Source organism: Diceros bicornis, chromosome 5 (assembly GCF_020826845.1).
Source record: "Diceros bicornis minor isolate mBicDic1 chromosome 5, mDicBic1.mat.cur, whole genome shotgun sequence".
Lineage (NCBI taxonomy): Eukaryota > Metazoa > Chordata > Mammalia > Perissodactyla > Rhinocerotidae > Diceros > Diceros bicornis.
Window position 1 is genome coordinate 38,307,170 of NC_080744.1, and position 70,427 is coordinate 38,377,596.

Here is a 70,427-nt window from a genome sequence, read left to right on the forward strand (position 1 = left end):
CAGTGTTGCCTTTTTCCCTCCCACCAGGGCCCCAAATAAAGACAGCTCTTCCCCCTACCCCATCCCAGGGCCACTAGATCTTCACTCCTGAATGCTGGGGAAAAGTGCAGCCCTCCAGCCTCACCCTGCAACCACTTCCTAGGCCTAGCACGGGCTTCCTGCCACTTGGGTCTCCTTCCCTGCGACTAGGTACATTTCTCTTCTGACCCTTTTGGCCTCAATCCCTGCCCATTCATGGGCATGAAGCCAAGGTCAGCACAGGCTGGGCTGCTGACAGGAGCCTGTCCCCTCTTCTGCCTTGGCTCCAGGCTGCCAGGATGGTATGGCTCAGCTCCAGTGGTGCCTGCTGCTGTTACCCTCTATCACCAGGCTCTGATGAGGGGTGGGGGACATGAGCCCATGTGACAGAATGGGACAGGGAGAGAGAGCATTTCGTGAGGGGGAAGGTAGGGCTGGCCTGGTGGTGGTGGGGTACTGCTAGGAATCTTTGTCCTGGGAGGCTCAGGGAGGGGAGAAATCTTTTAGTGTCCTACTTGTATAGATTTGGGGATTTTGCTTTCCCTAAGGGTGGGAGGTGGGAGAAGTAAGGGGCACTTGTCCTAGGAGAACTTGGTCCTTTGAGAAGTTTCTAAGCCACAGTCTTAGCTTTTAGCTTCTATTCATACACTTCCCCTACTGGGTGGCCCCCTCCTTTAAATGTGTCCCCCACACAGCTAAGACTGTCTGGGCCCCCTTGACAGCTCTAGTGGCAGATGGGGAACGGTCTTTTAGAGTTTTATTTCCCAGCCATGGGGGCTAGCAGCGCTGTTGTCTTAAAGGCTGCCTTCCTGAGTGCTGGAGTCTCAGGTCTAGGAAGGGCTAGGCAGCGTGTGTGGTGCAGCAGGAGCCCCTCAGCCACACTCCAAGGCTGGGTTTCTCCTCTAGTACCCAGGCAGCCCCAGCACTCGGGGGTGCTTCTCTCTGGGGGTGCTTCTCTCCACCAAGGCTTAGCTCGGCCCAGCCCCTCCCTAGGCTGCTCCCAGCGCTCTGGTGACTTGACACTACCCTCGTCGCTGCTGCTCCTTTTACCTCCCAAAGCACCCCTCCCCCGCCTGAATTGGGAATGAGGCTTTGTTCTGGGCTGGACTCAGCATTTCTCAAGAACCTACTACGTGCACAGCCAGTGCTTACCGAAGAGAAGCCCTATGCCGGGTCTGGCAACACAAGGTGCCCAAGACACAGCCCCTTCCCACACCTCAGAGGGACCTCCCACACCTCCGTGTGACCTCAGCCTGCTGTGCCCACCCACCCTGCTGACCCCGCGAGCGTGCTCAGGCTTGGAAAGGCACGTCTGTGGGTGTGAGACGGAGCCACAGCATTCGGTGACTAGGGGGAAGTCAGGTAAGTGTCCACGCTTGGTCCCATCCTCGCTTGGGGACGCGAGGGAGGGAGTCCAGCCGGGGCTGTCAGGCTGCCCGCCCCCTCTCCCCTCCCCCAAAGAGCTCTGATGTTCCCCGCGGTAGTGGAAGAGGGTGTGTGGGTGTCAAGGACTCACAGACCAGGCTCTGCTGTCAGCTGGAAATGGATGAGGGTTCCACACTCTGCTTCTGGGAAGGGTGAATTAGGAGCTGGAGTAGGGGGCGGTAGGTGAAGGGGAGAAAGAGGAAAAAGAGATGCGGGTGAGGGGTTACCGAGCCAGGACCGACCTTGCTTGAAAGGAAAGGAGACGTGGCAGGCAGGGAAGTCGGAAAGATGAGGCAAGGGCGGGAGGGGCTTCTCAGCAGTCGGGGCCCTTTCGCTGGAGTCTGGGGCCCTTTCTGCAGGAAAGGGGGGTTGTCCTCGCTTGATTTTCGGCTAGTCTTTCCGAAGCTGTGCCCTGGGGGCAGCAGCCGCTGGCGAGGGTGGAGTGTTCCTCGGCCTGCAATTTTCTCCAGTGGGTGGTGGGGAAGAGAAGGGAGAAGAGGGATGTAGAGGGGTGACGGCCAGGGCGGGGGCGAGATAAGATTTCCAGGGGGGGGGTAGCAGCTGGGGGATTGGGGCTCCAGGGTCAGGTCACCATGGGATACCGGCTCAGGCTCGGTAGACGAAGAGAAAAATCCAAGAAGCCGGCAAAGAAAACCAACCCCCACCACCACCCTTGGCACCGTACCCCTCCCCCCAGGCCCCACCACTCCCCGCACCGCCTCCCCCGGCCGCCTCGTGCTGCCCCCTGCGTTGGGACGACCGACCCACGATTCTGATTGGTCGGAGATCGGGAGGGGGAGCCAAGGGCCGGATTGGCTGGCGAGGCCAGCGCAGGGCGGGGCGGCTGATTGGTGGAGCTGGCCGAGGGGCGCGCCGCTGATTGGCTGTGGACGAGGAAGCAGGAAGGAGGGCGGTGGAGGCTCCGCTCTCGGGGAGTTTGTGGGGGAACCGCGAGCGGCGTAGCGGATCCCGGAGCCCGGCCCCCGCCGCCCGCCCGTCCGGCTGCCTGCCCCGCCCGTCCGGCCCCCGCCGTCCGCCCGCCCGGGCCAGGCGCGCCCGCCCCCCCGACGGCCCCGCCCGGCCGCGGCCCCCGCTCCGCCCGCCCGGCCCCGGCCCCCAGGAGGAGGCGCTGACGCAGCAGCGTGGAGCCCGGGAATTGAGCGCCCCCGGGGGGTTCCAGCCGCCGGATTCCAGCCCGGCTGGGGCCTGCGGGCGCCCAGAGCTGCGCCGTCCGCGCCGCCGTCCCGGTGAGCTAGGGGCCGGGGTCGAGGAGGGGGGAAGAGGCGAGCAGGCGAGAGGGAGCGAGCAAGCCAGCGAGGCAGACAAGCGAAGGGGAGAGGACCGGCCGCCCGTCAGCGCGCCCCACCGAGCGCGCCGCGTCGCCGCCCCCGCCAGCCCGGGAAGGGACGGACGGACGGACGACGCGAAGCAGGTGCGGCCGCCCGCTCGCGGCGCGTCCCTCCCCCGGGTCCGGCGCCACGGTCCCGCCATCGGGGAGCGCAGCGCGCCTCGAGGTGACAGCCCCCCGGGGCCGCTCGCTTCGCAGGCCGGGGGCGGGGTGGGTGGCGGCCGCAGGGTGGCAGCTCGGCCGGGAGGCGGCGGCGCGGGCGTCCCGGGCCGCGGAGGGCGGGAGGACGCCGGTCGTTTCCTCGCCGCGGCGGAGCCGGCTCGCCTCCGAGTGCGCGGGCGGCGAGGCCCCGGCCCCCCCCGTTGCGCCCCCTCCCCCTTCGCGGTCCCCGAGGCAAGAGGCCGCGGCCGGGGGCGGCGCCGCGGGATCGCCCGCTCAGGGTGGGGGGCGCCCTCCCGCGCTGGGAGCTGGCCGGTTATTACTGGATGGGGGGCAGAGGATGGGGACCGCGCCGGGGCGGGGGGTAGTGTAGACCGGACCTGATCGGGCGGGGAGGAAGGGAGGCGCCGAAGACGGAAGGGAACCGGTTCGAGTAGCGAGTGTGGGCCGCGGGAGGCCCGGCGGGGACCGTGCGGAGCGGCGAGCGAGTCCGAGGTGGGGCGGGGGGATCGAAGTTGTCAGACCGCCTCCAAGTGACAGCGGGACCCTGTGCTCGCGGCCCGGCCTGGTCCTGCCCAGCCCGCCTCGCCGCCTCTCCTCCGGGGCGGGGTGCCGGGTCAGGTCGGGCCCGAGGGGCCCGCTCGGCGGTGAAGCGCCGGACAAAGGCGGCGCCGGAGCGGGCGCAGGTGGTGGCGTCGGGGAGGGGAGCGGGTCCGAGCCACCCACCCCGAGGGGCGGGCGACAGGACCGGACTCTGCCCCGGGGATTGCGGGGGCCGGGGCGCCCGCCGGGAGGAGCTGCGGCACTGGCTCACCGCTCCAGCCGCGGATCGCCTCGCGGTTCTGGGAAGAGAGGGGTCGACCTGGCCAGGGCAGAGGGGCAGAGGTGGGGGTGTGCACACGCTGGGCCTGGCCGGTGGTGATCGGGTTGCTGGAGTCACCGAGACGACAGTGCAGTGAGCCACTCTGGAGTCAGCCAGGAATGAGGGGTTTCAGCAAGCAGAGGCTGCCCACGGGCAGGGGTTTAATCCCACGTAGGACATCTCCTAGTCGACATGTCAACAGTGTTAAGAGGGCAGGACACCAGTTGGATTGGGGACTAGGAGACAACCCCAGATGTGCTACGGCAATGCGTCCACAAGTGCCTTCAGCACTTTTCTTTAGCCAAAGGAGATACCCACATAGGGAAATGAGAAGCTGAGTTTATAAATGCAGGCAGGCATTTAATGACTAAATAAAAAAGGTTTCCAGTCCTTTTTCCTTTGTGCGGCTTGAGACTTGCCTCCCCAGTCTCTCCACCTCTGTGTTTTCTGAAAAAAGGAGAAAAGTGCCCTAGAGGCACCACATGTCCTGGAGGGACGCCACTGTCCTTGGCCTGCTGGAGGGCACTTGGAAAGCACTGGCTTAAGCTATGAGTGCCTCTAACCCCACCAGTGACCAGCTCTAAACTGGTTGCTGTTTTCCCATTTGTAAAAACCCACTTAGAGGTACCGTGCCCCTTAATGTGACCTCATACTTAATGGAAAAGTTGGGAGACCACAAAGACAGGGAGGCTCAGGCTGTTCAGAATGTGGTCTTTTGCTAGAATCTGAGTTCGAATCCCACCCCACATAGGTGTTGGTTACTAGGTGCTCCCAGCTGTGGTTGGCTCTAACCCTGCCCTGGGAAAGCTGCCTATCAGCCTTGCTTAGTACAGACACGGAGTTAATTCATGGCCACCCTCTATCCCCTCCCCAGGAGGGTCTAGACCCTAGGCTGGGTGGAGTTGAGCCTTGTGGGAAAGGGAGGTATTACCTCTTGCAGGAGACTGAAGTTTGTTCTGAGAGAATTTAATTGTATGTCTAAGATCCAGAGAATGGTGAAGAATCTCAAGGCCTTCATGCCTTCTCTGGGGCTACACAGTACGTGATTTCTTTTGGTGGCAATCAGAAGGGGGTGACCTGGTCTGGCCGCTGGAATATATGAAGGGGAATTGCCAAAACATTTTTCTCTTTGACAAGCTCTTACCGGGCAGGAGACTCAAGTCAGTCAAAGAGATGTCTGGGAGGATTTGCTCTGGAGACTTTAGCCAGTGAAGAGCTTCTTTCTTTTTTATGTCTCCCTCCTTTTCTTTCTTTCTGTTGCTCTGCTGTCCCCATGTCAGCCCTGTGTTGTTGTCATGGCCTTTCTTTCCCTCCGGCTTCCTCTGGTCCTTCTGATCCAGTCTGTACACAGCTGCTAGATCATTCTTCCTAAAGCACTCCTCCCCCGGTGTCACTCCCCTATCCACAGACTTGCAGTGGCTCCCCTTTTCCTGCAGTCTGACCCTAGACAGTGTCCCCTGAGGCTCTCCCTTAGCTGTGCCATGCACATTTGTCTCCCTGCGTCTTTGCTTCTGCTGCTTTCCCCAGTTGTCCCCAATGAGGAGCCCCTTGCCTTCCTCTCCTCCCGCCTGAACCTCCTCATCCTTCATCTCACTGTCACTTAGGACACCAGGCCAATAATGCTTGCCTCTGCGACTGTGACACTAGAATTTATAACATGGTGTGTTTTTGAGTGGTTTTGTAGGTTGGAAGTTTCTTAAGTACAGGGACAGTATGAGTGTTAAAGCTTTGTGTGTGTGTGTGTCTGTGTGTGTGTGAGAGAAAGACTATTCCAGGATTTCTGGTATAGTGCAGTGCACATTGTTTTTGTTGAATGAATAAATGCAGTTGGCTGCTTGGTTGGGTGGGAACAGAGGGGAAACATTCCCTTCTGCTTCCCCCAGAAATGCTCAGTATGGAGTCCTTGGTGGTTTCCAACCTTTTCTGTCAATGGCATATAGATAGAGCATGTTTCGGGTGCTTTAGCATGGGGGACAAATGAAATTTAGTGTTGTTTGTGATATTCTGGCTGGTGAAGAGTCTGTCCTGTGGATTGCTCACATGATACCCTATAGACATGAATTGGAAAAGGGCTGTAATCCTGTTTTGCTCCTACCCTAGCAGGCCATTCTCTTCACCCGGCTTTGCTGCTCTTATGCAATTTTCCTTGTTGTCCATGTTAAATGAATCCATATGTTTTATCTCTTCTCAATCCTGGGTGTAAATGAGGGAGAAAACACGGTTCTGAGAACAGAAAAGAAAAGGATTGCTGGGTCTTGCCTGTGGACGGGACTTTTGGGACTAGTGTTGGAAGAGGTGTTTATAGGGGCATCGCTGACATGGGAGGCACGATCAGCCCCACACTGGACCCGTCAGAAAGGAAAGCTATGATCCCGGCTTTCTCGGAACTTGCGTTTTTGTTTACCATCAGCCCTGGACCATGAGGGAAATGGGAGAGAGGACTGGTGACTGGTTTGAGTCTAGATGGTGAAAAAATAAATTCTGCATCCATCCCCTTTCCCCCAAACCTCCCTTTTGTGCCCCAGTTTGATGATTAATGGACTAGCATTTCCCTTCCAAGCGGGAAGGCCACCCCTCACAGTTGCCATGGCAATGCAGACCGCTCCCTGTCAATTAAAAAAAAAATCCCTACTACTTCTGTCCTCCTTGCTTCTGCTCTAGCAGGAGACAGGCTACCTCAGAACGCATCTCCTGGGCTCTGTCAGCTGCCCAGGCTGTTTTTTGCTGTGTGTCCTAGAACACAGTCCTTCCTCTCTTTCGGAGGTGTGCCCGAGTTTCTTTACCCTGAGCAAATTGTGCCCTTCTTGGATCCAGCAGCCCCTGGACACACTTCTATGAAAAAGCAGAGAAAATTACTGTTTTTTTATTCATCCGCAATGAAAATCAAAAACCAGAAAGAGCCCTCTTCTATCTTTTCCTTTTGGGTTAAAAAAAAAAAAATCCTTTCCACACCTTCTCTGGTGTGCAGAGATATAAGTTGGGAAGGATTTTGACATCCCATAAAGGAAGTTTCAGTAAACCTGGAAAGAATTCAACCTCCCAACATACATACTTCACATTGGAGTTCTATGGGGATTTTTAATTTATTTGTTTTCATTCTTCGCCGCCTCTCTGTCCCAGCCTTCAGGAGGACTTGTGTGTTTTCATTCTATCTGTTCTTATTCCTCTTGGCCTTGCTCCGGCAACATCTGGCCTCAGCGCCCTGTCGCAAGGTGAGTCATTAAAGAGAAGGAAAAAAATCTTAAGGGAAAAAAGTCTCTGGAGTTGAGAAGTAGCCTGTGTTGAACTAAGGCTGCCAGCCGAAGCTGCTGGGTTTATGGAGCATTATAGGAACAGCCCCAACATTAAAGGGCCTCCTTTTTATGAATGGGTTGTGAAGAATGTAAATAAAGCAGCATCTCTCAATGGGGAAGCATTTTACATAAGCAGTACTACCCCGGCCCAAGTATTTATGGGAATTTGCTAGCACAGTCTGGCAAGACTCACTTCCTTTGTGAACTTGCCATTGTGCTGGGGACTTTGGAGGGACAACGAGAGTATGCTTCTATACTGAGGGCAGCGCCAGCTCTCCTGTTCTGCGGGTCCCTGGCCTTGACTTGGTGGGCCAGCTCATGGCTAGAAGTGCCTGTTAACCCTGAAAAGACAGAAAATAACAGACCATAGAGAAGAGCTCGCGGTGATTGGAAGCATAGACTCCTCATGCCTGGAATCCTGGGATCCTGCAGCTCCTCACCCTGTGGGCTGCTTCGACCTCCGCAGGACAGGGGACACGGAGGTCCTGGATGATGAAATCCTGCCTGGTTTTATGGGAGGCACCTAACTGGAGTAAAATGGACTGGTTTGAATTTCAGCTCCTTTATGTTTTTCCTGCCCACCTCCTGGTACCGCCACTAATGAGCAGTAAACCAGCTAACAGGGAGGAGGAGGAAGAGCAGCGGTGGCCGCGAGGCTGCAGACCGGCTGCTCAGAGCCAGAGGGCCCGACAAGCGCCCTCGGCCCCACTGAGCTGGCTTTGCAGCGCTGCTGAGCACCAGCCGGCCCTGGGGTTCCGTGAAGGGGTAGATGCCCTGCCCTAGGCTACTTGGTCTGGAAGCTGGGGACCAGAGGACTGTGGGTTTGATGAGCAGGCCTCAGGGCGAAGTCACATCCAGGACTCTGTGTTGTGTCCTGGGAAGGATTTTCATCCAGATTCCATTTTTCCCAGTGGGAAACACCTGCAAGGATGGTTGGTTATTCACCTGACTCAGCATCCCACACAAGAAAAATAAAAAACATTGTCCTTGAGATCCTCTGCAGGCCCAATCCACCAGGAATAAAAGAATGGGTTTGTCTTTCAACATCTCTGAGATTTGAAATGGGAACTTTTTTCCAAGGCACCATGACCAAGTTACCTGAATGAAAAAATGACAGGTGACTCTTCTTAGTTAACAGGATCAATGCCAGGCAAGATCTTGGGGTTGATGTCCTTTTTTCTCCATCAGTTTCTTTTCTAGTGAATTTAGGGGAGCGAGGTACCTTGACTCCCTGTCCTTGGTTAAGGGGATGGGACGTGATGTGTTTGCCTTTTGTGACCCCAGGATCTCACCTGGAGTAGTATTGACTGCTCCTATGTCTGTGTCATCTCCAGTGCCTGTTGGGTCCCCTACCCTTCTTGGCTGCAGCTGTTTCAGCTTCCTGCCTGCAGAGGAGAGCGGTGGCCCACATTTAGGTCCTGCTCCAACCCCAGCTACCTGTCTAAAATGTTTGGGGAAAATTCAGTTTATTAGTCACATTCTCATCTGGCCAGGTGGTTTAGAGGTGAATTATTAGTTTTTAGAGGATCTTTGTAGAAATCATAAGAAAGGTATTAGGGTGCTGGTTGATGCCAGGATATCTTGACAAGTATGCCAGAAGGAAAGGTGGAGTCACATTTCCATTATAGTCAGGGTTGGCAGGCCCTCCTCAGATGTGAGGGATGTCCCCTGCTGTATGCCTGGTGGGGTTCACACAGTTTGAACAGAATGTAGAAAAGAATTCTAAAATGGACGAAATGACTGTAAGAAATGATCTTAAGAGAAAATCAAAAGGACTTGGTCCTATTCGGCCCAAAGAGAGGTAGCCAAAGGGCAGTTGATAATGTTTCGAATATTAAGATGGCTGTTTGGTGTGTGATGACCAAATTTCAGTAGTCATTGCAGGTCGGGCTGGAGGAAGGAGATTTCATCTGATTCGAGAGATGTGGTAAGATGCGTCGGGGCAATCCATAGACTTCTTTTCTGGATTTACTGTAAAACCAAGACAATATGTCTTTGAACCCCTTATGCCTTTCTAGGATATAAAATGGGTTTGTTTCCAAAGTGCATGTAAGAGTTAATTGGGAACTTTAAGCAGATTTTCTGTGGAAACACTTTGTAAAATTATGTGTATGTTCCCTGGGCAGCCCACAGACGCCATTTAATTGGCGTACGTCTTCAATTCCTTTGTGGTGAAAATCAGGAAAAACTAATAATGTGTTAATGCCAATAATTAAAACAACACTGAAAAATAAAATTGAATGTGCAAGTGTATCCCTAACGTGGGTCTGTGACCCAGCAGCTGTCCTGTGTTGGCGTAGGGGTGTGGGCTTTGGGACTGACGCCAGACGCCCGGCCTCAACCCTGGATGGTGCGGGAGTGTGGGCAATGGAGTGGCTGTTACCTCTCTGTTCCTCTGTTTTCTCCTCATTTGGATGAGATAACAGCTACTGCGTGGGGTGGTTGTGAGGATAAATGAGAGTGAACGTAATGTGCTTCGAGTGGTGCCGGGCACATAGTGAGTGCTTGACAAACATTAGCCATCCTGTTAGACTAGAAACCTCTGTGGTGAATCAAGCATTCCTGACCCTACACACTTAGGGGATTTGGGGACTGATAATGCTAACTCTGGTTCTCCTCTACAGAGTTCACCTATTTAATATATGTGACATTCTTTGTCTTGATAGAAGAACCACCCTTGCTCACTTAATGGTTTGGAGGAAGGAGTAGAATGAGAGGAGTATTTTCCTGAGATAGCTGGGCAAGTTGGGGGAGAGAGAAGAAAGAGGATGGTAGTGAAAGAGAATTGTGCTATGTAAATATGGGAGATTTCCTGAAGTAGCCCTCTTGAACTTGGATTACATTGAAGAGGCAGGGTGGACTCCCGGGATGGGTGAGAGTGTGGGGTCACAGTTTCTTGTCCAGGGCTCCAAGTGGTGCTGTCAGTCTAGGGTAGAAATGTTAAATGGGGTGGGGTGGGATGGTGGGCAGCCAGATCTTTATTCATTCAGCAAGCTCTTATTAAGCCCTGTGGATGGGATTTAGTGATAAGGAAGGGAGAGCCCACCTGTCCCCATAGACCTTGCATCCTCATGGAGGGGTGGCACTAGTCAGTTAATCAGTTAGGTGTCAGATATGCAGGTTGGGTGCCCACAACTCTAGTAGGGTCTACCTTGCAGTTCTGCTCCTGCTGGCGCAGTGTTGGGAAGGCCTGGTCTTGGGTCTCGTTCCTCATGGCTGGCTCATTCAGGAGGTTAGCGCTCTGCTGGGGAGGCCAAGGGCAGAGCTTCCATCTTGACCTGGCTGGCCAGTCTCTTCTGTTCAGGACGAAAGATAGCACCTCAGTCTTGGCAGGCCATCTTAGAGATCTGAGTTGTTGGTTCCTGGAGTGTCCTGGTGGTTGAACAACACAATACATACCCTTTGCCATTCCTGGGCAAGTGCCCAGAGCAGGCTGGTGAGCTGTTGTGTATTTGAAGAATGATGCATTTGTAGCACAAGCTTTTCTCCTGGTTTTGCTGAGGCCTTGGTGCTGAGATTTGGGGTGCCCCTGTCCCTATTCCTGTTTTATGTCTCCTGTGCTGTTAACTACCCAGAGCAAATGGGTCCTGCTCCAGGAGTAGATTTGCTTCTGGCTCAGCCTGAGCACTGTGGAGCCTGGCTGAGAGGGTCCAAGGGAGCCTTAGCCCCGAGCTCCCTTGTCCCCCAGCCTGGAGTAATCCTGCGTGGAGCCAGAAGGGGTGAGTGTGGGAAAAGTTGCGTTTATCTCCTGCCTCAAGACTTCAGCTTTTGTCTGTTGCCTGTTCCTGCATCCAAATGTTTGTGAAGTGAATTTCTCTGAGTGCAGCCCACCACTCCCTTCGGGGCTTTTCTTCCCTCAGTACACCTGGTGTGAAGTCAGCTCTCAGTAAGGATCTGAAGTCTAGCTCCAGTGTGCCCTCTGTGAAGCTGCCTTGGAGCCAGAGCTCTCTCCACCGAGCTCTCCATCACAGCCCTTGTCACACTGTCTTGTCCTGTCTTCCTGCCAGCCCAAGCTCCAATTTCTTAGTCTTTTTTGCATTTTTCTTCAGCATTTAGCCTAATACTTGACATGTAAGGGGAAAGAATGAGCTCATATTGAGCACCTCTTGTATACCAGGCACTCTGCTAGGCACTTGACACACTTTCTTATTTAACTTGATCCTCATAACAACCTTGCTGTGTAGATAAGGAAACGAAAGCTCAGAAAAGTTCAGACCATTGACCAGGCCCACTTAGGATTAGCAGCAGTGCGAAGTGGCTTCCAGCTCTATGTGGATCTTGCCTCTGCTGTGTTGAGCCATGGCGAGGGGCCAGCAAATGCTGGCTGAATGAGCAAAGGTCACAAGAGGTGCCGGGTGCCTGGGAATGAGCAGCGGGTGCCCTGACTTAGCTAGACTGACACCTGCAGATACAGGTCTGCCTCATGCACACAGGAGCTGTGCAGTGGGAAGAAGCTAGGGAAAGAGAGATCACCTAAAGTAGGGACATGTACCTTTAAAGAAACCTGCTAAAGACTAGTTTTGTATTGCACTTGATTACCTTCTGATTCGTCAGGTTAGAGTTTCTTAAAGCAGAGCACGGTGGTATGACTAACGATGCTCCCTGCCCACTGTCCTAGCTCAGGGGTCCATGTGTATATATCGACTTCTAGATCCAAGAGGTAACTCATCTCACTCAGCCCCCTACCTGTAGGAAGGGCCTTAAGACTAAGGCACTGGTGGCCGGCCCCATGGCTTAGCGGTTAAGTGCGCGTGCTCCGCTACTGGCGGCCCGGGTTCGGATCCAGACACGCACTGACGCACCGCTTGTCTGGCCATGCTGAGGTGGCGTCCCACATACAGCAACTAGAAGGATGTGCAGCTATGACATACAACTATGTACTGGGCCTTTGGGGAGAAAAAGGGAAGAAAAAAAGAACAGGAGGAGGATTGGCAATAGATGTTAGCTCAGGGCCAGTCTTCCTCAGCAAAAGAGGAGGATTGGCATGGATGTTAGCTCAGGGCTGATCTTCCTCACAAAAAAAAAAAAAGAAAAAAAAAGACTAAGGCACTGGCAGTTTCCATTGGGAAAGGGATTCCAACAACTCTACTGTTACTATATTTCTGTTCTTAATTGGGATTCTACTATAAAATGGGGAGTCCACTTTATAGTCTGAGTTAAAACTCTTCTCCCTTCCCTCTGAGATTTGTGTTTCTTTACAGTTACAAGAGGTGGGATGTCTGGCTTTGTGTCTGGAGCCAGAAGTAAGTGGAGGTTCTGGACACTTGCGTGCAGCTCTGGGCCTGTGTGTCTGGGCTAAGATGGTCAGAGTGGACAGGAGTAGCCAAAAGTGGGGTCTGGCTGGTGCATCAAACCCTATGTGGGGTGGGTGTGGACTTTGCCTGCACCTCTTTCAGCTCCTGGGAGCCCCCAGTGTGAAGTGTGAGAAGCAGGTGGTCTGAGAGGCCCCATAGATAGGCTTGGTGCCTCCAGGGGACAGGCACACCTCCCCAGATGGCCGCCAGACCGGAGGGCAGTCCATGAAACAGGCTGTGTCCAGACAGGTCAGGCCAGTTCCCTTTGGTTGGGCGTCGTGCTTCCTGCCCAGGTGTTTGTAGGATCCTAGCCTAACTGCAAAGTGCATCAAGTGCCCACAGCAAATGAGGCTGCGTGGGCACCAGGAGGTGGGGCCGGTGGCCCAGGCCACTGCTCTCTCTTCAGAGGCAGCGCCCCAGGACATGAGCTCCATGCTGCCGGAGAACTCTGCTCCATGGGTGCCCGCACTGAGGCAGCAATCAGGTGGGGCAGCAGGCAGAACTCACACCCTCTGACCCCATCCCCTGGGCCTTTAGCATCTAAGGATCTCGCCTTTCACCATCAAGTTGAATGTTTCTCAGAGGCACGGAGCTGTCGTTCAGAGTCTGTTGGGATACAGTTTCTGCCCCTGTCCTCTCGCTGTGTTGTAAACTGAACTCTCCACAATTCATCCCACACTGGGAACTGCATGGGAAAGGAGCAGCGTCGCCATCTTTCCCTGGGGTTGACACTTGGGTGTTTTGGTGGACTAGTAGCAGAGCAGAATTAGGTGCAGGTTGGGTTTTCAGATTTCTCACAGTGAAAGCTGGTTTCTCAGCTACTATGGGCTCCTGCTGTGGGGAAAGGCCCAGGCTGAGGGTGGCAGGCTGCCCTCCTCTGCCTGTGCTTCTGGAAGAGGGGAGGGATGTTGGCCTGCCTGGTTCCTACCCTGCTGGGCTCCTGCACAGTGACTCTGTCGTCCTTACCACCAGTCTTCAGTAAGGTTCATTTTGATGCATCTGTTTGAGATGAGGAATCTGAAGTTCAGAGAAGTTAAGTAAGTTGCTCATGAGGGGCAGAGCTGGCATTTAAATCCAGGTCTGCCTGACTCAGAGCTTGGTGCTTTCCACTTTACCAGCTCTTGGGGATTCAGGACATCCCAGCTGCGTCTTTACCTGGCTTTATCATAAGAATTTCAGCAGCTTCACCTCTGTTTTTCCGTGAAGTAACATCAACTGAATTGAAAGGAACAGGAGCCTGCCTTTGAGCCCTTGCCGCTTTTCTTCTCTCATAGAAGATTCAGGAAACTCAGTGCTCATGAAAAAGTGTTATTCCTTTGGGGGAGGGGGAGGTTATTCCAAGAGAGATTGCGGAGGAGGGCGGTGCTTAACTCAGGGCCACTGTGGCTTTAGGTGTAATTGGGAGGTGGCTTGGGTCAGGGCCCTTCCTGGCCCTCACCCAGGTGACCACCTGGTCTGCCGTTACCTAAGACCCCCCTGAATACTCCCCTCCCATTAATGATAAACAAAAAGCCTGAAAAGCAAAATTTAAAGTGCAGTGGGTCAGAGAGGTTTCAGGAAGGACAGTGGCAGAGTCCTGGGTCCTGAACCCCTAAGAATGGGGGTGGAGGGGTGGCCTAGAGCTGGGTAAGTAAGAGGAGAGCCACAGTCAAGGCTGAAGACCACTTCCTGCCCCAGGGCAGCCTCTGCTTGTGGGAGACATCTGGGCTTGACCTACGTGTCCAGGCCCCCCCTCATTTTCGCCACAGTGGTGCCCACAGTGCATACTCCTCCAGGCCTCTGACCCTCCCTTGCACACATCTTGGGTGTGCTCCGCCCTTGCTGGGGCGGAGTTGGGTGGTAGTGGTGGTTCCCTGTGTGCTGCAGCTTGAGGGCAAAAGACAAGTTCTCCCTCCCTTTCTGCTTCTGTGGAGATGACTTCCCCCAGCCCTGGGCAGGCTTGGGGCAGCACTGAGGCCCAGACCCACCGTGACACTTCGGCTGGGCCTGGTCTCCCCCCTCGATTTTGAGACCCTGATGTGCCTGGACCTGAGATGGCCCGGTCTTGAGAGTACACTTGTGATTTGGGATTCAGCCTGTGGTTCTCTGGGTCTTTGGCTTTGGAGGCCCAACAGGCGGCCATTGTCCTTCATGGCAGCTGGCCGATTGCTGTTCAAAACTGGGGACTGTCAGACTGGTTTTCTTCAGTGAGAGCTTGCTTGACATGGTCTAGGTGAGCGATAATATGCCCTGGGGAGGCCCTCCTAGGAACCTTCTCCCGAGGGGTCTGGATTGCTTGTGCCTGGGAGGACAGGGCTTCCCAGAGAGGAGGAGGGTAGTGCTGAGAGAAAGTTCCTGGTTGAGCTAGTGTACAAGTGGGAGGGACAGGACAGCAGGAGGATTGGCAGAGCTGGAATGGGAACTAAGCCTACTGCTTTCCACATGTCTTCTTTCCCCAAGTTGCTGGGCCACCCCCTGCAGGTGGGAGGGGCCCTGGCAGGCTGGAACCCCCCCTCCACTGAGCCCCACCCCAGGGAAAAGCTGCACCCGAGGTTCTCACCCATCCAGCTTCAAAGCATAACTCACACTTGCTCTCCTCAGATTGGGGTGCAGTGAGGCAGGCGGCAGAGACCCCAGCCTCTCCTCAGGATGAGTGACGGTGCTGCCTTAGGCACCACATGAAAGCCCGTTGTTGTTTTCAGTGTGCCTTCAGTGGCCTTGGGTGTTTTTAGTGGATGACAGGGGATTTGGCAGATTCAAGGGAGGCTAGCTGGAGGCTCTTAGGCTTGATTTGGAAATGTGACTTGCACCCTGTGATTTAGAGCCTTCCTGAGATGGTCGGCCCGTGGACAGTGGGTATCCTCAGGGACTGGAGGGCTGAATGGGAGGTGAAAGAGCAAGATTCTCTCCAGGGAACAAATTCCCAGGTTCTGAAGACAGGCTCCTGAACATGGAAGGTTCCCCTCTCAGCCTCTCCCTGCTTGGGACCTTTTGCGTGTTGAGAGGACAAGACTGAGTAGAGGACAAGTGTCCCAGAATCCTGGTACTGTCCACCCATGCACCCAGTCCATGCGCCAGGCTAGAAAGCACCTCCCTGTGCTCGCTCGCTCTTTCCCATCCTCCCCCTCCTTCCTCAGTACTTGGTGTCCGTGGCCTTAAAGGCCACAACCCAGGTGATCTCAGCCTCGGCCCCCGCCATTCCCAGGCCTGACTCCTCTGGTAACTTGGGCCTGTTGAGAGGCTTCGGCCCCTCTCAGCTTTGTGGTCTGTTCACTGTCCTCTGTCTCCAGGCCCTTTGGGGGTGGGGAAGAGTGGGCCGAGGCTTTCCTAGGAAATACAGATGGGCTTCTCCTTGCTGCCACCCCGCCACCTCCGGCACAGGGTGCTCTGCATTTGAGAAAAGGGCCTGTGGGTTGTAAGCAACTGGGATGCTTTTGCGAGTGAGAGGAGGCATTGCTAATAAGCATGCTGAGCAAACGGGTGGCTGGGCACCCTCATTAGAAGCAGGAAAGAGTCTTAGGGAGCCTAGCAGATGCCTGGGATTTTTTAGGAGCTCTCCCGTCTGTGCTTCAGGAATGAATGCATTTGCCTTGTGTGTGACTCTGTCTTGCCTGGGGCCTGGTCTCTGGGTAGTGGCAGGTCCCTGCATGTGGCCAGAGCAACGCCTGGCATACTGCCTCCCTTTTCCAGTTTTCCGAGTCCTTTCTCAGGGCCGAGGGGCACCCACGCTGCCCTCAGCCTGGTTTTCTGAGCAGCGTTTCTCAACTAGTGCAGCAAGTCTCAGGAGAGAAGGTACCCAGTGACCCCCGCCACTGGCCCAAAGCCACAGGAGCTAGTTGGGCAGAGCTCAGGAGTCCCTGGGAGCCCAGTAGTGACTGCTCCCAGCTTCTTGGGTAGAGTGAGTGTGAAGAACAGCAGCAGTGGGGAAATTGAGCTGAAAACCTGGTCCTGCTGGGTGGGGAGGAGTCACAGGGTGCCCAGGAGGCCAGAGCCTTGTCGGGCACCTTACTTGGCAGTACCTTGCTTTGGGTTGGGGAGAAGGTAGGGAATAAAGAGCTCAGAAGTCTCTGACCACCACCACCGCCACCCCCGGTTCTTCGTTGCCTTGGTCCTGCCGGCTTCCAGTGCACAGCCAGCTCTGGCCTCTCTCATTCAGGATGGGGCCCAGGCTGCCCCAGGAATGTTGGGGTGGTGGGAATGTTTGTCATGCAAAGTTAGGGAGTGATGCCTGGTCATGGGCATTTTCTTTCAGGGGCTCTGGGCTTCCTGCGACTCCCCTCCTCCCCCCCCACCCCCCACCCCTGCCCGCCCGCTGTCTGGCACCTTACCTACCAGGAGAGAGACCTGAGGACTGACAAGGCAGCCTCCGTTTGTCAGTTTGTCCTCTGAGTTAGTTTTTCTTTTTGATACTTTCTTTTCCCAACTCTTTGTGGCTGGTGGGGGTTTAAAGCTGTACCACAGGCCTAGTGTGTGGTCTCTGGGTTTCCTACCCGGGAATGCTAGTCCCGCCCTTAGCGACAGCCCCTCCCCAGGCACTGCCACTGTTTGGGCTGCCCTTCCCTGGAATCGAACCAAGGTAGGTCTAGCTCCTAGGACTGGCTGAGACCTCCCCTGACCACGGGCTCCTCAAAACCATGGCTCTACCCTTCAAGGGGCTTTTCCAGCAAGACCCAGGTTATGGCTGTCCTGCCATACATGCCAGACAGGGTGTCCTCACAGGCTGGGCTTTGCCTCTTCCACTGCCCAGCAGGCAGGTCTTTATCTCAGCTCCTCACTGTCCACCTCCTTATCCTCTTGTGGCCAATCTCAGAAACCCCAAGATGGGGGAGAGAGTTAGTAATGCTTTTGAAGGAATAGATGGGCTCCCACCACCCAAGTCCCCATCCTGGTCTGGTGTCTTCAGAGCCTCCTCCTGCCCTGCAGGGAGTATCTTAGTGGGAGAACAGGTAGAGAGAACAGAGAGCTTTGCCCCCAGCTCCTTCTGTCTTCTGACCCTGGGGGGTTCGCATTGCTCTGTTGGCTCTCCAAGGGCTTAGTTCAAAGAGGGACCCTTGGCTAAAACGAGAGTGGGGCAGCCAGTTCGTGCATGGCTGCTAATAGCCTGAGCCCACTAGACCTTTCCACTCTGGAAGCAGGGTCCTGGGGCAGTCCAGGCTAGAGATGGAGTGAGGGTAGGTCAGAATTACTGTGCAGAGGGGAATGCTGGATGGGCTGCAGTTGGGGAGAAAGCAGGCGGGGCAGGCCAGGGCAGCCTTCTCTCATGGCCTGCCTTCTGTTCTGCAGATCAGAGGGTGCTCCATGACACACACTCGGAGGAAGTCCCTTCCCATGCTGAGTTCGGGCCCCACTGGCCGCCAGGAGCCCCTGCAGATGGAAGACAGTAATATGGAGCAGGGGGTGGAGGATGTGGAGTCAGGCATGCCTGAGAGCCCAGGGCATCTCACAGGGCGCCGCAAGAACTACCCGCTGCGTAAGCGCCCATTAGTTCCTGAGAAGCCCAAAGCCTGCAAAGTGCTACTGACCCGCCTAGAGAATGTGGCCGGTCCACGGAGTGCAGATGAGGCTGATGAGCTGCCCCCTGACCTGCCCAAGCCCCCCAGCCCGGCCCCATCCAGTGAGGACACTGGCCTTGCCCAGCCCCGCAAGCGACGCCTGGCCTCCCTGAATGCCGAGGCCCTCAATAACCTGCTGCTGGAGCGGGAGGACACCAGTAGCCTGGCGGGCACCCGCCGTAGTCGAGGGGGAGACCCTCACCGCGGTCGGGACCGTGACCGGGCCACTGGGGGCTGGTCCTCCAAGAAGCGGCCCCGGCTGGAGGACCTCGGAGGAGGAAGTCGGGACCTGTCCCCAGAGCCAGCACTGGATGAAGGTGCCCGCCGAGATGGTGACCCAGCTCCCAAGAGACTGGCCAGCCTGAATGCAGCTGCCTTCCTAAAGCTGAGCCAGGAGCGGGAGCTGCCCCTGCGGCTGCCTCGTGCCCACCCAGAAGCTGATGGGCGTTCCACTGAGCCGCCAGCACTGAAGGCCCCGAGGCCAAAGTGGGCCAAGGTCAATGGCAAGAACTATGCCAAGGCCCGGCAGGGGGCTGGCTCTGGGGAGGCTGCAGGGCCACCCAGCTGGCAAGGACACCCCGAGGAGCCATGGCCATCTGCCACCCTTCGTGGGCCATCCAGCCAGCCACCTTACCAGCCCTTGAGCAAGGGTCTGGGGAGCCCCTTGGGGCTGCCCCCCCAACTGCCCCTGCTGATGGGTGGGCAGGCAGCCCTGAAGCCGGAGCCTGGGCGCCCAGGCGAGGAGTCACCTGCCCCCAAGCAGGAACTGCACCAGCCCTCTTTCCCCACACCCCAGCTGTCCCCCCTGCCAATGCCTGGCAACCCCGCCGATTACAGCGGCCTGTGTGGCCGGCCTGAGCTCACTGCGCTAGGCAGCTTCTACCTGTATTGCAGCCAAGACGGGCTGCAATGTGGAGGCTACTCCCTCTGTCCCATGCTCCCTGAGGGCAAGCTGTCCCCAGTGACTGCACCTAACGAGGGGCTCCTCTTGGCCCCAAGCTCAGTGCCCGTGGGCACGCCTTTCCAGCACCCTCCCTGGGGCTCTCGCTACTGCTCCAGTGAGGACCCTGGAGTGAATGGCTACGGCATCTGTGAAATATTGCCCTCGTCTCTTACCCACATTGGCACTACCTGTGGCGGCTGCACCTACAAAATGCCTTTTGCAGCAGGTAAGTCTTCCTGGGAGTGGGATGTACGAGGAGTCTCAGAGCCCCAGTGTCCTAGGAGGGTGGGATTGTGGATCGGGGTGGGGCTCCTTGGGGTCTAGCTCTTGCATGGGAGTTAGGGGACTTTGAGAAGGGAGCACTCCCCTGGTTTTGTGCCCCAAGCCTAGGAGCATTCCCAGGAAAGGGGCCCATATTTAGTGCTTAGCATCCTTGCTCTGTCCCCGCTGTCTATGGAGATTTCTTAACCTGGCAGTTAGGTGGCATTATGGTGGGGTGAAGGGACAGGGAGGGCCTCTCCTCCCTCCCTATTGGGATACTCATTCTTAGACTCTGAGTAGCAAGTTAGATATTGAAGTTAGGGATTTTGCCAAGTTGTTGCCATGTCCCTTCTGCCCTCTTCAAGGAAAGTTGGAATTCCTTACTTTCCAGAAGCCCAGACCATCTTTTTCATGCTGGCCAAGTTCAGCATTCATGGGTAAGGTGGTGGGTACCAGGCCCAGTCGATGGTGCCAGCTGCAATAGTATACAGGCCTTGAAAGAGAAGTAGTGCCCAAACTTAGCATCACCTTGCTAGGGGTGGACGAGGTGGGGACACTCTGAGGACAGACAAGCAGAGACCCTGGCACAGACAGGGTGCTGCTGGACCCTGTGGCTTTGGTGTCTGCCTTCCCGGCAAGACCCAGACACCTGAGAAGCTTATGCTGCAGCTTATGAGATACCCCTACAGTGATCTCTCTTCCCCCAGACTGGCAGGAGTGTCCTCACATGCCTCTCCAGGCCTCCTTGGCTCCTGGGTGGAAATGAAGTGACCACAGCCATCCTGGCTGGCAAGCCTGCCCTGCTGCTGGTGAAGCGAGGGGCCAGGCCTTCCCAGGGCTCTCTCCCCACCGACACCCGTTCTTGTGGGGGTCTATAAAACAGCTTTATAGACCAGTTGACTCTGGCCAGACTGGTTGTGTCAGGTTCTGGTGTGAGTTGGAGCTCTGAGAAGTGAAACCAGGCTTCTTTCTGGGCTTTTCCTTCTCTTTCATACCACTCTCCAAGTCTAGACACCTAACTTGTAGGACCCAAGACCCCTGCCCCCCTGGGGCATTAGTAAGCACCACGTGCTGGGCACTGTTCTAAGCGCTTTACATGTAGGAGGCCACATAACATGTAATTGAGCACAGAGTCTGGAGCCAGACTGCCTGGAGTGAAAGCTTCTCCCCTACTTCCTTAGCTACGTGACCGTGGGACAAGCCAGTAACTGCTCTGTGTCTCACTTTCCTTAATTGTAAAATGGGGGTGATGGTTCCTACCACATAGGGTTGTTGTAAGGATGAGATAATACATTGATAAGAAAAACACATAGGACACAGTATATGATATTCACAACTATTTCTATTGCAAGGCACTGAGAGGTAAAGCGACTTGCTGGAGGTCACACAGCTAGTAAGTGGCAGGCCTGGGATTCATATCCCAAGCTGTCTAACTCCCTGCTCCTGAGGACTGTGGAAATCTTAGAGAAGATTAAATCACAGCTAGAGACACTTCTTATTATCTCCCGTTCTTTCAGGCTAGAAGGGGAGATGGAGATGTCTGTGGACCAATCTCCAAGGTCAAGAAACACTCTTAGCCATTCACTCTGACAATCCACCTTAAAGGCTCTGGACCCCACCTGCCACCTCAGTGGCATTTGGGTTCACACGTAGAATTAAGACAGGAGCAGGCTCTGAGAGCAGAGGGGCCAGGGGATACTGCTTGTCCTTACCTGCCCTGACCCTCTCTCTCCTTTTCCCAGAAGGCTGCAGGTCCTTGGGCCAGCTGGAATTTCCTCTTCCGGAAGCCGGCCACCCTGCCTCACCTGCCCACCCCCTCCTGGGATGCCCTGTGCCCAGCGTGCCACCTGCAGCAGAGCCTGTCCCTCATCTTCAGACACCCACCTCGGAGCCCCAGACAGTAGCCCGTGCCTGCCCTCAGAGCGCCAAGCCTCCTAGCGGCTCCAAGTCAGGTCTGCGCACGGGCTCCAGCTGTAGGCACACTGCGAGGAGCAAGGCTGCCCGCAGGCCCAGCCACCCCAAGCAACCGCGTGTCCAGCGCCCACGCCCACGCCGCCGCCGCCGCCGCCGCACTAACGGCTGGGTGCCCGTTGGGGCTGCCTGTGAGAAGGCCGTCTATGTCTTGGTGAGTGCCAGCTCTTATCTGATGGGGACAAGGGAGGGTGGCAGTGGGGGACATAGGACCTGCAGTGAGGTGGGTCCCAGGAACCCCTGGCTCTAGCCACTCTGAGAGGTGACACGGGGCTCCAGCTCCCTTGTACTCCAGGACCCAGTCATGCTGGCCCAGCCTGCTCCCCCAGCCCCTACTGATCCTGGACCATGCGCCTTGGGGAGGTCAGAGGATGCAGTCAGTCACAGCTGGTGGCTGCCATCTCTGTCACTGACTCTCAGGGAAGCCATCTGAAGTGTCTTCACCTCTCATACCTGCTCACGTGGTCCCTTCTATCCTGGATTATAAAATGGAGGACTTTCCTGGAGGCTTTTTGGATAAGTACGTATAGGGGAAATTGGGATAGGCAGAGAAAATTAGTGATATAGGAACATCTGGGATGATGAAAAGAATGTCGACTAAAATTGATTGAGCACTTCTTAGGTGCCAGAACTGAGCTAAGCACTTTGCATGCATTATCCGCTTTCATCCTCACCACTACCCTGTGAGGTATGTACCCCGTTCCTATAATTATCCTCATTTCACAGATGAGGAAACTGAGGCTCAGTAATTGATTGAGTAATTTGCCCAAGGTGACGCCACTTGCCATGGTGGTTTAAGGGTCAAACCCAGACTGTCCCATTAGGAAGCTTGAGGGACCTACCTGGTGCAGGGGGCTTGGATGAGAGAGCCGATTGTCGGGGGTGTGGTGGGCACAGTGCAGCCCCAGAAGCTTCGGGCCACTTTCCCACCCCTGTTCCCCTTTCTCATCCTTTCTCCAACCATGGGGATTTACCATCCTGCCCCCGAAAGCCAGGCTTAGGGAACAGGGGCCATCTGCAAACTGCTTTTGCAGTTTCCCATCCTCAGTGGTTTGACTGCCCTGAGGAAAGCGTAGAGAGGATGTCATCTGCTCCCTCCCTCCCTCCCTCCCCACTCTGAGTGTGGCCCCACAAGCCTGTTTGTGTCATTGGTTTGTTGCTCAGGATGAACCAGAACCAGCCATCCGAAAGAGCTACCAGGCGGTGGAGCGGCACGGAGAGACGATCCGAGTCCGGGACACTGTCCTCCTCAAGTCAGGCCCACGAAAGACATCCACACCTTATGTGGCCAAAATCTCTGCCCTCTGGGAGAACCCTGAATCAGGTAGCCCCTGCCTAGCGTTTGACCTGACACTGGTCTCCCCGTGTTCTTGGCACAGAATCTGCCTTCCACTCGGCCAGCGTCTGTCAGCTTCTGAGAGCTGCAAAGGGCCTTGTGGCTTAAGTTGTATCCGCTCATTAACCTTTCCAGCTACCAGGGCCGAGGCACCTGTCCCCCTCCCTCACCTGTCAGTGCCTTTTCCCCCTTCTTCCTCCATGCTAACAGCATTCCAGGCCACTGAAGGCCAGGGGCAGGGGACTTGGGTGGCTGGAGCCTGCAGGATTGGCCTAGGCATTGAAGTTGGATGAGCCTCCAGGGCAGGTGGCCAGCCTGCCTGCCTGTCTAAGTAGCTCTGGGGTTGCCAGTTCAAGCCGTGACTGCTGCTCTTGTCCCCCCAGGAGAGCTGATGATGAGCCTCTTGTGGTATTACAGACCAGAGCACTTACAGGGAGGCCGCAGTCCCAGCATGCACGAGGTGAGCCACCGGGCAGATGGGGTGGAGAGGGCAGGGGTGGCAGAGGGAGAAGTTGTGGCACTAAGAACATGGCATGGGGAGGCAGCCATGGGCAGTCAAGTCCCTAGACTCGTCACCTTGGATGCCAGAGAACCTGGGGAAGGGCCTGGGTTTTAACCTCTTTCCCCAACACTGCCCCAATTCATGTTTCAATGGGAATAGTAACCTTTATCTTTAAAGGGAGGCAGAAAGGGAGCCCTCGATAGCAGGGGGTGCCAGAATGGGAGCAAGTGGATATGTCCTCCTGGCGACAGGAAGCAGGAAGTGGAGCAGCACACCTAGCCACCTTTGATACTGTCTGCGGCATGAGAGGGAGGGGGAAAGACTTCTCTTGACACCCCTAGGTGCTCTACCGAGCCGTGTGCCAGGAGAGGTGCCAGGAGAGGTAATGCCGTCTGGGTGTGGTCGCTCTACCCCAGGTCTGGGCTCCCTGTTACTTTTGTTTCCCTTGTTGGGACTTTTCATCTAACAAGAAGATGCACACCATTCTCCTCTCCATCTCTGGGTGGCAGGTGGGGGTCAGGAGGCTGATGACAGTCAGGGGTTGGAGCAGGCACCTGGCTACTCCTGTGTAGGAGGGGACCTAGGAGGAATGCCTCAGGGTGCTAAGCGAGGAGCAGTTAGGCTGAAATTCCAGGGAAGCTCTTGGCTTTCTGGGCACTAGCTGGAGTTCTCTCAGGTCAGGAGGCCCAGCAGAGGCGTTAGTGTCTGCCGTGCTCCTGGAGTTGGGTTCTTCTAACCCTGGTAACCAACTCCTCCTCTCTCCCCTTGAGCCTTTGCAGAATGAAGTCTTTGCATCAAGACATCAGGATCAAAACAGCGTGGCCTGCATCGAGGAGAAGTGCTACGTGCTGACTTTCGCCGAGTACTGCAGGTAGGTGGTGCCCTGTGCCTCTGCTGGCCTCTCCCCTCAGGCTCCCCAGAGCTATTTGGGGTCCGCCTGTGATCCCCAAGAGGATCTCACTAGGCCTGACCTCCCAGAACTTTGTTCCTCACAGCCTGTTTCCACCGTCTGATTTTTGTAGAAGAAAGAACAGTTGTTCCCTCTCTGAGGCAGAGTTGAGGGGGTTACAGTACTCCTTTCAGAGACTGTCACGGAGAATTGGCAGGTTGTTGGGAGGGAGGCCCTGGCAGATTGATCCCCCAGTGACAGAGAAGATGGACTGGTAGTTGGCAGAGAGAGCACAGCCCCCAAGACAGGGATGGAGGCATCATCAGCCCTTGTAGGTGCGGGAGGGGATGTCCGAGCTCTCTGGGCAGGGTGGGGAAGGAATTGGTCTTCTGCAAAGGCGGCCGTGGTAAAGACAGCGAACGGTGTGTCACTGCAGATTCTGTGCCATGGCCAAGCGCCGAGGTGAGGGCCTCCCCAGCCGAAAGACAGCACTGGTGCCCCCCTCTGCAGACTACTCCACCCCGCCACACCGCACAGTGCCCGAGGACACGGACCCTGAGCTGGTGTTTCTTTGCCGCCATGTCTATGACTTCCGCCATGGCCGCATCCTCAAGAACCCCCAGTAGCCTCCTCAAGGCCATGCTGGGCTGCCCACGGCAAGTGGGGCTCGGGGCAGGGGACACTGCTTGAAGCACAGCACTTGGTTAAGGGGCCACAGGGGCCTGAGGTTGCTGGCCTGTGGTTCTCTCGGGGGGAGGGCAGGGGCCCCTGTGGGTTCTGGGCCCCATGGGAGGGAAGGGGAAGCCAGGTATAAGAAAAGCTTCAGAGCTTCTCAGCTTTGCCCAGGGTACCTCTCTGTGGTCTCCTGGGCGGAGACTCCTGAAGAAGTAGTCTTCCCTGGGGCTGGGCCAAGCCTGAGGGGCATGGGGCCCTGGAGGGTAGGGGAGGTCCTTCAGGAACCAGGCCCAACAGGCCCTTCTTTAGCCTCCCCTAGGCCCTTCGAGGGGGAGTGGGAGCCAGCTTTACCTCACCCACTGTGACCCGCTGCTTCCCCGTTAGCCTGGGACCAGGCTCTCCCCGATTCTAGCACAGCTCCGAGCTCGTTCCTTTGAGGCAGAGAGAGCTAGAGTCTGGCTCCCAGAGCATTGACTTTCTCTTCCTGGACTTGGGGCCTTTCCCTGGCTTTCCTCCTTTGCCCCTGCAGTAGCCCCTGGTGCTGGGACAAGTTACCCGGCCCTCACAGTCCTGAGTGTGGCCCACTTGTGGGAGTCAGCTTCCTGTCCGCCTCCTGGTGAGGGCCGCCCAGCAGGTCTGGCTTCCCAGAAGTTAACTAATCAACATGGGGTTTGTCATGTCTGGGAGGGCAGAGGGGGTGGGGGCAGGGGGCAAGGAAAATTGCTACCTGATTTATTGAAGACTTTTCCTCTTGCCTTACACTTGGAGGTTCTAGGAAACCTCTTGCAGAACTTCATACATGACTCTTCAAGCCACAACCACCTGAAATCAAACCAAAGGAGTGCTGTGGCTCCCCTGGCCCTGCCACCCCTTCCCCTAGTCTTTTGTAGATTGCACTAATTTACATCCCAGCGAGAATCAACACTGTATCAGTCCACAGACCTGCTGAGCTGCAGCCACTCACTCTAGGAGCTAAGGACCTGCATTTTCAGTTTGTCCCTGTTGCCCAGGGGCCCTCTTCTCACCTCATGCTGCTCCCCAGAGTAGATTAGGAGGCTCAACCCAGTCCCCTGCTGTCCTTGCCAGGACTAGACCCTGGCCCTGGGGCTCTCTGTGAGGGAACTGGAGCAGCCTGGTTCTTTCCTATTTGTACCAAAGAGGAGCATAGTGGGGAGAGGGAGAGGAGCACAGCATGGCTTGGGCCTGGCACTGGAACCTGCTTGTGAGCACTTCCACAGGGCACACACCTGGGGACAGAAGCCAAGGAGGGCAGCCCTGGGTCCTCCTCCCCTACGGAGCGGCAGACACAGACCCAACAGGCTGAGGAGGTGGCACTGGGTGAGGACAGGAGCTGGAGAGGGAGAGGTAGAAGCGAATCCTGAGGGCACTCCCAGCAACCCCCTGCCCTGTGCTGTCCCTGAGAAGACGGGCTGCTCCTGATTGTCACTGGGGTTGGGGGAGGCCTAGAGGCTTCAGAGGCAAATTTACACGTGGGAAGCCCAATCTCAAACCCAAAGGGAAGGGACTTGGGTTCCCTTGTGTTGAATAAGCTGTTTAGAGGAAGGCATCATCGGTCCGGGAGAGCGGAGCAGTAAGAGAAGTTGGCAGAGTGGCGTGGGGGCTGTGAGGAGCCAGCCTTGGAGCCTGCTCATTCCCAGGTGCTGAGTCCTTGCTGTCAAGGACCCCAGCCTCACCCAGCAGGAGAGGAGATCACGGCCCCTCCTCCCAGGAGGTGGGGTCTGCTGCCCAGAACTTAAATGCTTTTGAAATCTCTTAGATGTGGAACTATTTTTTCGAACCTGAAAATGCAGCTGGTAGAATTTCAGTGGAAGCATAATTCATGTAAAATATATTTTAGTTGATATTTTGTAAAATGCACTTTTTGTGTGTGTCGACCCTGGTTTCTCAGATCTGTATTTCAGTGTTTACAAGGGAGGGAGGACCTTTCTTCACCTCCCTTTTGACAGAGATTAGAAGTACTTCTTTAAGAAAAAAAATAAATTTGAGAAATTGTATTGATTTAGAAAAGGATCATTTCCTGTGTGTCCTGTCATTTTTTTGTGTGTGAGTGCAAGAGGCTCACTACTCTCTTTTGGGGGTCCCTCTTAACCCTTGCATTGTAGGGGCTCACTAAGGCCAATAAGCAGAGAGGGCAAGAAAGTAAGCAGAAAGCAGAGGGAGGAGAGGAGACAGCAGGAATGGGAGCTTGTAGATGACTTCCTGGCATCGTGGTAGCCAGAGCCACCTGCCTGGACTGTGTGAAATCCTTAGATTGCCAGCCCTCACCTGGTCAGTGACCTGGGAACTGGTCACCAAGTAGGTGCATGGTGAAGATACCATCTCGTCATCTTGGGTCATGCCCTTGAGGACTGGCTAGCAGAAACTGTCTTAGGGCCTCAATATCTAGCAACTGGCACTCCTTGCTGAGGGAATGAAGGCCACATCATGGGGCCACGGATTTTTGACTGCCTGGAACCTGGTTCAACCCAGCCCCAGCCCCAAAGCCTCAGTGTTCACCGTGCTTAAGGTGGGGCAGCTCTAAGGCCATGGGGGTTCCTAGGAGGCAAAGCATGGCCCCCCATCCTTTTCTGCATTTTGGTAAGGACATCTGGGCAGGTGCATGTCCATTGAGGTTTTTAGTGGCACGAATACCACCATGGATTTACTATAGCACTGCCATCAGTGTGCTGCCCACAAGAGTCCCATGACATGGGTGGTAGCCTATCATTTTACAGACAGGAAACTGGTGTGGAGAAAAGTACCTTGCCCAGGGATTCCCCTAGAGTAAGTGGGTGTTCCTCAGGTTACTTCACTGTGACTGCTAACACTGAAAACCGTTCAGAGAAATGAATGCGTGTGGCCAAATTATCAAAAACTTTTCAAAGGTTTTCTTTTTTTTCCTCTGCTAATATAAAAGATGTACTTACTGTTTAAAAGAAAAAAAATTTTTTTTCAGTAGAAAATAATTCCACCACCAGAAATCTACCTTCAGTGCAGTTGGAGGCAAGAAGCTGTTCGTTGAAGGCTGAACCTGGATGCAAACTTCTAAATCAGTGAATGGTGCATCCTGAGGTGCACCCCAGCATTGAGACAGTGGAATGTGGGGAGCCTACTCTAAGGAGCTGGAAGGCCACCAGGCTTCCTATTCCTTCCCCTTGCTCATCCCTTGTGCTCTCACGTTGCTAGGATCGCGGGGCAGCTTCTGTGAGTCCTCTAGCTTTGTCTCATCCCTCAGAACCCCTCATCCTTCTTTGTGAATTCATCTGCTCAGTGGTAGCTCCATTATCCCACTAAACTCAAAGCCTCTGGCATCTCCTCCTATTCCATCACCGCCTCAGTACAGCATTTCCTGGGGTCAGCTGCTTCTTCCCTTCCTACCCTTCCATGTTTGTGCTCCATTAATCTCTGAAGGATCGTAGTTAGGAATTTAGGTTTTAGAATCGGACCGACCCATGGAGAGTCTCAGCTTCCCTGAGCTTCTATTTCTTCAGCTGTACAGTGGGAATGCCCATAGTTACCTACCTCCCAGAGTGACTGTGACAATGGAAGGAGAGAATACAAAACACTGAACCTGCTTCAATAAATGTTGACTCTCTTCACATAACTGCTCTGCTTCAGAGCCTCACTGGCTCCCCACGTAGCAGGGTGAAGTCTGGACACTTAGCTAGGTGCCCAGTTCAGGTGGGTAAAGGCTGGCCACTGACATTCTAGGCATTCCCGTAGCTGCCTCTAGCCCACGTGACCGGCTGTGGCTCCAAGCAAAGGAGGCAGCTGCTCTGTGCCCAGCTCCTCACCCTTCAAAATGTGTGCTGAGGGGCTGGCCGGAGTCGTAGGAGTGAAGTTCTTGTGCTCTGCTTGAGCGGCCCGGGTTCGCCCATTGGGATCCTGGGCACGGACCTACTCACTGCTCGTCAAGCCATGCTGAGGCAGCGGCCCACGTAGAAGAACTAGAAGGACGTACTACTAGGATATACAACTATGTACTGGGGCTTTGGGGAGGGAAAAAAAAATTTTTTTAAATGTGTGCTGCCCACACCAGTGGGTCACAAGGCACCAACTTGTCATTAGCCCCTCACCAGAGAGTGTCCCAGTTATCCCACCTCTTAAAGGCTGGGGAAGGGAAGGCAGATGAGGGGAGAAGGTTCCATTTCCAGATAGTTCAGCATTACCCAGTGGATAAACACTGTAATCCACCAAGTACTGTTAAATCTAAGGGTCACCATGGAGACGAGCCATTGGTCAGTGCTTGACAGTCTTGTTTCTCTTTACTGGAGTGGCCAGGACAGGATGGGTAAGGGGAGCACACTGGGGACTCTGCTTCCAGCTAGGAAGAGGGGCCTCCCGAAAGTTTGGACTCGTGGAGAGCGCCGCAGGGACACGCTGCCTCGCAACCGCTGGGGCGCCGTGGGAGGAAGGGCTCGGCCAGGGCGGAGTGTGCGGGTGGGTGTTGGGTGCAGGTCCTCTCTGTCCAGCTCCCTGAGGGCACGCGCTGAGCGAGAGAGGAGGCCGCAGCCCCGAGCTTTTCTGCCTTCGAGGCCTTGGCAGCTTTTGTCCCCGAAGCCCGGAGCACCGGGGCGGCCCTGGCTCAGGCGCCCTCTCCCGGGTGGGGGTCTGCACGCTCTTTGGTAGCCCGCTCCCTGCAGGGGTGCCCGCCTCTCTCCCCGCCCCAGGCCTGGGCCCGCCCTCGCGCCTGTGTCACGGCGGGGCCGGGGGCGGAGAGCTGCCGGGCGGGACATCCGGCCCCGGTCCCTCGCCGCGCCCGCCCGTCCGCCGCCCGCCGCCCGCCGCCCGCCGCCCCCTCCGGCGCCGCAGCCCGGGAGCCGGCCACCCCTGCGCGCGCCGGGGGCTCCCCTCTCCGACCCCCTCCCGGCGCTGCGGGCCCAACCCTGGGCTCCCGCCCCCAGCCCGAGCCCGCCTCCCAGGCAGCCCTCGGATCGGCCGGTCCGCGCAGGCCCCCACCCCGGGAGCACCATGTTCCCCCGCCCGCTGACCCCGCTGGCGGCCCCAAATGGCGCCGAGCCCCTGGGCCGGGCGCTGAGGCGGGCCCCAGTGAGCAGGGCCCGGGCCGGGCTGGGGGGGCCGCCTCTGCTGCTGCCGTCCATGCTGATGTTCGCGGTAATCGTGGCCTCCAGCGGGCTGCTGCTCATGATCGAGCGGGGCATCCTGGCCGAGATGAAGCCCCTTCCCCTGCACCCTCCCAACCGCGAGGGTGCAGCCTGGCGCGGTTCAGTCGCCAGGCCGGGAAGGCTGTCCCTGGATGCCGGAGACTCGGACTTGCAGGTGAGGCAGGACGTCCGGAACCGGACCTTGCGGGCAGTGTGCGGACAACCAGGCATGCCCCGGGACCCCTGGGACTTGACAGTGGGGCAGCGGCGCACCGTACTGCGCCACATCCTCGTGAGTGACCGCTACCGCTTCCTCTACTGCTATGTCCCCAAAGTGGCCTGCTCTAACTGGAAGCGGGTGCTGAAGGTGCTGGCGGGCGTTCTGGACAGCGTGGACGTCCGCCTCAAGATGGACCACCGCAATGACCTGGTGTTTCTGGCAGACTTGCGGCCTGAGGAGATTCGCTACCGCCTGCAGCACTACTTCAAGTTCCTGTTTGTGCGGGACCCCTTGGAACGCCTTCTCTCTGCTTACCGCAACAAGTTTGGCGAGATCCGAGAGTACCAACAGCGCTACGGGGCTGAGATCGTGCGGCGGTACAGGGCTGGAGCGGGCCCCAGCCCCGCAGGGGATGATGTCACCTTCCCCGAGTTCCTGAGATACCTGGTGGATGAGGACCCTGAGCGCATGAATGAGCATTGGATGCCCGTGTACCACCTGTGCCAGCCTTGTGCCGTGCGCTATGACTTTGTAGGCTCCTATGAGAGGCTGGAGGCTGATGCCAACCAAGTACTGGAGTGGGTGCAGGCACCGCCCCATGTCCGATTCCCAGCTCGCCAGGCCTGGTACCGGCCAGCGAGCCCTGAAAGCCTGCACTACCACCTGTGCAGTGCCCCACGGGCCCTGCTGCAGGACGTGCTTCCTAAGTACATCCTGGACTTCTCCCTGTTTGCCTACCCACTGCCTAATGTCACCAGGGAGGCCTGTCACCAATGACCATGGGTATGGGCCAGCAGCTGTTGGGGACTGGTTCTGACAATGCCAGCTTCTTGTACTGCTGCCTGCCATCCAGAGAAACCCTGGCTCTGGGGCGTGGGGCTTCTCCAGATGCCTGGATGGCAGGGGCTGCCCTCGGAAGTTCCTTGTCCAAGGTGGGTGCCCATAGTGGCTCAGAGAACAGAGTTGGACAGGAAGTCTGGTGTCCCCACTGGGGGAATTTCTTGGGCGCCAGTGTGATCATTCTTGCCCTGGCAGGGCCAGACACCAGTTCGCCAGTGAAGCAACACGTCTGTTCTAAAGACTGGCTCCCAGCCCCCGGCTACAAGGATTATGCCGTCCACTTGGTCCACCTTAATTTAACCTGGGTCCCTCTGGTTCTGACCGCCCATTCATCCACTCCGTGTGCCTAAGGGCTGGAGTCAGCAGTCATGCCTTATCAATGACTTTTGTGCCTTTCTGCTTCAGACAGAGTTTCCTACACTTAACAAGTAAAGAACCATTTTTCCAAGGAAAGGAAAACTGTCAGGGCCCTTGTCTGGTAGCTCCAGGACCTGGCCTTATAGGCATCCAAAGACCCCTGTGCCCAGCCTCTTCTTTGGGGCTCTGGCCACCTCCTCCCTTCCCCCAAGGTTGTGACTGGTTGGTGTATCTGGCTGCCACTTTTCTGACTCATTTATTTAAAATTTATACTTTTTGATAGAACCCTTGTGAAGCCTTTGTTTTTCTAATAGCTGAATTTTTAATAAAGCTGTTTTGTGTACAAAGTCAGCATCTCTGATTCTCCCTCTGAGTTCCTGTGAGTCCAGCAAGTCTCTGTGTCTGTTTCCCAAGGTCTGGAGAGGGAGCTTGCAGGTAGAGAAAGTGAGACAGAGAAAGGAAGACAAAGTGTAATTGCTTGGGCCATTGCCAAGTCCGGTGGGCCATCACCAGGCCATGGGGCCTTTGGGGGCTTCCCACAGGTCATACTGGATCACAGACTCAGCTTCTGGGATGAAGGGCCGATAAAGGGCAAGCCCCATTAGGAACGGCCCCAGGTCTGTAGCACACCTACGGGGATTATTCCCTGAAGAAGGGGGTGGGTATGAGACACTGGCTCCTCCTCTTGGGCAGGACTACTTCTTAATTGAGGAGGCCCCCAGATAAAAAAGGAGATCGTTGTGTGAGCAAGGGGAGGTTATTTCTGGCATTGAGAATTACAAGGAAGGTGAGGAGGTTGAGCCCTGGGCAGGCTCTTGCTGAGGTAGGTCCAGAGGAAGTTGTGGGCCATGTGGGAGGAATGGGGTCAGGGCAGTAGAGGACAGGCCTCAGTGTGACCTGTTCCCCCATTGCTCTTCTGAGATCCCAGGCCCACCACGGGATGGAGAACAGGTGGCTGTGCCTGCTGTGCCCATGGGAGAGATGCAAGGCCAGAGCTGGCTCTGCCCTGTTGGTATATTTCATATACCTGCAGGGGAACAGCTGTACTTCAGGGACCTGAGGCAGTCGTGAGAGGTGGTGCCCAAGGGAGTGAGGGAGGGAGGTGGGAAGGGCCCCCTTGCAGATGCCACTTGTACCTAGCCTTGCTATTGGCCTGACTTTGGAGGAGAAATTTGGGGGATGGGGCTTCTATGGGCACTCATGGTTCTCTGCTGTGACTCACCAGGAGGCCTTACCTGATCCCTTGTCTGAGTCAGATGCCCCTCTTCAGGGTCCCCTAGGCTCTAGGGACTTCACTTCAGATAGCACTTACTGTGCTGTGTTGTACCTGCTCAAACTTGTCAGTCTCCCCAGCTGAGACTGTGAATTGTGGGAAGTTGAGACCATGTCTGTCTTGTTTACCTGACATTCTCAGAACCTAGCCCAAGGGGCTGGCACACAGTAGGCGTGTAGATGGCCCAGCAGAAGCAAGGTGTACATCTTGCTGCAGGACGGAGAGCACTGTGCTTGGAGTCACCCAGACCAATCAAGTCCCAGGTCTACTCCTCGCCAGCTGCTCGACCACCTCTCTAAGCCTCCATGTGCCCCGCTGTATCATGGGAATAATAACACTTACCTTATGTAGATTGCTGTGAGGATTAATGAAGACAAAACTAGAAAAAGGGCCCCTCCCAGCACCTGGCTTAATGGATGTTCTTTGAAGTGCTAGTTGAACACCCGATCCCTCAGAGGCCTATGGGGACAGGGGAAAAGCCAGGACACTGTCCACCCAGTGCTGGAGACCGGAGCTGCCTCTGGGCAGAGCCCCTTTGACGCGTGGGTTCACTTCCTCTCCCAACCAGTCAGTCTTTCTCTGAGCTTCCGGCCCCTCAGGAGCCCCCCACCCCCACCCTGCCCCCAGCTTCTTCCTCCTTGGCTGGGAACTGCCTCTCCAGACCTACAGCAGCTACTCCGTCCCCCTCACAAGGGCCTGCAGCACGGAACCCAGAGAATGCCGGCCCAGCTGTTGTGTTTACCTCGTCTCACGTAAACCTCACAAAAGCCCAATACCGGAGGCGTTATCCTGTTTTACAAACACAGAAACTGGCACAGGGAGAGTATCCTGCCCAAAGGTGGGGGGGACACGACTGTGGAAGGTGGGGGTAGAGAGAAGAGGGAATAGGAAGGTTAAGAAAGATAAGGTTAAGGAATAATGTCCTACACACATTCTCCCTCAGTTCTTTCATTCCTTCATTTGCAGAGAATCCAGTTCAGCCCAGCTGACATTTGCCATTGTCTGCCCTGGAGGAGTGGGAAACAAATGAAGTCCTTAATGTGGTTAGCTTATTGGCTACTCTCCTCCCAGGCAGAAAAGAGTGCCAGGCCACAGAGCATCCTGACAGCCGGAACCCAACACCTGTGGTGTGAGGAGGGGTGTTGGAGGTAAGAAGGAGAGGGACTGCTGAGACAAACTGCCACCTAGCGTCATTTTTTCCCCTAGAGTCAGCCCCTGAGGAACTTAATTTGTCATCTACCTTTCCGTCTAGGAAAATGGACTTTTTTTTTTTTATTGATGTCATAATAGTTTATAACATTGTGAGATTCCAGCTGTACATTATTATTTGTCAGTCACCATGTAAAGGCGACCCTTCACCCCTTGTGCCCACCCCCCAACTCCCTTCCCCCTGGTAACCACCAAACTGTTCTCTCTGTCCGTGTGTTAGTTTATATTCCACATATGAGGGAGGTCATACAGTGTTTGTCTTTCTCTGTCTGGCTTATTTCACTTAACATAATACCCTCTAGGTCCATCCATGTTGTTGCAAATGGGACGATTTTGTCTTTTTTATGGCTGAGTAGTATTCCATTGTATATCTATACCACATCTTCTTTATCCAATCATCTGTTGATGGACACTTGGGTTGCTTCCACATCTTGGCTATAGTGAATAATGCTGCAATGAACATAGGGGTGCATAAGCCTCTTTGGATTGTTGATTTCAAGGTCTTTGGATAAATACCCAGAGTGGGATAGCTGGATCATAAAGTATTTCTATTTTTAATTTTTTGAGGTATCTCCATACTGTTTTCCATAGAGGCTGTACCAGTTTGCAGTCCCACCAGCAGTGAATGAGGGTTCTCCACATCCTCTCCAACGTTTATTATTTTTTGTCTTGGTGATTATAGCCAAAATGGACTTCTTAAAAAAAGCCGCCAAGGAGGTGACAGAGAGTTGTGGGGGTCCAGCTAGCCCTAGTGGGGCCTGCCTTATACTGGGCACTCAGACCAGAGCTGGGGGTGTGTGGCAAGCTCTGGGTTGCCAGGGGCAGGGCAGGGGCATTCTCAGGACTGAACACCTGGGCTGTGTCTTCTTGGAATTCCCCCTTTTCACTGCGTCTGCTCTTATCCCCACATGGAGCCAAGCCCTTGCCACTGCCTGGCACCTATGCGGACAAGGGTCGCCTCTAGAATTTGCTCCGTCATGGACAACCCAGTCCTCCAGGGCACAGGGGGATGGGGCTGGCAGTTATTTAACTTCTCTCACCGGCTAAGGGCGATGAACAAAGAAGAGAGGAGGAGCCCAAAGCCTGGCCTTCCAGGCCTGGGCCCTGACTCCACTTCCAGGGCCTCCAATTCTGGTCCATTTTTCATCCTACCTTAAGCTACTGTCCAGAAACCACCTCACCTTAAATTCTGAGGTCCTTACCCCTCCCTTTCCCTCTCCCACCTCTGTCCCCTCCCTCCAGAAGGGTCCCACACAGGCCCTCTGCAGGAAGCAACAAGGTCTGAATGGAACAGCTGACCCCTCCCGCCTGGGTGTACACAGAACCCTCACCTTTCCCAGGGGCCCATCACTAGGGGGCCAAGCCCCCAGGACCCTTCCCAGGGTGGATCCGGTGCTTTTCTCATTGAACCAGCCCGTGCCTGGCTTCAAGCAAGAGGAAAGCCATTGTTTCTTTTTCTGAAGGAAAATACTACTAATTAAAAATAGCTATTATGAATTGAGAGCTCCTGTGCCAGGCACGCTGCTGAGTACTTTACATGCATCCTCTTCATTCTTACAACAACCCAGCAAGGTAAGTTAAATTATTCCCATTTTATAGATGAGGAAATTAAGCCTAAGTGACTTGGCCAAAGAGATGGGGGGTTGGGATTAAAATCCGGCTCCTTCTAGTGTTTTCTCCTCCATAAGTGAACATGCATTGTAAGTTATCCAGCTCATCGCATTTGCTGATAAACGTGTTCAGTTTTCTCTGATTTTCACACCCTTCTCCAGCCCTCCTTCTCAACACTCCACAAGTGATTCTGTCCACCAGCCTCTCTCCAGCTATTGTAAAATTGCCCAGATTTGCCCACCCTGAGAATCAACCTTACAGTAGAGCTGGACCCAGACGGTGAATATACCAGACTTTTAGTTCGGGTCCTCCGAGAAGCAGATGCCAAGACAGAATTAGACGTGCAAGAGATTTATAGGAGAAAACAGCTGTGAAGGATAAAGGGGGAAGGGAGCAGGGGTAGGCAGTGAGAGCCTGACACATGTGAAAGGAGAGAGGGAAGGAAGAATTGGGTGGGAGGAGTCTCAGATTACAGTGCAGCTGTAAGAGTGTCAGCAAGGCCAATGGGGAGTCCCGGGCAAAGATTGCCTACTAGAGGAGTCTTCCATTGGGCAGAAATGGGGGACACGGACATTGAGGCAGATGGAGAGGTGTAGAGCAGCTGGGGGCTGTCAGCCAATTACACTTCTCACAGCAGGTTCTCTTGAAGGGAGATGTGAGCAGTGCACCTCAATGGCTGCCATGTAGACCCAACTTGGCCACTCTGACATATGGGCATGGGTTCCCATAGGTTCAGTTGTCATAATGATCTTTTCAACAACCAGAAAACAGCTATTGGCCGTGAAAGAGCCTCTAGATGTCTGGGAGCTCCTGAACTAAACTCTTCTCCCTGGTCATTCCTGGCTTTCTCAAGACTGCTGCCCCTGTCTTGGGCATTGGAAGACATGTGCCATCACTATGCCCAAATGCCCATACTGAAATTGTCAGGGTGTTTTCTCTGCAGTTTACTCAACTCGCTGCAGGTTTTGATTATCTTTGGTTTGTGTCATTGTTATTAATTGAGTGGATATTGACGATCATCTTTGCCTAGCTTCCAATTCTCATAGGCTCACATCCTTTCAGCTGAGAGCAGACGCACCCAGAAGTTGAGTCTGGATGCTGAAGCCCCAGACCTCCCAGGGGATATAGTCCAGGCTTCCTCCCAACATGATCATTCAGTTGGACTTAAACTCCAGGGGAAGCCTGAGAGAGAAGCCAAGTTCCCCTAAAGGGGTCTTCCATGGACCCACATGCACAGCAGTACCAAGTTTTCTGTAGCATCCTCCTACTGAACTCTTCAGCTTGTTACTGCCTGGTCCTGGACCCATCTGCAGAGGAGTCCCCACAGAGGCAAAGAGGATCACAGCATCAGTCCTGATTATGCCATTGTGAGGGCACAAGGAGGACCAAAGTCAAGCCAGGTCATCCCTTGCCCCTCAACTCCCCCACAGGAAAACTGTGCCAGCTCAGCCTTGGGGTAGAGCTTTGGAGGGCAGAAAAACATGAGGGGCTTCCGAAGCCTGGGAAGGAGGAGCCTGTGGTGCCTCCTGCCACTGGCCCAGTAGTGCCCCAGACCTGCTGGGCCACCACCTCACTGACTGTTTGCAGATGGAGGGAACCCGATATTTGACTTCATGGCAGCCCAGGGGGCAGGTGGTCATCAGGCATCCACTAGATCATTTCTCTCTCCTCAGCCCTGGAGATATTGAGCTGCCCTTGGGGCTCCCACCAGAGCCCCAGGGGCAGCAGAGTCCCAAGAGTCCAAGCACTGTGGCCAGAGGGGCCCTCAGAGCAGTGACATCCATGGAGCTGGAGATCGGGCTGGCCCCTAAGTGTGAAAGGCCAGTGTATGGCGCTGTGAAAGGCCATAGGCTGCTTGGAGGAAGGCCCTTGAGGCAGGCCCAAGAACAGTGAGGTTGGCTGGGCAGGGATCGGGGGAATGGGGCAAGGCTTTCTGGTTGAGGAGCTAAGCCAAACTGGTGGTCAGCTGACCACTGGCAACCAAGGCATGCCTCCCCCACTCACCCTCTCACTCCCCAATGAGAAGCTATAATGAGCCTCTTCTACAGAAGCTGCTGGACACAGTAGAAGGCCAGTCCCTTGGAAGGGGGTCTCCTGCTGCCTGGGTGCAAGTGTCCAGTAATAAAAAGAGACTGTTCTGATAGACGAAAGAGAGAGCTGGCCTAACCAAAGCAAGAAAGCCAGGCTCTATGCAACTTTTGGGGAGGGATCTTTGATTTTTGTTCACTGAGACTACCTCAGCCCAAGAACCCACAGATAAAGTGAATAGATGGAGGAGTGAGGGAGCGATAGGCACAGAGGAGGAACAGAACAGTGAAGGGAACTCATAGTCACAGCTCAGATGTCTGGCCTTCCCTGAGGCTTTTCTCAGCTACTGACCCATTAGTCCTTCCCTCCTCTAAAGTTCTATGGTCCCTAGTACACACTTCTAGGAGAGCTTTCAACCCATGGTGTTACTTGTCTGTCCCTGCCCTATAGACCAAGAGTTTCCCAAAGACAAGGGCCAGGCCTTGTTTCTCTTTGTATTTGGTACATGGTAGGTGCTCAATAAAGATTGAATAAGTGGAAGGTCAGATGATTGCATGGATGGATACATGGATGGATGGATGGATGGATGGATAGATAGGTGAGTGGGTGTGTGTGTGTAAATGGAAGGATGGATGGCTAGATAGATAAGTAGTTGAATGGATGCATGGATGGGTGGATTGGTGGATGAGTGAGTACATGGATGGATAGATAGGTGTGTGAGAGTGAGTATGTGTGTACATGTGTGAAGGGGAGATGGATGGCTAGATGGATAAGTAGTCGGATGGATGGACGGATGGATGGTTGGATGGATGGATTGGTGGATGAGGGAGAACGTGGATGAATGGATGGGTAGATGGCAACACGGGGAATAAAGGAAGAGGAAAGCCTGCAGGAAGAGAAATCAGGAATCACAATGGACATCTGGTGGTTAGCACAGTGCTTCTTAAAAGGAGGAGACCAGAAGGAGAGATGTTCCACTAAGGAAGCAACAGTAGAGGTTTGGGGGAAGTGGCTCAGGCAGGGCTGAGTTCTGGGCTTGCTGAGATACAGGAGGGAAAGAGTACCACCTGGACTGGCAGGAACATAGCCAGGTGAGAGACAGATGTCGTGAAATGTGGAACCAAGATAGGAGCCTGGGAGTTGAGGAGTGAGCATGGGAATTCCCCGAAGGGAGGACCTTCCAATAATCAAATTGCTTCCCTAAAGCAGGGGCTGGGTTCATTTGTTCCTAAGCCATCCAGGCTTCCTAGAGGAGATAGGTCTCAACCTCCAATGGTCACTAGCGGGGGAGTCCCTTGGGGTAGTAAAGACTCAGAGTGATCTGATTCCTGTGTTTCAGTCCAGACTCTGCCACAAGCTTCTGATGAACTTGAGCAAGTCCCTTCTCTAAGTCTCAGTTTTCTCACCTGTCACCTTCACTACCTTACAGGGACTTGCAGACCACATGAGAAAAGGAGTGTTACATGGTATAAAACTGCACAAACAGAAGGCTGGAGAGCAGCAGTGGGATGAGAGCTTAGCAGTCAGGAAGTCCTGGATTCAGATCCTTCCTCTCTTGCTCTGACTTACTAGCTGGGCCAATCGAACAAGCCTCTAAACCTTTCCAAGCCTGTTTCCCCACAGGTGAAATGAGCAAAATAACATCTATCCTGAAGAGTTGTTGTGAGGTTTCAAAGTAAGTCACAGAATATGGCAGTCAATAAATGGAAGCTAATATTACATAGAAAGGATTAATCAGGACTATTGTGTGCAACTGGGCTGCTGATGCCCAGACACAGGCTGGGTCTCTCAGAGGAAGGAGAACCTCTTTCTCACAACGGTACTGTCCGCTCTCGAAGTTCTGCACCAGTGCAGAGGGAGTGCTGCCTCCACCAAGCCTGGGATTAAAAATGTCATTTCCAGCTCTGCTCTCTTACCTTCCACAGAGAAGTCTGAAGGCCAGGCTCTGAACAAGGCTGACAACCTGGGCCAGGTGGGCCCAGACATCCTCCTCCCAGAGTGTGAGGGGAGCAGCTCCCTCTCTGTGTCAGGAACACTCATCACCCCGAGTGGCCAGGCAGAGTGGAGGAGGCTCCAGCAAGGCTCTGGCACCCCAAGTCCTGCCACTATCCCATGCCAGAGCCTGTTATTCCACTGTTTCACAGTCATTCTTTTGGTTTAAGAAATCATCCCCACATAGATACAAAAATCAAAGAATCATAGTAAGAAGCTATCATTTATTAACTGCTTCTTCCTGTCAGGCCCTGTGTGAAGAGATGTCTGTATACCTTTTCTCCTATTTTTATTTTGAAAATGTTCAAACCTACAAAAAAGTTATAAAAATAGTACAATGAACACTCTTAGTCCTAGGTTCACCAGTTTACGTTTTGTCACATTTGTTTTCTGTGTATGTATGTTTTGCTAAACTATTTCAGAATAGATTACAGACATGAGGGTGATGCTTCACCCCCAAAATATTTCAACATGTATCTCCTAAGGAAAAGAACATCCTGCTATGTAACCCAATACCATAATTAAACCTAAGATATTTTACATTAATACAACAGTATAAGTCCACATTCAAATTTTCCCAATTGTCCAGATAATGTCTTCTGACCTTTAAAAAAAAAATCCAATCAAAGATCATGCACTCTGTATTTAGTTGTCATGTCTTCTTAGTCTCCTTTCGTCTGAAACAGTCTCGCACTTTTTTTTTTTTGTCTTTTATGCCATTGACATTTTTTTTTTTTTAAGATTTTATTTATTTATTTATTTCCCCCCAAAGCCCCAGTAGATTGTTGTATGTCATAGCTGCATATCCTTCTAGTTGCCGTATGTGGGACGCGGACTCAGCATGGCAGGAGAAGCGGTGCGTCAGTGCGCACCGGGGATCCGAACCGGGGCTGCCAGCAGCGGAGCGCGCGCACTCAACCGCTAAGCCACAGGGCCGGCCCGCCATTGACATTTTTAAGCATTCAAATCAGTTGTTTTGCAGAACGTCCCTCAATTTGGATTTTCTGGTGATTTCCTCATGGTTGAGTTCAGGTTGACCCGCATGTTTAATCTCCCTAGTGACTCTCTGATGGATTTTACTACTTCACTTAGCAGAAATGGAGGCTGAGGCTCAGAGAGGACTGTCACATGGCTGTGAGAGGCTGACCCGGGATTGGATGCAAAGAGCTTGGTTCTCAAGTCTGTGCTCGTTCCCTACGCTGCCAGGAGCAGCTGCGAAGTTGTATCAGTTGGGTTCTTATGATGGATTCGTTTATCAGCCCCTTTTAGCACCTTGACCATGAATGGAGAGCTGATTTTGACAGGACTGGTGCAGGAAGAAGAGGGATATCCCAGGGGAGGGGACACCTCCAGCCTACTCTGCAGTAAGCCCTGGCCTCCATAGTCAGCTCTAGCTGGCACCTCCAAAAGCTCCTTTCAGCTGTTTTAGAAATTTGACTTTTTCCGCTGCCTTCTAGACCTACAGGGGAAATGATACGTCACATCACACACACACACACACACACACACGCATACCACATGCCACACACTACCAAGGGTGTAACAATCTTCTGGGTACCGTTATCACTGAATTATGTCTTGTTGCCTAGCAACCCTAGGGTATTTCAGCCCTTCCCAGCCAGACGGTGGGTAGAGGGTACAACTACGTGACTGGCCTGGTGTCTCTTTCTCTGGAGGTCTCCTGGCCCCACTTCCTCATGACCAGTTGCCTAACAACCAAGGAGGTCCTTGTACTCTGGGGAGTTACCGTCCTCCTCATAGGGGATGAGTAGAATCTCTTTAGCACCTTTCCTCCTGGCTTGGGGGCCACACAAGACTGCTATGAAATATGAGGCTCCTCCCACGGATGGGTTCCTGGAAGCTAAGGGGAGGATGCACACTTCACCCTGCAGTGAATCCTTGAAGAGAAAAGAGTAAAAGGAGAAGATCCAGGTAAGAATCTCATCATGCCAGGACAGTTAAGCTTCTCGTGGTATGATGCCACAGAGGTTCAGAGACCTGCTGGCCAAGGTCTCTGAACTGGGTGCTGGGTTTGAGTCTGGCGGTGCTCCTCCGTGAAAGGAGAGAGATGGATGGTCCACATACCTGGGCAGCTCCTTAATTATCCAAGCCTGCAGCTAATCATGAATACGTGTGTATAACTTTAACTGTTTTATTTGGGTAAGATTTAGGCCAAAGATCCTTGCCTAGAGTCTTTGGGACCCCTAAGGGTCTGTGGACAGAATTCAGGGGGTTGGTAAACTTGGGAAAAAGTTACATCTTTATTTTCCCTAACCTCTTCTGAAATGTATTAAATATTTTATGAAATATTATAAATTCATAGTTTTATAAAATATTAGTAAAATCGATGACTTTGTCATCTATATAAATCACAGATTTTTGATATCACTTTATAGTTGCTGAAGATATAACAAACTATTGATGATACTCATCACTACTTAGAAATTACAGAATTATTAGACCTGCCGCTAGATCCTTAATGTGTTCATAAAGAAGCACATATCAACATCACATTTTTGTTTTTTAATATTTCAATAACTAATTTTCAATATAATTGGTTTCTTTTGCAATCCTGTGCATTTTTTATGCAAAACATTATTCTGAGGCTTCACCAGACCACCAAAGGGGGCTGTGGTACAAAAAAAGGTTAAGAGCCTCAGGTCTAGTTATGGAAGGTTCTGTCAAACTAAGACCCAAGGAAGTATTCTGAGGCATCTTCTAATTTTGAATGTTGATGGAAACCTAAACAAATGACCGTATAATATTCCTGAGGGTTGGAACGACTGCCTTATAATCCAGCAGTGCCACACCATCGCAGCTTCCGAGTTTGCATTTACAACAGCGGTGGTGCCAACAAGCTCCACCCAAATTGTTCCGTTCTAATTATAAAGGAACAGAGACAGATCTAGTATGTAAACGGCAATAATACCAAAAGAAGAGAAAAATGGTGGTGAAGTTGGTAGAACAAAGTGTGCTGAACGCAAAGAACCTGCATCCCAGCAGTGGGCACCATAGTCAGGCAGGCAGAATTCAGTTGCAGCAACATGGTATCATTTATCACATAAAATTAATGATTTTAATTTGGATTGTTTTCAGTGGTCATTTTGTTTGAATTTGTCATTTTGTTTTGGTTTTCACAGTAGTATAATGACTGTTAGCATGAGTATCTTGAGCTGCATGTCTTGTACTTACTTGAGTAACAAGCGGACACGAGAGATCTGGGCATTTTTTCTTCTCCTTTACTGGGGGTGTGTTACTCAAGGGTGAAAAATGCTGGGCTCTGGTACTCACTGAGATCGCTTCATGTTTCCTGCTCTGGTTTACCCTGTTTTCTTTTCAAGAATGACTGAATTCGGGTCTCAAGCATTAGAGTGACTTGATTTCAAAGGCTTCACAGATAAAGGATTAAACAGCAATTTATCTAGTAATTTCTGGAGATGTCAAGTGTGTGATTCCTTGATTTGTCCACAGTCACTTTCCCACATTGTGAGAACTGAAGCGTATAAATGGTTTTATTCCGTTGAGCATTTTGGACTGTGTTCGACCTTCTCAAGATATGGCTTCCTTGTGATGTAAGCACTAATCATGAGGTGGGGGACGCAGACTGTCATGAAGTCAAGGGGACAGACTGGACTGAAATGTACAGTGTACACGAAATATTCCTCATCTACTCTGGAAAGTATTTAAGTCATAGTTTTCTATAGTTCTACAGTTAAAAAAAATATTTATGTAATATAAAATATATATATGTATATATGCCATAGGAAAAAAAACACATACATACATATATATGTATACATATATACATATATACATATATATATATTTTTTTCCCTGTAGCAGGGCCTGAAAATTGGAAAACCTACAAAGTGTCAGAGGGTTCAACTTGAAAAGCCTCTTGAGGATTAAATATCAAGCAATTTATCAGTGTTGGTGTTTTAAAGTGGTGTGTAGGGCTGGCCCCGTGGCTTAGTGGTTAAGTGCGTGCGCTCCGCTGCTGGCGGCCCGGGTTCGGATCCCAGGCGCACACCGACGCACTGCTTCTCCGGCCATGCTGAGGCCGCGTCCCACATACAGCAACTAGAAGGATGTGCAACTATGACATACAACTATCTACTAGGGCTTTGGGGGGAAAATAAATAAAATTATAAAAAAAATAAAAAAAAATAAAGTGGTGTGTAGCACTAGTTGCACTCTGAGTCCCATTCGATATGGCAATATCATTCCCAGAACTAAAGGCTCCCTCTCTGTTTGAGAGTCCCAGCTGCTCACATTGCCCCTCTACTCCTGGGGGGGCTTTTCCTGTGGTCCTGGCGACCTCACTCTGTTTCCAGGCTACTCAACAACCTGTGGAGTGGTGGCCAGCCTTGGACAGTGCTCTTGCCCCCGGCTTTGCCCTTCCTTGGGGCAGCTTCCTCTTGGCATTACCTCCTCACCACCCCACTGGGGTGTACTCTATGCTGTCGTGTCCTTACTTGCAAATACAGCTCCCCGTGCCGCCACGCCTGACTCCTTGAGGTCAGGATGGTCTCTCTTCCATCATTCCAGCTCTTGAAGTGCCCAGAAAGCTCAGTTTTACATTCCTATTCTAGAAGGCACTTGGAAAGTAATGATTTTCCCAAGGCCTGGCTGAGGATACTGCTTGAGGAACATTGTTCAGAGCAGCATCAGAGGACGTTCCTAGACAAGGCGTTCTTTTTTATGTGTGTGTGGTAAAAAATACATAACATAAATTTACCCTCTTGACAATTTTTAAGTGTACAGTACAGTATTGTTAACCATATGCACATTGTTATACAATAGATCTCTAGAACTTTGTCACCTTGCATGACTGAAAATATACCCATTAAACAGCAAGTCCCTATTTCCCTTCCCCCCAGCCCCTGGCAACCACCATTCTGCTTTCTGTTTCTTTGAGTTTGACTACTTTAGATCCTCATATAGGTGGAATCATGCAGTATTTCTTTTTGTGACTGACTTATTTACTCAGCATCCATGTTGTAGCATGTGACAAGATTTTCTTCTTTTTTAAGGCTGAATAATATTTCATTGTAGGTATATACCACATATTGTTGATCCATTCATCCATTGATGGACATTAAGATTGCTTCCACATTTGTGCTATTATGAATAATGCTGCAGTGGACATGGATGTGCAATATCTCTTCAAGATCCTGTTTTAAATTCTTTTGGATGTATACCTAGGAGTGGTATTGCTGGATCATATGGTAGTTCTATTTTTATTATTTTGAGGAACCTCCATACTGTCTCCTACAGCAGTTGCACCATACTGGAATTCCATCAACAGTGCACAAGGGTTCCAATATTTCACATCCTCATCGGCACTTGTAATTTTCTGTTTTGTTTTTTGATAGTGGCCATCCTAATGGCTGTGAGGTGATATCTCGTTGTGGTCCTGATTTGCATTTCTCTGATGATTAGTGATGTTGAACATCTTTGCATATGCTTGTTGGCCATTTGTATATTTTCTTTGGAGAAATGTCTACTCAAGTCCTTTGCCCATTTTAAAATTGGGTTATTTTGGTTTTTGTTGTTCAATTGTAGGAGTTCTTTATATATTCTGGATATTAACCCCTTATTAGATATATGCTTTGCAAATATTTTCTCCCATTCCATAGGTTGCCTTTTTACTCTGCTGATTGTTTCCTTTGCTGCACAGAAATTTTTAGGTTTGATACAGTCCCATTTGTCTATTTTTGCTTTAGCTTTTTTTTAAATAATTTTTTAATTTTATTTATTTATTTATTTTCCCCCAAAGCCCCAGTAGATAGTTGTATGTCACAGCTGCACATCCTTCTAGTTGCTGTATGTGGGACGTGGCCTCAGCATGGCCAGAGAAGCGGTGCGTCGGCGCGCACCCGGGATCCGAACCCGGGATCGCCAGCAGCGGAGTGCGGGCACTTAACCGCTAAGCCACGGGGCCGGCCCTGCTTTAGCTTTTTTTGCCTATGCTTGTGGTATTGTATCCAAGAAATTATTGCCCATCCAATATCAGGAAGGTTTCCCCCTATGTGTTTTTCTAGAAGATTTATAGCTTCAGTTCTTACAGTTAGATCTTTAATCTACTTTGAGTTAATTTCTGTAGATGGTGTAAGGTAAGGGTCCATCGTGATTCTTTTGCATGTGGATATCCAGTTTTCCCAACACCGTTTGTTGAAAGACTATCCTTTCACTATTGTGTTGTCTTGACACCCTTGTTGAAAATCACTTGAGCTTATGTGTGAGGGTTTATTTCTGGCCTCTCTATTCTGTTCCATTGATCTATATGTCTGTCTTTATGCCAACATCATCCTGTTTTGATTACTCTAGCTTTGCAATATGTCTTGAAATGAAGAAATGTGAGTCCTCCAGCTTTGTTCTTCTTTCTCAAAATTATTTTGGCTCTTCAGGGTCCTTTGAGATTCCATGTGAATTTAAGGATTTTTTTTTTTCTATTTCTGCAAAACATGCCACTGGTAGACAAGAGGTTCTTAACCTTGGTCCTGGAATCCCAAGATGGCATTTGGGGTGCTAAGAGACCCCTGGAACTGTGAACGTCTGCCTCCAAGCATTTTTATCTGGTTTCTGCTCAGACGTCTGAGGGTTCCCGGGAGCCTGTAGATTGGGCTCCTGATCACGTTCCAGAAAGGTCAAGAGTGATGGCCATGAGCAGCCAATTTGTCATGATGCCAGGGAAAATCACATATAGGCATAAAATCCAAAGGAACTCATGGAATACCAATCTGGCCTTATTGTTACTTAATATTGTTGTTGTTGGATTTTTCAGTTACGGCTATTGACACTTTGGGGAAATTAATTGCTCTCTTAATCTATACCCTTGAAGGCTTTATTACAAAGAGCAACATTCCATTAACTGATTATATCTATAGGGGTGTTTTGCCCTAAAATCGATGTCTGCTTTTCTCAAAACGTGTCCTCTTTTTCTCTTTGGGTCTCTGGTGGTCTATCGTCTCAGACTGTAAGCCCCACAGGGGCAGGACAAGTGTCCTTTTTAATTGTCCCTGCCTCATCGTGTTAGGTGTGGGAGTTTGGTGATGAAGTTGTTACTATGACACCCCGGTGGTGTCACAACAGGTTGGGGAGCAGCTCCACAAAGTGTTGACACATTTTTTTTCAAAAGCTTGTATTTTTTTTTTCTGGAAGATTGGCCTTGTGCTAACATCTGTTGCCAATCTTCCTCTTTTTTCTCCCCAAAGCCCCAGTACATAGTTGTGTATCATAGTTGCAGAGTTGTAGCTCTTCTATGTGGAAGGCCGCCTCAGCATGGCTTGAGGAGCAGTGAGTAGGTCCATGCCCAGGATCTGAACTGGCTAACCCTGAGCTGCCAAAGCGGAGTGTGCAAACTTAACTGCTATGCCACCAGGCCGGCCCCAGTATTCCTAAGCATAATGGCACAATAGACTTTTTTTACAATAATTGTTAATGTAATCATTGTTAATGAGACTGCTGTGGACTGAATGTTTGTGTCCCCTCAAAATTCATATGTTGAAGCCCTAATCCCCAGTGTAATAGTATTAGGAAGTGGGGCCTTTGGGACGTTATTAGGTTTAGATGAGGTCATGAGGGTGGTGGGATTAGTGTCCTTATAAGAAGAGGAAGAGACTGAACTCTCTCTCTCCGCCATGTGAGCACACAGTGAGAAGGTGGCCATCGGCAAACCAGGAAAAGGGCTCTCAGCAGACACCAAATCTATTAGCACCTTGATCTTGGACTTCCCAGCCTCCAGAACTGTGAGAAATGAAAGTTTGTTGTTTAAGCCACCAATCTATGGTTTTCTGTTTTAGAAGCCCAAACTGACTAAGACAGAGACTCTTCCTGATTAAAACACAAGTCAAATAACAGGATCTTATGCTTTATTTTTCATAATTCAAGGCAACCTTCTCCTCCTGGAAAACACCAGCTGAATTGCAAACTTGAAGGTATTGTTTCCTTAAACCAGCAAAGCAAATTTGCCCATCTTGTGTTGGCTCCCTCCTCTGCCCCTCCCTTTGACTCGAGTGGCTGTGGCTTTGTCTCCATTGCCCCCTCCCTCCTGAACCGCTACTTGGCTCAGGAGTCTAGAGGTATTTTACCATTCCAAGTGCGCTGTCACTAGCATTACTGATCAGGAAAGCATCTGTTCCTGCCCCGGTCATTAGTGAGTGCCTACCTCAGGCCAGGCCCGTACTGGCATCTCCCCAGAGGAATACAAGTTGCATTCAGGTGGTAAAAGCCTCGTGAAAGGTTCAGGGGTCAAATATGTCGGGGAAATCCAGAGTTACACAGAATTCAAAGATGACTGCAGGACTTTTTTCCTGATATGTTAATGTGTCTTGCAGATCTGAGTGGAAGGTGGAGACAGTGGAACTCCCACTGTTCTTCCAAGCTTATGTGACTACATCATCCGTCTTTTCACAGGTCTGAATCCACTTCGGGAAAGACAAGTCTCTAGGAGGCTCAAACCAGCTCCTAAATCAGCTTTGCTACTTTGACTCTCTCCTGTAGATAAACACATGTACTAAATGTCTAATCTCTAGGAGTAGTAGAAATTAGAAGGTATGATTCAGGTAGAAAGATGGGTGGTGGGTACGTGAATGTTTATTTTATTACTCTTTGAACTGTACATATATTTTATGTAGACTCTTTTGTACGTATATTTTGTCAAAAATTATTTTTCTCTTGCTTTAATACTAGTTACCATAGCTTTTATAATACACATATCATTATTTGTTGATTCTGGAAATGGAGAAATGAGTTTCCTGAAATTTTAAATTACAGTAAGCAAACCTAAAAATTGGTCAGGACAGGTTTATTCTTTTCTCACTTAGCTACTATTTTAAATGTCTGTTTTTTTTAAAGTCTACATAAAGAGATCACGAGGCTTGGAACGCCTATAAATATCCCTCCGTTGAACTGTGAGTTACAGACTAGAAAACTTCACCTTCTATCCTCGTAAGACCGGTTCTTTCCGGGATATCCAGCATAGTGGTTAAGAGCACAGGGTGGGACATCAAGGAGCTCTGTATTGAAATCTCCACTTCATTACTTCTCTGTATGATATTGGGTAAATTGATTCACTTATTGAAGCCTCAGTTTCTGGATCTACAGAATGGGGTTTATTTGGAGATTTAGATGGCATAATGCATCTAATACTCTATAAATTGCAGCCATTCATATAAAGTACTTACCAGCGCCATCACTGGTTCTGGCCTTGTGAACTAGCAGGCAGAACGAATGACTGCTTGTTGATTTTAGGGGCAGCAAAAAGTCTTGGTGACCTCTACTTTTATGATGGTTAATTTTATGTGTTAACTTGCCTGGGCCACGGGGTGCCCAAATATTTGGTCAAACATTATTCTGGGTGTTTTGGGATGAGAGTAACGGTTGACTCAGCAGATTGAGTAAAGCAAATTGCCCTCTCTAATGTGGGAGGCCTCATCAAATCAACTAAAGGCCTGACTAGAACAAAAAGGCTGATCCTCCCTAGAGGAAGGGAGCACTCTTCCTGCCTGACTGCCTTGAGCTGGGACATTGGTCTTTTCCCGCCTTCAGACTACAACTGAAACATCAGCTCTTCTTGAGTCTCAAGCCTGCTAGCTTTGAACTGGAACTATGCCGTCAGCTCTCCTGGGTCTCCAGCTTGCCAACTGCAGATCTTGGGACTTCTCAGCTTCCATAATTGCCTGAGCCAATTCCTTATAATAAATACACACACACACACATCCTATTAGTTCTGCTTCTCTCGAGAACCCTGACTAATACAACTTTCATAGATATTCTTAAAATTTCACAATTAAGATAATCAAAGTGACTAAAAAAACATCAACCTAAGGACTGGTATGAGCATTAAATATACAGTTACTCGTAGAACTAAGACTGAGTGAGGGTTAAAACAGAGAAAATATAGCATGTAAAGGCCATACGTTCATATGATGTAGCTATAGTACAACTATAAAAATGGGGGAGAATGGGGAGAGCATATGAAAAAACCAGTTTTAACCGTTCTCAGTAATTATATCAATGGTGGTAGTGTTAATGTTATTCTGAGACTATTGTGTATGTGATGTGGGATAAAGTAGATTATTAATAATGTGATATTCTAATTTTATCCTGCGCTGTGTCTTTAAGAACCAGGCTTCTTGGATCGGAAGAAAAGAGCTATAGATGTAATACAGAAAGATTAAGTGAAGACCCTGTAGTCCTGAGTTCTCTTCACAAGCCACAGCTTCCTTCCCTTGTGCCCTATAATGGTCCTCACACCCAGCACAACATGGACTCCAGCTTATTGAGGTTCCCTCTTGCCTGGGAATTGCCCTTCCTTCTCCTATCCCAGTCTCCACCCCTAATAGCCATGTTTGTAACACAGGAAAATGCCCACTGGCTAGACGTGTTTGGACACCTTTTACTAACCACATGTATGATGGAGTGGAGAAAGGAGATCTGGAGAAAGAAAAGCAAGAAGCTGTAGAGAAGGGCTGCCCTGAACCCTGACAACTTTCTTGTCCCTGGTTCCACTCCCTTCCTGAGACCTGGCTGCATTTCTGTCCGTGGGCCCTGTGTATCTTTATACTAAATTTCGCTTTTCTGCTTAAGCTTGCTTGAGAACTTGTTCTCACCTGTCAATTTGGAAAGGATCTAGCTAATTCTTATTAAAGTATACATGACTAATAAAAGTCCCTTAGATTAAAAAAGAAAAAAAAACCTTTAGTCCTGAATTTGAAATGAGAGTATCAGTAGGAACTCATGAGCTATTTTGTGTTGATTGATCTATCAATTGATCTATCCATCCTAGCTTTGTCAACTGAAGAGGCCTAGAAATAATGACCAACACAGTAGCAATGAGTAAATATAGTATCCAGATTGTAGTCTTGAAATACCATTTTCTACAAAAAGAAACTAGAGCTTCTTGGAGAAATGGCTGATTCCAGGTCTGGGTTAAGAAAGCTACAAGATCAGCCTGGACATCTTGTTTTTTTTATTGGATAGCACAGAAATGATCAAAGACAACTGCAGTCATGTCCAAAGATTCAGGAGCCAGCTTAAAAAGGCTCCCACCAGGCAAAGGTGGGACAATTTTAACTTCAAAAAGGATAATAATTGTAACTGATTGAAACCATTAGCTGCATTCAAATTTATGAGTCCATACCACTATTTCAAACACAATCTTCTTCAGAAAAGGAAAGTCATTATCTTCAAAATTCGTAAATAAAAGGAAAGAATCAAGCATTTATCTTGCCTTTCTATTAAACTTTACTATTGGGTAACCAAATACTAGATGAAGGGAAGCATTTTTTAAATAACGTACCCCTATTAATAAATAAAAAGTAGGGCCTGCCCCAGTGGCAGAGCAGTTAAGTTCACATATTCCACTTCGGTGGCTTGGAGTTCGCCAGTTCGGATCCCCGGCGTGCACCTACTCACCGCTCATCAAGCCATGCTGAGGCGGCATCCCGCAGAGAAGAGCTACAATTCTACACCTATGATACACAATTATGTACTGGGCCTTTGGGAAGAAAAAAGAAGAAGATGGGCAACACATGTTAGGGCGGGGCCAATCGTCCTCAAAAATAAATAAATAAATGATAAAATAGCACCATTTTATAACCCCCAACGAATTAATGGATGTAGGCACTGAACATCAACAGCTGCTAACATCGGGGGCCAGCCCCGTGGCTTAGCGGTTAAGTGTGCGCGCTCCGCTGCTGGTGGCCCGGGTTCAGATCCTGGGCACGCACCGACGCACTGCTTCCCCGGCCATGCTGAGGCTGCGTCCCACATACAGCAACTAGAAGGATGTGCAACTATGACATACAACTATCTACTGGGGCTTTGGGGGGAAAAAATAAAAATAAATAAAATCTTTAAAAAAAACAAACAAACAAAAAAAAACAGCTGCTAACATCACAAAACCTAAGATAACCAGCTGCCAATTTGCAGGAAATACAGGGGACAGAGGAACATCTTGAACTGTGGCTTAGGGAGCTGGGAGGATATATATAACCCTAAACCACCGACAAAAGTATTAGACGTTACTATGTGCCAGACATTGTTCTGGCTTTCCATGTATGATCTCACTTAATCTTCATAACAACCACACAAAGCAGGTACAATTATCATGCCTAATTTACAAATAAGGAAAGTGAGGCACAGAGAGGTTTAGTAACTTGCCCAGGGTCACACAGCTACCAAATACATGAGCTGGAATTTAAATCTGGCCATCTGGCTCCAGGAACTACTCCCTTAAACACTAGGTTATATTGCCTCTCGTAAAAAAGTTTGTTTTTTTATTTAAGAAATAAAAGTTATGATACTAATGACAAGTCTGTGCATACACAGATACATACAAACTCTCAAGTTCCTAAATGTTATTTAAGAAGATATGTGCAAATGCTAAAACCATAATATTAAACTAGGGATAGAAGACTTCAGAGAGGTCCTTCCCCTAAATATGGTTTGGTCCCCACCAAATATCATCTTGATTCTCTCAGAAAGTGAAGGCGGTGGACAGGCTTGATTCTTCTGAGCATATGCTGGGAAAAAGGTGTCTTGGAACAAGTTTTAAGGTCCTCTGTTGACATAGCAGTTGTCAAGACTGACGAAAAGACCTTGGAGGCAGCTTTGTGAAAGCAAGTGCCTGAGGCTTGCCGGGAGGGCAGCCAAACCATGGCTCCTTTTTGATATGCCCATTGTCGACAACCCAGACACCCTGCTCAGGCTCCCAAGAGTAGAAAGAGCCCACTCCCATCTCACGCAGTTTCTCTCTCTCCCCTCCCTCCCTGTCAGACCCAGCCCTGAGCTGAAGCCAAAATGTGGGTTCTGTCGGCCTCGCGTGGACACGCCCCCATTGCCGCACCCCTTCCCCACCTGCGTGGGTCTTTCTCCCACTTTCCTTCAGGCCCAACCAGTTTTCTGGTTAAGTCTCTGAATTACCTCCTGCCGGGCCATACGTATTTACATTTTATCTCAAACTCCTATCAGGGGGATTCTGGGCTCGCACGCTGAGGGAGTTTTGTGATTGTAATGCGTCGCGTTCCCACCCTCCTCCCAGGAGATCCTTTCCCAGGCACCTAAGTCAACCCAGGCGGGAGCTTGCCTCCTTAGCCCTGGTAATGAGTGGCTCTGCCAGGAGACCCTGGGGTCCTCTGGCCCTGTCAGCATTGGCTTCCTGCTTGGGCACGCCCTCCTCATTCTCCTCCTCCGAAGACCTGGAGCTATCGACATTTATTAAAGTGAATTGTGGCGCGAACGAGATATTTTGGCAGCTCTGGCGTCTTTCTTAAACCCAACAAGGAGCTCAGGCATGAGGAGAAACAAGCACCAGATGTCTGAACATAGATAACTGTCACTGTCAAATAACCGCCTCTGAAAACCCTTCCCTTTAATATATGCAAGGTCTATGAATAAATACGTTTCAAGTGTGCCCGAAGCTGTTTTTTAAGTACCAACACTCTCCGTGTATGGCATCTCGGCTGTCATTATGATGTGTCGTCCGGGTGCCTGCCTTAATGAACACCAATTTGAAAGTTTCAAACACTCTCTATTCTCCCGACATGTATTTCCACTTTTCAGGATCCGCTTCTTTCCAGGTAACAAGGGTAAAATAGAAGGAGAGGTATCCACCTCTAAAACGAAGTTTTTGGGTATCAGAAATTAGAGTCAGGAGATTTGGGGCATAGGCACACAGATCAAAAAAACGTGCTGGTTCCTATTCAGTACCAAGTGAGTGTTGTCAGTGTCTTCAAATAGGTCAAAATGTCTGAAATATTGCGATCCAAAATGACTTAAAGAATCCTCTGCCTTTAACTTTGGGTATCACACCTGTGGGTGTTAGTGTATGTTTCAGTCTCCAAACCCTGTTTTTTCATAGTTCTGGTTTGTGAGGGTTGAATGCCTCATGCCTAGCAGACCCTTCTTCTTGGTTTTAAGGTGGCCTCAGTGCTGTTTGAAGCATCAGGGGCAATGGTGGTGAGACCTGTGTGTCGATACACGCTGTGAGTCAGGAATTCTGATGCACGCATCCATCACTGTGATTAGTCTCTTTTCCTGTCACTTCCTGTTCCTAGTACATCAACGGGCTAAAAATGCCCCGTATCGGTAATTGTTTACGAAACCATCTGTGCATACAGACCATGCTATTTAGGTTTACAGGTGCATACCCAAAATGAAGAACATTTGTCTTGTTGCTGCCATGATATATGTAGCAATCCCACCAGAATCAATGCTCCACAGATTCATTAAGGGGGCCACCAATTCTGTTAGTATGTGAATTTCCCATTGACAAATGATGGCTCTCTTTCCATTGAAATATAGTACTTGCTTCAGTGAATCCAAACGCTCAGCTTTCAACAACACAATTGCCTGCTTTAACAGAATAATCAAGCTTCTAGAAAGAGTTGTTTACGCTCATTGTCTCCATTTCCTAATTTCCTATTTATTCTTCAACTCTGGGCCCTATCACTCCATAGAAACATCCTTCCCCAAGATGAAGATCTAGTGACTTCTGATTCACTACATCCAGTGGGTAGCTTCACGTTTCATTCTTGACCTCCCAGCAGCATTCAACCCTGTGGGGCACTCTCTTTCCTGAAACACCCTCCTCCCTTAGATTTCTGGGCACCCCCTCTACTGGTGTTCCTCCTCACTCTCTGACTCTGCTGCTCTGGCTGCTTTGTGGGCTTATCTCCATTCAGTCATTAAATGTTGAGGCTCATCAAGATCTTTCCAGGGCCCTTTTCTCTCCTACTGTATGCTTTCTCCCCCAACCATCCATTCACGCCCAATGTTTCAAGTACCATATATGTCAATGATCTCACACACAGATCTCTAGCCCAGGCCTCCTCCTCTAAGTTACAGACTCTTGTATCCACCTGCTAATTAACATCACCACTTGGATGTCTCAAAGGTGCTTCCAACTCAAGATGTCTAAAACTCAGGGTTTTTCCCTAAGAAAAAGAAGGAGGAGGGAGAAAAGAGAAGGGAAGGAAGAAAAGGGAAGGGAAAGAAAGAGAAGGGGAAGGGAGGGGAGGGGAGAGGATGGAAGGAACAAACAAGCAAGCTTTGCTTTTTGTGCTCCGTCCCTGTCACAATGAACATGACCACCATTCATACAGTTCCACGGGCCACATACCTGGGAATCTTGCTTAACACCTTTTTCTACCCAAGTCCAGATTCTAGTCAATCACCAATGCTGTCCCTTATACCTCCAAAATTCCTCCACAGTCTCTCTATCTCTACTCCGTCTCCCCAGTGCCAAAAGTCAGGTGATAACTAACATTATCTTGTGCCTTAACTATTGCAATAGCCTGCTTTCTGTCTCTCCAAACCACCTTTGGCCTCATTCCAACCCAGCTCTGCTTACATCCTTCAACAGCTTCTCTCTGCTCTTAGGATAAAGACCCACATCCCCAAAACAGCCATAGGCCCTGCATGGACCAGCCCCTGTCCTCCTCTGACCTCCATTTCCTAGAACATTCTCCCATCACATAGGCCTTTCAGTTCCTATGCTTCCCTACCTACCACAGGGCCTCTGCACATGCTGTTCCCTCTGTCTGAAATGTTCTCCCTCCCCTGCCTCCACCCCACTTTTCCTATTTAATTCCTTCTCATCCTTCAGATTTTCTCAATTGTCACTTCCTCAGGGGAGCAACCTGCCTGACTCCCTATAATAGATCACTTGGCCTGTCATAAGCTCACAGTGAGATGTACCTCATCTTTATGGCACTCCTGTCTGTGTGTGATTACATATCTATTAGTGCAATTATTTAATTAATAACTGCCCCATTAGCCAGTGTGTTTCATGAGGATAGGGTCTGTGTCTAATTCTGCTTACCTTCGCACCCTGAGCTTAGCTTTGGAGTCTTAGCTGTTTCAAATACTGAAAATGTTCAACTGTTTAACAATAAAAGGGGCTTTTCAATTTTGCTTTGAAGAAGTTTGTATTTACATTTCCTTAAATGACCATAAATGTAAAGTTTCCCTACTTTCACCTCTTTTCTTTTGATCCATATTTCAATTGTGGGTGGATCTGCAAAAACGAGGGAATGGTGGGCACCCGAAGAGTCAGAGCCTACAGTAAATGACGTTTCTGATGTCCCAGATCTTACTTAAATCCTGAATGTGCCAAGTGGTTATTGTGCTTGTTGCTCAGCAGTGCTGCTGAAAATGTCCCCCAAGAGACTGCCACTTGTTTCAAGGGACTGCGAGCCATGCTACCCACACATACCTCCCAATTCTGGACATTTTTTGAGGTTTATCATCATATTTGCACAACCTACATGTCAATCAAGGGCATAAAAAATGCAGTGATCTCTAATGACAAGCCCCCAACCCAGTGAAGTCACCGGGTGAGGCCCCAGCACCCCAGGCCCACCCTCTCCACTGGATTGACTCCCCTCACTCGTGCTCAGCAGCAGCTGCCCTCACTGCTCTTGCTCTCTCACTGCCACCACTCTCTTAGCTACCATTTTCTTACTGCTCCAGCCACTGGCTGCCAAAAAGAGACCAGGGCCGCAACCCCAGCCCTCGTGACATTCAACTGCAGCTGCCAACCCCCATCAATTCGGATGGGGGGTGGGTGTTTCTCCACCATCATCAAGCCCAGCCCTCTTGAGTCTGGGCCAAGTCCTGAACAGTCTGGCTTGTGAGCAGGACACCAGCTAGGTTTTTCCAGATACTCTCCCTGTAGCACCGTCTTCTACCTGCCCACCCAGCTTGCTTCTCTCAGAAGTTTGGGGCAGCGTTTTTCTACCTTTCTTATTTAGGAGAGTTGATTTTGGAGCGCCCAAAACCCAATCTGGCATCTCAAAATCCCTCTGCCATATTCCTAGGACACACAGTGGGCCTTCATATAAAAGAGGTTCTTAATAGCCAGCTGTTATCCTAGACCCTGAACTGACCCTAGCATATCCCTTGCTACACTTCCCGTCTGCCAAGACATCTCCCCTGTGTCCTCGTCCCCTCACATAGTCTCTGCCTCTTCAGCTCAGGAGTTACCTTCTCAGCACAGCTTCCTCTGACCCACAGACCAGATCAGATCTCTCTGCGGTTTGCTCGCTCTCCTCTGTAGCTCTGACTACAGTTTGTAATTCTATATTTGATTTATATCTACATCCCCCTCCAGAAGATAAGGTCATTGAAGGCAGCAATTCTGTCTTTTTTGCCCACCATTATGTCCCCAGCATCCTGCATAACACTTGGTCCGCGGTAGGGGCTCAATAAATATTTGTTGAATGAGTGAATGAACTATGATTCACTTCATTACGCATCAAGCTTTTGAAAGCCTGTCTTTGGTAAACTCACTTCTCTATGATGGCAAGTAAAACACTTTTGGGGGCAGTCACTAACCAGTGTGCATTGCATATGTGAGCACCACCATATTTCTACTTGTGGGTTCAGTACTCCAACCCCATATTTTATTAAAGTATTTCATTCAAGGTGGTAAAAAACACTCTGTTACTGGCTTGCGGGCAGTTAAACCCGGCCCTGGGGGAAGGGCTCATGTTACCACACTGTAGATAAATGAGGATACTAGTGCCAGGCAAGGGGGAGGCTGCGAGAACGCCCCAGCTCCAACCTGGGGACATTCTACCTCCTCCCTTCAGCTGTGCGGATTGCAGAGGGCTTGAAGAAAGGGTGGACAGTCCCAGAACCAAGGGACAGGTATTCCTACGATCCCCGCAGTCATGAGGTGGCTCTCTGAAAGAGTCTCAGAACGGGACTATGCGGTTGGCTTCAAACATTTCCGGGTTTGCTTTGCGGTTTATCAGTCATCACACCCTGTGCTGTTGGAAGATGACAATAATGTTTGACAAAAAAATGACAACACAGCAGCTGTGATGTAGAGGGATGAGGCTGGCCTTGGAGTCAGAACCATCATCCGGTTCACTGGTTCGCAGTAAAAGTCACACATCAAGAATGAATCCTTGACGAATGGAAGGAGAAGCTCCTCGGAGGCAGTATAAGAAGGTGGAAAGAGCACAGGGCTTGTTGTTAAGGTAATAACCATTAACTTCCACGGAGCGCTTACCATGGATGGGCGCTGTGCTGAGCACTTTGCGTGCATTATCTCATTTAATCCCACAACAGCCTATGAGGATTCTTATTATCACCATTTTTCAGATACTGAAACCAAGTGTCAGAATAAAAAAATGTGCCTGAGGTAACATGGCTGAGCAAATGTCAGAGCCAGGATTTGAAGCCACTTCTATGTGATTCCGTATCAACCCACTTAACCTTGGGATACACTGCCCATCAGGAAAGTTAGGTTTGAGTCCTGATTCTTCCATTATGGCTGAGTGTCTTGGAGTAATGACTTCACTTCTGTAAAAATTTTATTATCTGTAAAATATGAATAATAATACTTATGGGAGAGGGTTTCTGTGAGGATGAGATGAGACAATGTGGATGAAATCTTTACAACTGTGCCAATATAGCAGCCACTAGCATGTGGCTACTGAACACTTGGAATGTGGCTGTCTGAATTGAGATGTGTTGCAGGTGTAAAATGGATTTTGAAGACTTAATATGAAAAAAAGAATGAAAAATATCTCATTCATAATTTTTCATATGAAATATATGTTGAAATGATAATATACTGGGTTAAATAAGATATATTACTAAATTTAATTTCCTGTTTCTTTGTTTTTAATGTGGCTACTAGAAAATTAAAATTACATATGTGACTCACATTATATTTCTATTGGACAGCACTGCCCCTGGTGCTATAAAGATGAGTGATTATTGTGATGGTAATTCACACAGACCTATATTCCATTTCACCGCCAAGGTCAGCACCTAGAGAGAGTCTGACATAGAACGAGTCCCAATTTTTCTAGAAATGTGAGTTTTAATGAATTTTTTTTATATAATTTTATTTGTTTATTTATTTTTCCCCAAAGCCCCAGTCGATAGTTGTATGTCATAGTTGCACATCCTTCTAGTTGCTGTATGTGGGACGCGGCCTCAGCATGGCCAGAGAAGCGGTGTGTCGGTGCGCGCCCGGGATCTGAACCCGGGCCGCAAGCAGCGGAGCACGCGCACTTAACTGCTAAGCCACGGGGCCGGCCCTTAATGAATTTTCTAAAACTGTAGGTTCTAATCTTTTGAATCCAGTCTTTCTGGTATGTGTTTCATTGGTGTTTTTATTTGAAAAACAGGTCTTTCAAGTGGAGGGAAGTCTCTATGTCTGGAGAAATGAACCCACTCAAAGTAGGTAGATGACAATTTAAAACATTCTGACCCAGATTCTTTATTCAGGTAACTGGAGAGTAAGCTACATCTCACAGAGCCCAAAAATCACTTTTCTCTTACACGTGGCAGAAATGATCCCTTTTTTTCTTCCATTACTTATCAAATGTTGCATATCCCAATTCATATTAATGTCTGAATCATTACAATTGTTTCAAACCACTGTCTATGAAAGCATATCATTTTAATGTATGTCTAAATTTCATCTTGTTACTTTTGACCCATCATTCCAGTCTAGATAATTTTGGAGCCTGATTCTCTCATTGAGCATCATGCTATCCCTTTCAGCTTTGTGTTTGTCTGCAAATCTCATTTTAGACCTTCTATTGTTCATTCAGGTCACTAAATGAGAACATGGCTAAAGACAGAACAGTCAACTTAATTATAACCTCCATAAAGACAGAGGGACCAAATTTATATAGCTGAAATAGAGGACTGATCTACATTCCATAGTGAAGCTATATTCCATAAAAATGCAACTTATGATGAAAGGACTTTTGTTTTAGTTAGGGTAACGCTCCCTGCTGTAATGCATAAACCCCAACATTTCAGAGGTTCACAACAGAAGTTTATTTCTTCCTCACGTAACAATCCAGTGCTAATGTTTCTGCTCAGTGGGTAACCTTCCTCCCTTTGGTGATTCAGGCCCAGGGGATTCATTCCATCACATGGCTCTGCCATCTCCTAGGGCTTTGTCATCCTCTGCAGCCAATCAGCAAAGAGAGAACTTGGAGAAGACACCTACATTTCTTAAACCTGGCCTGAAAGTGGTACATGATGACTTCTGATCATATTCCATCAATGCAAATTTAGCACATGGTCCCACCTAGACATAAGGGGAACTGGAAATACAGTTCCTGAATGGAAAGCCCCTGTCTAGAAATACACTATACTGTGAAAGAGGAGCATGAAGTCTGTAGACAACTCTTCATCTCTACTACCTTATAAATAGAAATTATTTCCATAAGGATGAATGCAAAATTGTCTAGATGTATTTTCAGACTTCACTATCCACAATTACCCATTATCACTGCCCCCAAACACATTAAATAACACTTAAAATGTATTGCATAAAATAATATGAATAATAAAAGACTATGTAATCATTTATGTTTTATAGGGACACTACACTATTGCACCAAAGGCAATGCTCATAAAAGTGTACCCCTAAGATGGAATGAGTTAGGTATAGGGGGATGAAGGAGGGAGTGGCAGGGTAACCAACATCCCTCTATTCACTCCATTTGGGGGGCAGATACAGAGAAAGGGCAAGATGAATCAAGGTGAGGGAGGCTGTAGCCTGTCCTCCTCCTTATCACCCTTCAAGCTGGTAAAGAAGAAGTGAAGAGCCAACTGTGTTCCTTTTTTAATTTTAGTAACAAAAATCACATGGGTATTGTATTTGCTCTCTCCTGGCCAAAGTTTCTGTATGGTTTGCCAGCTAAATACCTTAGGAAGATGGCTTAATACTTAAATTGTCATATAAATATGTGCAAAATTATGTAAAATCTTAAAGGGTAAACATGAACAATGATCCTTCAGTTTCTTTATGTTCCCCACAGTGCCTTGCCACAGCAGGCACCTGCTACATATGTACCGATTTTTGAGGGATGAAGGTAGAACCAGAGTTTGTTATGACTGTGCCTTACCTAAGTATTCCATTCTAAAATATTTATTTTAATAGTTTTATAAATATTATAGGCATCAATCTCCTTTATGGATATTTCTTTCTTTGATGTGAAAGAGGTAGATTCTATAAAAATATGCCCTAAATTGAGGTCTTCCCATGTCTTTACTTCTGAATCTGCTATCCAGGCCTGAATCTGGCAATTGGTCAAGGGATTAAGTTTCTGTTCTTCATGTGATTAGAACATAATAAATAAAAAATATCTGAAAATGGAAATTTTTCTGTTTAAAAGAGCAGTCACTTTTGATCATATCATGCTTATTTATCTTATGTACTAATGTGGGGCAGGGGAGGGGATCAACACTATGCAATAAATGCCTTGTTTTAAGTAATCATAAAAATATAGTATGTTCTGCTATTTTAATAAAATATTGATATATTTAACCACATTAAAAAGAAAACACTCTTGCATGGCAAAAACACTATAAGCAAAGTCAAAAGACAATGTAAAATTTGGGGAAATATTTGCGACTTGCATAATTAAAAGTTAATTTCCCTGTTATATAAAGAATTCTTAGAAATAAAACAAAACCCACTAATAACCCAATAGGAAAATGAGCAAAGGATATAAAAGATCATACATAGAAAGAAATACAGGGGCCAGCCTGGTGGCGTAGCAGTTAAGTTCGTGTGCTCCGCTTAGGTGGTCTGGGGTTCGCCAGTTCGGATCCTGGGCGCGGACCTACGCACTGCCCATCAAGCCGTGCTGAGGCAGCGTCCCACATAGAGCGACTAGAAGGATGTGCAACTATGACATACAACTATGTACTGGGGCTTTGGGGAGAAAAAAGGCAAAAAGGAGGAAGACTGGCAACAGATGTTAGGTCAGGGACGATCTTGCTAAAAAAAATAAAAGTTCTCATTACAAGAAAAAAAGAAGAAAGAGATACAATGAGCCTTAAATATACAAAAAGACGTTCAACCTCATTCATAAGATAAGTGTAAATTAAAACTACACTGAAAATATTTTTCACTAAGAGTTCAGCAAAAATTTAAACCTTTGATAACATACTCTGTGAGTATGAGTGTGAGGAAAAAATAGGAGAGTATTGTGGGACAAGCTCTGCAGAGAGCAATTTGACAATATCTCTCAAAATCGAAAATGCACTTACTTTTCCACCCAGCCATTCCACTTCTAGGAATTTACCTCAAAGATATAACTTACGGACAAAGTGACATGTATAGTAGGTTACTCATTGCATTATTGTTTGTAATAGCAAAAATACCGGAAACAACCTAAATGTTCATAGATAAGAGAACTAGGTAATTAATTTATGGCTCATTCATACAGTGGAACACTATCATATTATGAAAAAAAAATTTTTAGTGAGGAAGCTCTCTGTGAGCTGATATGAAAAGATCTTCAAGATATATTAAAGGGAAAAAGAAAGATGCAGAACAGTGTGAACAGTATGCTACATTTTGTGTAAAAAGAGAGGAGATTATTCCAATGTGCTCATTGGTACATAAAGAAACTCTGGGATCAGACTAATAACGGTGGAGGAGAGCAGATGAGAACCGGTGGCTAAAAGATGACATAGGTGGGAGACTTTTGTGAAAATGTTTCAGATATTTCCTGATGTTTGAACCTTGTTAATGTATTGCATTAAATACGTTAAATCCTAAAAAGTAACATGATCGCAGCGAACTTTTAATTCAGCTTTGGTAGGATGATGATGGTCTTGGGAAAATGTGAATTTTCATGACTAGTGACATAATTGTATGGTACCGACCACCTTGTGTGGCTCACTAATTGCTTCTTGTGCCCAAGTCTTGTCTCCCCAATGAAATCGCCAGCCCTCACCTCTCTGGAGCCTCCTGTGTCCAACCTAGGCAGCCAGTCCAGCTCTGAGGACAACTTGTTGATTGATTAGGCCTCTCAGACTTGCATCTCTTTTCATCATGAGCTCTTCTTATGTGTTTCCACTTCTTCCTTTCAAGTAAATCAAAATATTAGAGTAAAAGGACAAGTGAGGTAGAAAATTGCCAGATAAATTGGGCCTCCTGAGAGTGTCCTTTCAGGTTAAAAAAAAAGGCAGTTTCCATTTCATTGATGAAAATGTGTTTGCTTTCTATTCAGTCAATTACGTATTGTATGTTGGATGGTATTTTCTGGTTCCAATGGCTGTCTGTATCAAATGCTAACATTTAAAAATCTATTTCCTCGCTATAAAAAAATCTATTTCCTCCACTCCTGTTTCAGTGTAGACAACTCTATTGTTAGAATATGTGAGTTGGTTTCTTTGGAGCCAAAGGATAATTCAGCTGAGATGTCTGATTTTACGATAAAAACGTGATCTCTCTTCTTGTGAGCTGCTTCCTGAAAAATCACTTAGTTGGGAAGAGACAAAAAGACGTGAGTCCAGCGCGTGCTGCCTGACCCTGGGGTTGGCGGGGACAGGGGCTGCGGAGCCTGAAAGACTCCAGCCAAGGCGGGAGGAGGCTCCTGGATTCCCACCAAGAGGTGGAAACCCACTTTCCACCAGCCTCTGGAAGTGGGAGTGGGTCCCCCTGCAGGATCCGCGGAGAATCGTCCTGGGCAAAGCGGTCTAGCCTCGTGTTTCCCGGGAGCCCTGGTGTAAAGGGAAGCTTACTGCCCTGCCGGCCGGTGCTTCCTGGTTGGGGAGTCCGGGAGAGCAGTGGCAGGCCAGGGGCCCGGCGAAGAGTGGCAAGGAGGGGTGTCGTCTGCCAACCCCAGGCAGGATCCCGAGAGCCCAGCCTGGGCAGCGCTGTCCGCCGACTGCACACGGCCGCTCCCCCAGGACAGAGAGAGGGCCGCTCAAGGTCAAGGCTGGCTCCCCTGGGTTTAGCACCCTCCTCCCTTGCCTCACAGCCTTTTCTTTTCCCAGGCCCAGCTTTCTCTTTTTCTAATTCATTCGCAAATAGACTGTGGAACACATATGCTTGGACAAGTTATTTGGGGGCAATTAGTGAACCTGGCTGGACCTCAGTTTCCTCTTTCGTATAATAATATCTAACTTTACAAGCTTTAGAAAATTATTTGGTAGTTTCCCATAAAATTGAAGATACACTTACTCTATTCAGTTCCTAAGTATTTACCCAAGAGAAACTAAAATCTGTGTCCAGTGAAACACTTGCCTACAAATGTTCATAGCAGCTTAATTCATAATAGTCAAAAGACTCGAAACAACTTGAATGGCCATCAAGTAAACTGAAAACACACTGTGATGTATTCATACAGTAGGATACTACTCAGCAGTAAGAGGAACAAACTACTGATACATGCTTCAGCATGAGCGAATCTCAAAAAGATTATGCTAAATAAGCCAGACTCTATGATTCCATTTATATGAAGTTCCAGAAAAAGCAAAGCTAATCTATGGTATAAGAAATCAGAACAGTAGTTTCTTTGGATGGTATCGACCAAGAAGGGCAGAGGGAAGTTTCTGGAGTGATGGAAATGTTCTATATCTAGATTGTGGTGAAGGTTACATGAGTATATACATTTGTCAAAACTCATAGAATTATACTTTAAAGTTTGTATGTTTTATTTTACATAAATTAAACTTCAATTTAAAAATATCTTTGAAAAAATAATAAACCCTACCTTATAGGGTTGTTGTAATTATTAAATGAATGAATATGTAAAGTGTTTAGAGCAGTGCCTGGCACATAGATATTACCATATAAGTATTTATATAGCATTTATAGTATGTACATGTAATATTTATGTAGCATTTATATATAGTATTTATAATCAATCTGAAATCTGTGACATTGTGGGAAAGACTTACATTTTAAAGTGCTCTATGTCAGAATTTTCCACAAAGGAATTCACACTGGGGGAGGAGGAATCACTTTACCACTGTCCTCATAAGGAGTTGTGAGAATTAAATGGGGCCATGTAGCTCAGCTACTTTTGTTTTTGATTAATAATAATATAAATGTGGATAGTTAAGTCATCCAATTTAACTGTCTGATGTAATTTCTATACCTGAGAAATGTTGCTTCAAGTCCAAATACCAAAGAAGCACAGAATGATGCAAGGGACATCACAGATTCTTGTGACCTGGACACCACACATGCTAAATTCCATGACAAATGCTCCTAGATGCACCAGAAGACATCACATCAGATGTAGCTATTTAAACTGCCTCTCTGTGAGGCTGCTTGGGGCAGGAGAAAGCTGGTTCAGTCCTAATGACATGTGATATTGGGGAAGTTACTTAACCTCCCTAAGCCTCAGTTTCTTCATCTATAAAATGGGAATAATTACCTACTTCACGTGGATTTTTGGGACAGTTGTGTGAAAGAAGGTATGTGTTTCAGAAATAAAAACTGTTGCTGATCTCTGCAGAGGGTGAATGTTGGTGATGAGAGGGTCTTTGTTGAGCAGGCTGTATGGTGTGGGTGAAAGCATGTGTTCCCATGAGCAGTTTTGGGAAGGCAGGACCCAGCTGCTCTTCTCTGCATGAGGAAGGTGGAGAGATGGAGAAGCCCAGAGGAAGATCTTGGAGGGAGTGCCTCGGGCTGTGCAAGATTCAGGGGCTCTCAGAGAAAGGGTGGATGAGGAAGAGCCAAAAAGGCGAATAAGGAAAGAGATGTCTAATGGAATGAAACGCTGCACCCCGTGCTGTGTGTAAAAAATCCCCTTTCCTTGATCTCCTCTATACTTCAAAAAAACCTACAAGATTTACTCAGGCTCTTGTGTAAATGGATTTTTCTGAGAGTGAGAGGAATTGCTAAGTCCCACTTCAAGGGTGGCACAGGAAGGAAAGTTGGCTGCAGACACCCAAATCTGGGTTACCCTTGTGCCTTAACAGTCCTGGGTTGAGGGTACATGCTTAATAAATGACGGAAGTTTTATGTTGTCTGTGTTACACATCTGGTGGAAGAACCTGCCTCATTCCATGCCGTGGGCTCAGGTCAGTGCTCCAGCATAAGTGTTTCCAAAACAACAAAGGCGACTTTGCGCCTTCAGGCGGCCGCTCGTGGGGTGGAGATGTGGCTAGAGAAGGCTCCAGTTCTGCCTCACCTGTGGACCGCAAAACCTCCCTCTTGGGGTGCAAATTACTCCCTCCCACTCTCCACTTAGCTTCACGCTAGTCATAGACGCTGGGCAGCGAGCAGCCAGCAGCCTCTCAGCTGTCGCGCCCGGCCGCGGCCTGGTGTGAATCCCCCGCGTGCGCTCCCGCCCACGCCGCGCAGGTCCAAGGCCCATAACCCAGGCCGGTGACAGGACCCTGTGCTCTCCGCCAGCTTTCCTCACGACGGCCCCCTTGCTCGTGACTCTGCCCTCACGCCCGCGAGCCGCCCGGACTCCACCGTGCGAGCCGAAGAATGCGCGGGGACACGTTCCCGGCCGAGCGCTCTCTCCCCAGGGGCCGGGCCAGGGTCAAGGTCTCGGCTCCGTCCGCTCGCAGCGCCGCCCTCTGGCGCTGAGCCGGCGGGAACGTGCCTGCCGCTCCAGCGCGGATCTCGCGCAGCCGGTTCCGCCGCCGCCGACGGGGCGGAGACTGGGCGCCCGCGTGGACCTCGCCGCCGGCTGGGCGGCTGCCCGGCACTGCGCCGGGCCTCGCCGGCCAGGTGACGCCCCTGGGGCCTGTTCTCTGCCTGGTCGCAACAGAATGTTTTAGATCGGAGCTTGAAGACGACGCTCCCAATGTTGCTTAGGCTGGGACAGGCGTGTGTAAAACAGGGACACAGCCTCAGTGCGCTCAGCTGGTGATGCAGCTGTGCACGGGAGCCACTAGGCCGTGGGAGGCAGCCCCCAACCCACCGAGGAGGTCAGGAGTTCCTGACCTCTCCCCATGACCACACCCCATCGGCCTCTGCCCTGTCCCTCCGCTCCCCAAACCTCTATTTTGGGGATGAGAATAAACTCTCCCAGCTCTGACACCCTCACCTGCTGAGCGTCCTTCTGTAGGGACCTGGGGTTGTCCTCTTGGTCTTTGTCCTCCTTTCTCCTCCTGGTCCTCCGCCGTCTCATATCACCCTGTCTTCCCCAGTAACCCAGTCTCCCCGAGACCCTTCCTCAGCCCCACCCCTGGCGCTTGAACCTCATCACAGCTCGGGCTCACTTAGCTCCTTCAGCAATACCCTAGTACTCAGCTCCCACCCCGTTCTCATCTCTGTTTCCCAGTCTTCACAATTGTGTGGCTATTTCTGGCTCCCTATTCCCCCACCCTCACTAATCTCCTTAACATGCGCCCCAGTCGCTGCCCTCCCCCGGCGGTCACCATGGTCCCTGATTCAGGCCTTTCTCTCACCTCCCTTGAATCTGGGATCACTGCCCCAGTCCAGCACAGAATCTTCTCCTGACCTGGCCTGATGGAGTTTGTGTGACCTGCTGGTGTCCCTACATGAGACTCCAGCTCTTGCCCTGCTCTGGGCCCCACCCCCAGCCTGTACCCTCACTTGTGCTCACAGAGCTATCAGTGGAGTCCAGAGACCTGGCAGGATCCTCTCTTCCTGTCCAGTAGGCCTGCTGGGGTCCACAGAGCAGATTGCTTTTTCTGCCCAAAGAGTTAGAGCCCTGTTTCTTAATCTCACCCGCCATTGAGGGTCCTGCATCCTCCAAGGACCTCCTGGGATGATGGAGGACGAAGGCAGTTTGCTGTTTGGTCAGCTAAACATTCCCACCAAGAACTGGTAAAGGAAGCAAAGGCTGGTTTGATCTCAGAATCTCGGCTGCCCCTGTTTCCTGAAATTGATGATGGTAACATAGCCACTTTCTGAGCACCTACCTAGTATACCAAGGGACCCTCTCCCCTGATTTAGCTAAATCTTACCCCTTCCATCAAGGCTTTAATTAAGAGCTTGCCTTTATCACTTGCCATGGTTTTCTCACTCTGTCATTGCTATCTCCAGAAAGAGACAGTGATGTCAGTTCTGTCCCTATGGTCAGCTCTGGAGCGCTTCACCACACCTAGGCTGGACAGCCAGTCAAATACCAAGGTAGGCTGTATTCCTCTTTGCAGGGGCACTCGGTATGTGTGCTAGGGATGGTGCCCAAGAAGATAAGTGCATGCAGGTCCCTCATGCTCCATGAGGCCTCCACAGAGCTGTTCTTGGCCCATTATACTGAGGATACCCTGTGTCCTGCCTCTGGATGAAGACAGGAGTTCATCCTTGTATGGATACACCCTAAAATAGTGCTTCTCACATTTTTGGATTTTTTGCACCAGGAAAAACATTGGAGAAGGGACCAACAGGGGATGGCTAATTTTGACTTTGTCAAGAAGTTCATTCATAATAACTACCATCTATCACCATCATTTCATTTATAAACAAACTTTTTAATTCCAAAAATATGAGAATAACATCATTGAAGGATTGCTAACAGATTTTGCTTTTTGTTTTTACCTTTTTTTTTTGAAATGATTTCAAACTTACAGAAAAGTTGCAAGTATAGTGCAATAAACTGTATACTTTTCACTCAGATTTGCCAGTTACTAACATTTTGCCATATGTGGTTTATCATTCTCTCATTCTCTCTCTCCATACACACACATGCACAGAGAGAGAGACAGAGAAAAAATAGTCTCTATATACATAAATTTCTTATCTAAACCACCTGAGAGTAAATTGTAGATACGGCACCTCTTAACTCTGAAATACCACAGTACTATTATCAAAATCAGGAACTGTAACATCTTTGATACAATACTATTATCTAATCTACATACCTTATTCAGATTTTGCCAATTGTCCCAATAATGTCCCTTCCCCCTCCCCCCTGCTGCTGCAGCTCCCTCCTCCTCTCCTCCTCCTCCTCCCCTCCCCCTCCTGCTCCCCCTCCTTCCTCTCCCCCTCCCCCTCTTTCTCCCCTTCCCCCTCCCCTTCTCCTCCTCTTCCCCTTCTCCTACTCCTCCTCCTACCTTCTTCTCTTCCTTCCTCCCCTCCTCCTCCCTCTCTTCCTCCCTCTCCTCCTCCTCCTTCTAATAGCTATTGTTTTCTCTAGTCCAGGATCCAGCCCAGGATAACATATTACATTTGGTTGTCATGTCTCTTTAGTCTCCTTCAATCTGGAACATTTCCTCAGCAGTTCTCTGTCTTTCATGACACTGACTTTTTTGTAAGTACAGGCCGGTTATTATGTAGAATGTCCCTCAGTAGGAGTTTGTCTGACGTTTCCTCATGACTATATTGAGGTAATGCATTTTTGCCAAGAATACCACAGAAATGATGTGTCCCTTCTCAGTATATCACATCAAGAGGCACATGACATTGGTTTGTCCTATTTTGAGAGATGTTAACTTTGATCTCTTGGTTAGAATGGTGACAACTATGTTTCTCCACTGTTAAATTACTATTTTTCCCTTTGGAATTGATAAGTAATTGTCAGGTGAATTAACAGATGTTTTATTATATTTATTTATTTATTTATATTTATTTATTTATTTTTGGTGAGGAAGATTGTCCCTGAGCTAACATCTGTGCCAATCTTCCTCTATTTTGTATGTGGGATGCCGCCACAGCATGGCTTGATGAGCAGTGTGTAGGTTTGTGCTAGGGATCCAAACCCGCATACCCCGGGTTGCCAAAGAGGAGCACGTGAACTTAACCACTACACCACTGGGCCAGCCCCTAACAGATCTTTTAAATGAAATAAAATTGGCTTTTTGGAAAACTCACTCCGTAGTTCTTATTTTCCTCATTTGCTCTTTTCTGATGAAAATTTCTTCAAGATCATCAGTGATCCATACTCTGGCTCTTGAAATCACTGCACAAGGATGCAAGCAAATCATTCATCTAGCAAATACTCAAGTACTGTATATGCCAGGCACCTCAGAGGAAAGGATGGGATACAATCAGGATGAATAAATAATACAATCCAGTATGGTACACCTCTTTTACAGAGGGCCTCTGGACCTAACTTCCAATTTGCAAAAAACACAGGGGGCGGAGGAACAAGTTGAACAACACTATGAGGAAATAATCACTAAATCCAGAATGTGGAACATTCTGTAAGAAAGCTGGCCTCCTGCCTTCAAAAGGACAGTGTCAGGGAAAAAGAAAGGAATGATTAATCTAGATTAAATGATACAATAATTTGTGAGTTTTGATTGAATCTTATTTTTTTTAAAAAAGCTATAATTGGGGACAATTGGGGAAATTTTCATATAGATTAATATTAGATGATATTATGGAATTATTGTTCATTTTCTTAGGTGTGGTAATGGTTTTGTAGTTATGTAAGGGAATGTCCTTATTTTAGGACATGCATGCTAACGTATTTAGGGGTGAAGTGGCATGATGTTTGCAATTTACTTTCAAAAGGTTCAGCAAAAAATGTTTTCATATGTATATGGAGAGCAAGGTGGTAAAACGTTAAAAATTGTTGAATCTTGGTGGCGAGTATTGGGGTGTTCGTAGTATTATTCTTTCAACTTTTCTGTGGTTTTGGATTTTTGAAAATAAAAAATTTGAAGGAAAAATATATAGGTGTAATTGCAATTAATAAAATTAAACTCCCTTTAAAATGTTGCTGGGGGCCGGCCTGGTGGCGCAAGCGGTTAAGTGTGCGCACTCCGCTTCGGCGGCCCAGGGTTCGCAGGTTCGGATCCCGGGCGCGCACCGACACACCACTAGGTAAGCCATGCTGTGGCGGCGTCCCATAAAAAGTGGAGGAAGATGGGCACGGATGTTAGCTCAGGGCCACTCTTCCTCAAGGAAAAAGGGGAGGATTGGCATTGGATGTTAGCTCAGGGCTAGTCCTCCTCACAAAAAAAATAAATAAATAAATAAAATGTTGCTGAATTTATAGTATTTTTTTTTATCATTGTAAGCTTTCTCTACCAGTTTCTCCTCCCCATCTTATAGAGAAAAGGTCCCCAATTTTTTTATATTTGAAAAAGCTCCTAATTCAGCTCTTCTGGAAAGTATCTGGATAATATTTGAAACACCTTACAAACTTTGTATCAACTTTGGCTTGGGAATTTAACTGAGAAAAGAACCATGGATTTCTGTAAAGATTCAGGAACAAAGATGTTCATCCTAGTATAACAATATGTCAGTGAAAAACTGGTTATAATTTAAATGCTCAACAATAAAGAGTTGGTTAAATAAATTATAGCCCAGTCACCCAAAGAAAGGAATATAATGCAGCCATCAAAATGTTGTGAGATTAGCCACGTGTTGGTAATAGTTGAGGCTGGGTGATTTGTACATAGGAACCCATTATACTGTGCTTTCTACTTTCATACATTTTTGAAATTTTCCTTAATTAAAAAAAAATGGTGTTGCAGAACAGTGTTTAACAAGAGGAAAATTATTTGTGCAATATATTTAGTTCATGAAAAAAATGATATATACTATATAATCCCATTTTTGTTTTAAAAAAACTTAGAAAAAAGTCTGGAAAAGTATACACACAAGTGCCTAACCTTG

General features: G+C 49.7%; 2 protein-coding genes across 6 annotated transcripts; both read left to right on the plus strand.

Moving 5' to 3' along the window:
• Positions 1-933: 933 nt before the first annotated feature.
• On the plus strand, positions 934-26,543 carry BAHD1 (bromo adjacent homology domain containing 1). Of its 5 annotated transcripts, none has more exons than XM_058541235.1 (7): positions 934-1,380; positions 17,662-19,099; positions 20,877-21,259; positions 22,270-22,429; positions 22,825-22,901; positions 23,714-23,814; positions 24,269-26,543. In XM_058541235.1, the coding sequence occupies exons 2-7, from the start codon at positions 17,677-17,679 to the stop codon at positions 24,456-24,458; spliced, it is 2,334 nt and encodes a 777-aa protein (XP_058397218.1). In that variant the 5' UTR covers positions 934-1,380; positions 17,662-17,676; the 3' UTR covers positions 24,459-26,543. The 5 variants fall into 5 exon arrangements, with proteins under 5 accessions (XP_058397218.1, XP_058397216.1, XP_058397217.1 ...); XM_058541233.1 differs by lacking the exon at positions 934-1,380 and adding an exon at positions 2,369-2,875; XM_058541234.1 differs by lacking the exon at positions 934-1,380 and adding an exon at positions 2,369-2,690.
• A 2,751-nt stretch (positions 26,544-29,294) lies between these two features.
• Positions 29,295-31,378, plus strand: CHST14 (carbohydrate sulfotransferase 14). Its single transcript, XM_058541236.1, has one exon. The coding sequence runs from the start codon at positions 29,479-29,481 to the stop codon at positions 30,607-30,609; it is 1,131 nt and encodes a 376-aa protein (XP_058397219.1). The 5' UTR covers positions 29,295-29,478; the 3' UTR covers positions 30,610-31,378.
• The last annotated feature ends 39,049 nt before the right edge of the window (positions 31,379-70,427 follow it).

What these genes read in the sequence shown, in the direction of transcription:
- BAHD1 (XM_058541229.1), top strand. Translation starts at nt 6,881, where the DNA reads ATGGGGATTTTTAATTTATTTGTTTTCATTCTTCGCCGCCTCTCTGTC. An exon ending in CAAAATGCCTTTTGCAGCAG is followed by an intron (nt 19,100 to 20,876) that starts GTAAGTCTTCCT and finishes TCCTTTTCCCAG; the next exon opens with AAGGCTGCAGGTCCTTGGGC. An exon ending in AGAAGGCCGTCTATGTCTTG is followed by an intron (nt 21,260 to 22,269) that starts GTGAGTGCCAGC and finishes TTTGTTGCTCAG; the next exon opens with GATGAACCAGAACCAGCCAT.
- CHST14 (XM_058541236.1), top strand. Translation starts at nt 29,479, where the DNA reads ATGTTCCCCCGCCCGCTGACCCCGCTGGCGGCCCCAAATGGCGCCGAG.